General features: G+C 38.3%; 5 protein-coding genes, 1 non-coding gene and 1 pseudogene across 8 annotated transcripts; 4 read left to right on the top strand and 3 right to left on the bottom strand.

Annotated features, from left to right (window-relative positions):
• Positions 1 to 4,391, bottom strand: part of LOC131332677 (uncharacterized) — a 5,173-nt pseudogene extending 782 nt beyond the window's left edge.
• A 975-nt stretch (positions 4,392 to 5,366) lies between these two features.
• Positions 5,367 to 5,472, top strand: LOC131334990 (small nucleolar RNA R71). Its single transcript, XR_009202384.1, has one exon. It is a non-coding gene; the product is annotated as a small nucleolar RNA R71 (small nucleolar RNA).
• Positions 5,473 to 18,178: 12,706 nt separating this feature from the next.
• On the top strand, positions 18,179 to 22,408 carry LOC131332088 (RGG repeats nuclear RNA binding protein A-like). Its single transcript, XM_058366149.1, has 7 exons — positions 18,179 to 18,590; positions 19,714 to 20,035; positions 20,171 to 20,236; positions 20,368 to 20,515; positions 21,395 to 21,553; positions 21,653 to 21,709; positions 22,037 to 22,408. The coding sequence occupies exons 1-7, from the start codon at positions 18,407 to 18,409 to the stop codon at positions 22,226 to 22,228; spliced, it is 1,128 nt and encodes a 375-aa protein (XP_058222132.1). The 5' UTR covers positions 18,179 to 18,406; the 3' UTR covers positions 22,229 to 22,408.
• Positions 22,409 to 23,911: 1,503 nt separating this feature from the next.
• Positions 23,912 to 34,608, bottom strand: LOC131332089 (GTP-binding protein YPTM2-like). 2 transcript variants are annotated; one of them, XM_058366151.1, is made up of 9 exons: positions 34,416 to 34,608; positions 27,234 to 27,277; positions 26,007 to 26,079; positions 25,518 to 25,565; positions 25,381 to 25,428; positions 24,964 to 25,035; positions 24,743 to 24,898; positions 24,524 to 24,627; positions 23,912 to 24,240 (listed from the first exon to the last, which is right to left on the bottom strand). In XM_058366151.1, exons 2-9 carry the CDS (start codon positions 27,245 to 27,247, stop codon positions 24,144 to 24,146), a joined length of 612 nt encoding a protein of 203 aa, XP_058222134.1. In that variant the 5' UTR covers positions 27,248 to 27,277; positions 34,416 to 34,608; the 3' UTR covers positions 23,912 to 24,143. The 2 variants fall into 2 exon arrangements, with proteins under 2 accessions (XP_058222134.1, XP_058222133.1); XM_058366150.1 differs by lacking the exon at positions 34,416 to 34,608 and having other exon boundaries at positions 27,234 to 27,413.
• On the bottom strand, positions 29,127 to 34,510 carry LOC131332090 (GTP-binding protein YPTM2). Its single transcript, XM_058366153.1, has 8 exons — positions 34,372 to 34,510; positions 32,227 to 32,299; positions 31,801 to 31,848; positions 31,664 to 31,711; positions 31,251 to 31,322; positions 30,019 to 30,174; positions 29,797 to 29,900; positions 29,127 to 29,512 (listed from the first exon to the last, which is right to left on the bottom strand). Exons 1-8 carry the CDS (start codon positions 34,383 to 34,385, stop codon positions 29,416 to 29,418), a joined length of 612 nt encoding a protein of 203 aa, XP_058222136.1. The 5' UTR covers positions 34,386 to 34,510; the 3' UTR covers positions 29,127 to 29,415.
• Positions 34,609 to 40,613: 6,005 nt separating the features above from the next.
• LOC131332091 (uncharacterized) lies at positions 40,614 to 42,354 on the top strand. The gene is made up of 2 exons (XM_058366154.1): positions 40,614 to 41,118; positions 41,497 to 42,354. Exons 1-2 carry the CDS (start codon positions 40,654 to 40,656, stop codon positions 42,118 to 42,120), a joined length of 1,089 nt encoding a protein of 362 aa, XP_058222137.1. The 5' UTR covers positions 40,614 to 40,653; the 3' UTR covers positions 42,121 to 42,354.
• Positions 42,355 to 51,101: 8,747 nt separating this feature from the next.
• Positions 51,102 to 53,293, top strand: LOC131332096 (uncharacterized). 2 transcript variants are annotated; one of them, XM_058366163.1, is made up of 2 exons: positions 52,264 to 52,907; positions 52,938 to 53,293. In XM_058366163.1, the coding sequence occupies exons 1-2, from the start codon at positions 52,802 to 52,804 to the stop codon at positions 53,129 to 53,131; spliced, it is 300 nt and encodes a 99-aa protein (XP_058222146.1). In that variant the 5' UTR covers positions 52,264 to 52,801; the 3' UTR covers positions 53,132 to 53,293. The 2 variants fall into 2 exon arrangements, with proteins under 2 accessions (XP_058222145.1, XP_058222146.1); XM_058366162.1 differs by having other exon boundaries at positions 51,102 to 53,293.
• The last annotated feature ends 5,381 nt before the right edge of the window (positions 53,294 to 58,674 follow it).

The raw sequence follows: 58,674 nt of genomic DNA on the forward strand, positions 1-58,674 counted from the left end.
ACAATAATAACTAATCCTTTTTCGAAGGAGTCTGATTGCATTTAGCATATGCAACAAGCCTTTAAACCCCTAGGTTGCCCTCGTGGACGAGTTATAGTCCCGTGAAGGTTTGCCGTGAATATACCCACAAAATTCTTAAAAAGATGACACTCGATTAGAATTCCAAACAATAGTATATGGCCTCTCAAAGTAACTGGTGTGAGTGTAACACAAGTTAGAGGCAAGTTATTTCATTCATTAACAAAGTTAAACAAGTGAACATTCTAATCCGAATTAGTACAAAAACTGTTCCTCCCACATATATCTGGATAGAAAGAAATCACAAGGCATGCGTGTAAAGTGAAAAGTCACACAAAGATGTTCATTAACCTCGAAAACAATACACACACCTTCAATGCCTTAATACTCATCAAAATGCGTATATCAAATTATAGCCCCTCCCCTTTATTCATATATATTTCTTTTTTTTTCCTTTTTTTAATATATATTTTTTCTTGTGGTCGTGCAATGCCTTGGTCCCTTAAGCTTTCTAATTGACCCTTGTAGCGAGTTTTAGGCCAGTGACACCCAAACCAGACGGCTTTAGGGCACTAGATGTAGAGAACACCCCAACGGACTTAATCACTCAAGTCAAAAAGGCTACGAACCGAAGCTAACCACACATGACAATCGCAGAACTCTCCACCGTTTGACGCGAACACTCACTGCTTACTGAGGCAAGAGGCCCGGATGCTAAGTGAAAAGCCCGAAAAAGCATGCACTTTATTCATTATTATTAATTTTTTTTTGGGAAAGGACATTAAGCATTCCAATAAGACATCTGACTCATACTGAGGCATCAAGAATATATGTAAGGCACTCGAGGTCAATTTCAAATTTAAGTGTGATAGTGCTTGTGTAAAGGCATGTACACAAGTGATTAATCGCTATCCAAACATAGGTGATACTCTCTCCGTCCCACTTTGTTCTGCCTGTTTCCTTTTTGGAACATCCCAAAAAATTATCGATATCTCACAATCTATAATATTTTATTAAATGCTCAAATACTTGATTGCAAAAATGCTTACAATCTATAATATTCACAACTTTATGCGTTATGATATATTTTTCATTAAATGCTCAAATACTCAATTGCAAAAATGCTTACCGCCATCGCTAATAATAGCTCGTGGTGTCCCAAAACGAGCAAACACATTATCTTTCAAAAACTACACCACCACTTTGTGATCATTAGTTTTACATGCAATGGCTTCAACCCACTTAGAAACATAATCAACAGCGACAAAGATATATAAATTACCAAAGGAATTAGGGAATGGACCCATAAAATCAATGCCCCATACATCAAATATCTCTACAATCAGAATTGGGTTGAGAGGCATCATATTTCTCCTTGTAATACGACCTAATTTTTGACAACGCTCACAAGCTATACAGTATGCATGTGAATCTTGAAAAATAGAAGGCCAATAAAATCCACACCGCAAAATTTTTGCAGTCGTCTTTTTAGCACTAAAATGGCCTCCACATGCATAATCATGACAAAAAGAAATGACACTTCGTTGGTCACTTTCAGGAATGCACCTTCTAATAATCTGGTCTGGGCAATATTTAAACAAGTATGGATCATCCCAAAAGAAGTACTTAATCTTAGATAAAAATTTAGATTTATCATATTTGGGCCAATGCAAAGGTATCTCTCCAGTTACAAGATAATTTACAATATCTGCAAACCAAGGTGAAGATAATTGAGACACATGCATCAATTGTTCATCAGGAAAAGTTTCAGAGATGGGCAATGAATCCTCAGTGAACTCAACAATTAATCTAGACAGATGGTCAGCTACCACATTTTCGGAGCCTTTTTTTATCTCGAATCTCAATATCAAATTCTTGCAGTAACAAAATCCATCTAATTAATCTAGATTTAGCATCTTTTTTAGACAACAGATACTTCAATGCAGCATGATCCGAATAGACTAAGACATTAGAACCCAATAAATAAGCTCTAAACTTATCAAGTGCAAAAACAACTGCTAGTAACTCCTTTTCTATTGTGGAATAGTTTAGTTGTGCATCGTTTAAAGTCTTACTAGCATATTAAATTACATGAGGGAGCTTATCGACACATTGTCCTAAAACAGCGCCTACTACGTAATCAGAGGTATCACACATAATTTCAAAAGGGACATTCCAATTGGGTGGTCGAATTATAGGGGTGGAGGTCAACTCACTTTTTAATCTCTCAAAAGCATGAAGGCACTCCTCATTGAACACAAACGGGGAATCTTTGGCTAGCAAATTATATAGAGGTTTAGCAATTTTACTAAAGTCTTTAATGAACCTCCTATAAAAGCCCGCATGACCCAAAAATGATCTAATCTCTTTTATAGTACGTGGGGGTGGAAGGTTAGATATCAAATCAATTTTAGCTTTATCCACTTCAATACCTTTATGCGAGATGATATGCCCTAATACAATTCCTTGCTTAACCATAAAGTGACATTTTTCCCAATTAAGCACAAGACTTTTTTCTTTACATCGCACTAACACTATGGTCAAATGGTGTAAGCATTCATCAAAAGAAGATCCAAAAACTGAAAAATCATCCATAAACACTTCCAAAAAATGTTCTACCATGTCAGAAAAAATACTAACCATGCATCGCTGAAAGGTGGCTGGTGCATTGCATAGTCCAAATGGCATGCGGCGGTAGGCAAAAGTACCATAAGGGCATGTGAACATGTCTTTTCTTGGTCTTCCGGTGCAATGGGAATTTGATTATAACCAGAATAACCATCGAGAAAGCAATAATACTCATGTCCCGCCAATCTTTCTAACATTTGGTCGATAAACGGTAAAGGAAAATGATCTTTTCGTGTCATGGAATTTAATTTTTGATAGTCTATGCAAACACGTCATCCTGTTTGAACACGGGTTGGAACTAATTCATTGTCTTCATTTTTTACTACCGTCACACCCGATTTCTTAGGAACAACTTGAACAGGACTCACCCAATTGCTATCAGAGATTGGATAAATAACTCTAGCATCTAAAAGCTTAAGAATTTCTGCTCTAACTACTTCTTGCATAGCAGGATTTAGATGCCTTTCTGGCTCACGTGAAGTTTTAGCATTTTCCTCTAAATGGATTCTATGCATGACCAATGAAGGACTAACTCCCTTGATATCATTTATGGACCACCCTATTGCTTCCTTGTGCTCTTTTAGAACATTCAACAATTTTTGTTCTTGTGTATCATCTAAATCAGAGGCTATGATTATTGGTAAAGACTCACAAGGGCCAAGGAATTTGTATTTGAGAGTGTTTGGCAATGGTTTGAGTTCTAACTTAGGTGGCTCCACTATAGATGGAAGTGCTGGTGATGTAGACAGTGAAAGAGGAACCACTTTTGGTTGCCATTCATCAATGCTCATTAACAGGGCAGCATCTAATAAAGCATTAACCTGCTCAATTGATTCATCTATGTCAAATTCACATCCAAAATGAGCTAGACAAGCTTCTAAGGAATCCTCATAACTTGACTGAACAAAAGTATTTTCAACCAAAGTGTCTATCATACAAACTGTACTAACCTCATCTTCATCTAGTGGTTGCTTGCTTGTATTAAAAAATTTTTGCTCGACAGTCATATTACCAAATGATAATTTCATTACGCCATTTCTACAATTGATTAAAGCATTAGAAGTGGCTAAGAAAGGACGCACTAAAATAACAGGAATTTGCCCATTAGAGTTTTGGACAGGCTGAGTGTCAAGGACTATGAAGTCCACAGGAAAATAGAATTTGTCAACCTTAATTAGAACATCCTCAATGACTCCTCTAGGAATTTTGATAGATCTATCAGCTAATTGGAGTGTTACTTGAGTGGTTTTTAACTCTCCTAACCCTAATTGTGAGTACACTGAGTAAGGCAATAAATTGACGCTCGCCTCCAAATCTAACAAAGCCTGATCGATATGATGGTTACCTATAACGCAAGAAATTGTTGGACAACCAGGGTCTTTATATTTTATTGGAATTTTGCATTGGATAATGGAGCTAACCTGTTCAGTTAAAAATGCCTTCTTTGGAACATTTGTCTTCCTTTTTATAGTGACTAGATCTTTCAAAAATTTAGCATACGAGGGCACTTGTTGAATGGCATCTAAGAATGGAATGTTGATTTGCACTTGCTTAAACACTTGTAGAATGTCTCCAAATTGTGCGCGTTTCTTAGGAGCTACTAGTCGATGAGGATAAGGAGCTTTAGGGACAAAGTTCCTAATAGGTGGCTCTATTATAAGTGGTGGAGAACTAGACTCTTGAACTTTAGTAGGATCAACATGATTCTCTTCTTTTTCAGCTTCAGCTAATTCTTTTGTTGGCATACTAACTTTATTATCAACTTCTTTCCTGGATCTAAAGGTAATGATTGATTGAACATGGTGTTGCTCGTTTGAAGGAGTAGAGGTGGTGCCTATAGAAAACTGCCCTTTTGGATTCATTAGAGTTTGACTCGGAAACTTCCCTTTCTCTCTCTCTGCAACTTGATTAGCCAATTGACCCATTTGATTTTCCAATTTAGCGATGGCTATGTGAGTGAAATTTTTAATCTCAGTAATGGCTTGAGTGTTCAAATGAGTAGTACTTTTCATTTCAGCCATGAATGCTTTAAGAGTGTCATCTAAGGATGATTGTTGTTGTGGTGCAACAGATTGGAAGTTCGGTTGAGACACGGGAGTTGGAGCATAAAAAGACTGAGATTGAGCAAGATATGATTTGTAGGAGGACGAAAACCTGGGGGAGATTGGTTTTGTGAATGAAAAGGTTGCCCACCTATATTTGTAGAAGGTTGGTTCTGACGCCATGAAAAGTTTGGATGATTTTGCCAATTTTGGTTGTATGTTTCCGAAAAAGGACTAGCAAATGATTTTCCATAACTATTAAATGCGTTAGCTTGTTCAACATGGCTATCAGAATATCCAATAATGGAAGGACATGTTTGTGTTGTGTGCATGTGACTACCGTAAAGAGAACAGACCTCACTTTGAACTTGATTGGCTGACTCCATAGTTTTACTTAAAACTAACGCCTCAACCTTTTGAGTAAGATTATCTAACTTTACTCTCATATCTGAATCTTCTTTCACCTCATATAATCCCCCTCTCTTAGGTGTGGAAGTTGGTTTGTCTCAATGAGAAGTAAAATCCCACTGTCGAGATCTCTCAGACAAATTTTCAAGAAATTCATAAGCTGCTTCACCCCTAAGATTTAAAAAATCACCACCGTTCATTGATTCAATCATATTGTGATTAGACTGAGTTAAACCATTATAGAAAAATTGGACAAGTCTCCATGTTTCAAAACCATGAGGGGGGCACTTTAAAATAAGATCTTTAAATCTCTCCCAACTCTCATAAAATTTTTCATGTTCTTCTTGACAAAAATCAGTAATTTCCCTCCTTAGATGTGTTGTTCTAGACATTGAAAAGAATTTTGAAAGAAACTTTTTAACGAGGGTGTCCCATGAAGTGATTGAGCCAGAGGGTAGAGAATTTAACCATGCCTTTGCTTTATCTTTCAGTGAAAAGGGAAAAAGGTGCAATTTAACAGACTCCTTAGAAAAATTTTAAAACCTAAAGGTAGCTCAAATTTCAAGAAAGTCTTTAACATGCATGTATGGATCCTCTCGTTCAACCCTGTGAAATTGAGGAAGAAGTTGTATTATGTGAGGTTTCAGTTCAAACTGTGTCGCATTTGTCGTGGGTAACACAATACAAGAAGGAGGATTCGTGGTTACGGGTGAGAACAACTCTCTTAGAGGTCTTGTATTCTCTACAAGTTCCGTCATTTTTAATTGATTATGTTCTACTCTTTGAATTTTTAAGCTGTGTTGAAATGTTCTCTCAATTTCCGGATCAAGAGGTATTAATTCTATGTTTTTCGAATGGCAACCAAACATAAACTTATGAATGAAAGCAAATAAGGGGAACAATTGAAAAAAAAATAATAAAATAAAATAAAAATGTGACAGAAGTGTCTACTGCTAATAAATACAATGATACTTCTCGGTTTTTTTTTTCCAAACACTTACTAACACGTTAATAAGAAAACAATAAATAATTACAATAAAGTAAATTCTACTGACCTTCCCAAAGGTTGCTTCAAACTCCAACCACTATGGTCTTGTTTGGTAACCATTTCATTTCCTGTTTTCTGTTTTCATTTTCAAAATTTTCAAAATTTAGAACTGAAAGTTTGTTTGGTTGTCTATTTTCATTTTTAAAAATTAAAATGAATTTTCTAAATTTTTGAAAATTGAGAAAGTACCAAAAGTCTACTTTCACTTCTTGTAAAAATAAAAAATCGGCTGCCAAATCTGGAACGCGCGTTTTGTTTCCCCTTATCTCATCTGAGTCTTCCCTTATCTCATTTGAGTCTTCCCCAGATCCATCAATCTCTCTCGATCCCACTGGTTTCAAGCGGCTAAAAAGGTCTCTCTCTTTCTCTCTTGTGGTTTTCAGTTATGATATTCCGACAATCAGTACAATTATCTTCATGCTTGTCAAATTCAAATTGGATAATTTAGTTTTGCTTCTTAGTGATCTAAATATCTGTTTGGTCATTCGCAAAGTTGAAGTCGAAAGCAACTATTCTTTGTAGACTTTGGAACTTATTGATTTAACTTGGTGATTTTGGGGTTCCTTGTGTTTCAACGCTGGGAAACTGGGGTGCGAATTAGAAGTATCTAACCTGAGATTAACTGTCGACCTACGAGTAATCGACATGACGGATTTTGATATCATACTTGGAATGGACTGGCTATCTGCGCATCGCGCTGTCGTAGACTGCCATCGGAAAATGGTGACAGCGTATTCTTTGGACGGTACGTGTTTCAAATTTAAGGGGGATAGACAAGACCCCTCTGCAACAACCTCACACCGACCGAGGTGGCATGATAAGCTTTCAGGGTGGCTTGCAAGCCTCAAGCTAGAGGAGATAGATCGTATGGAACTCGGTCTTCCTCACATTGTGTGCGAATACGAAGATGTGTTTCCTGAGGAGCTACATGGACTACCGCCATGTCGAGACTTAGATTTCACGATCGAGTTGCAACCAGGCACGGCACCAATATCCATGGCACCATACAGAATGGCACCAGCGGAACTACGAGAGTTGAAGACTCAGTTACAAGAACTGATGGACAAGGGTTTTATTCGACCTAGTACATCACCATGGGGAGCCCCTCTTTATTCGTCAAAAAGAAAGAGGGAACACTCAGACTCTGTATCGACTACCGCCAACTCAATAGGATCACAATAAAAAATCGATATCTATTACCTAGAATCGATGACCTGTTTGATCAACTGAGAGGGGCAACCTGCTTCTCGAAGATCGATTTACGATTTGGATACCATCAGCTGCGAGTTAGAGACAGTGACATACCCAAGACAGCTTTTCGAACCCGTTATGGCCACTATGAATTTGTAGTGATGCCATTTGGATTAACCAACGCTCCTGCCGTTTTCATGTGTCTGATGAACAAACTTTTCACGCCATATTTGGACAAGTTTGTGGTAGTGTTCATTGACGACATTCTTGTGTATTCGCCAACAGAGAAGGAACACGAGGAGCATTTGAGAATTGTACTGCAAGTACTTTGGGATAATCAATTGTACGCAAAAGCCAGCAAGTGCGAATTTTGGATGAAAGAAGTCAAATTCCTAGGACACGTAGTGTCTGAGAAAGGAATCTCTGTGGATAACAGCAAGGTAGAAGCTGTCATAGACTGGAAACGACCCTCAACCGTGTTTGAGATTAGAAGTTTCTTGGGACTAGCTGGCTACTACAGAAGGTTCATTCAAGATTTCTCAATTTTTTGGAAAACCAATGACGCGACTGACCCAGAAAGGGGTTAAGTTCGAATGGAACGAAGCATGTGAGAAATCGTTCCAAGAACTCAAGAAGAGATTAACCAGTGCTCCCATACTAATCATTCCCGAGCAGAACGTGGGATACGCAGTGTACTGTGTCGCTTCCAAAGATGAATTGGGAGCTGTGCTCATGCAAAATGGAAAGGTTGTTGCTTATGGATCCCGACAACTGAGGCCGCATGAGAAGAATTATCCGACTCATGATTTGGAACTTGCAGCGGTAGTATTTGCCCTTAAATCCTGGCGTTACTATCTGTACGGAGAACAGTTCGAGGTGTTCACTGATCACAAAAGTTTAAAGTATCTATTCACTCAGAAGGAGCTGAACATGAGGCAAAGGAGGTGGATGGAATACATAGAGGACTACAGTTTCACGTTGTCATATCACCCTGGGAAGGCCAATATAGTTGCTGATGGAAGCCATTAATGAGTTTAGACTTCAAACTACTGCAAGTGTGGAAGGAGCCTGCCTTTTTGCTTTGTTTGCCACCCCTATTTTACATCGAGAAATTTTGTTGGCCAAAACCTTTGAACAGGAGTGCGATTTCATCAGATACCAACCGTCAACTGGAAAAGCATCAGCCGGATGGGCAATTCACTTCGACAAGAGTCTCCGTTTCCAAGAGCGAATTTTTGTACCTGACATTGGTACACTTCGAGAAGCCGTACTGAAGGAGTTTCACCATTCCAACTTTGCCGTACATCCAGGAAGTACAAAGATGTACCAAGATCTTCGTCGTCAGTACTGGTGGAGCGGAATCAAGAAGGATGTAGCAGCATATGTGTCCACATGTCTCACTTGTCAGCAAGTTAAAGCTGAACACCAGAAACCTGGAGGAACACTTCAACCATTACTGATACCTGGATGGAAGTGGGAGCACATCACTATGGACTTCGTCACAGAACTACCTCGATCACCTAAATCCAACACCGCCATCTAGGTAATTGTGGACCGATTGACTAAGTTAGCACACTTCCTCCCTGTACGCATGATGGATACTATAGAGTCATTCAGTAGACTTTATATTCAAGAGATTGTACGACTGCATGGGGTACCGGTATCAATTGTATCCGATCGCGACCCGCGCTTCACGTCAAATTTCTGGCAAAGTCTACAGAAAGCATTAGGAACAGATCTTTGTTTGAGTACAGCCTTTCACCCTCAAACAGACGGACAAATCGAAAGGACGATTCAGACCTTAGAGGATATGCTTCGTGCCTGTACCCTGGACTTTACGGGAAATTGGGAACGCCATTTACCTTTAGTCGAATTTGCCTATGACAATAGTTATTAGGCCATCATTGAGATGGCTCCGTACGAAGCCCTATACGGACGACTCTACTGATCCCCTATCTGTTGGATCGAGCTAGGAGAAGCAAGCCTATTGGGACCAAAACTTGTTAGAGAGACAACAGAAAAAGTCAGAATCATCTGCCAACGACTTTTGACTGCTCAGAGTCGACAGAAAAGCTACGCTGACAAGAGGACTAGACCACTATCCTTTCAAGCTGGGGAGCATGTATTCATTAAAATCAAACCACGACGAGGAGTTATCCGGTTTGGAAAGAAGGGGAAGCTATCACCCCGGTATATCGGACCATTTGAGATTTTGGAGAAGATTGGAGAGGTGGCCTACCGCTTAGCCCTGCCACCTCAAATTGACAGAGTTCACAACGTTTTTCATGTGTCTATGCTTCGCAAGTATATGTCACATCCCTCCCACATACTCAACTGGGAGGAGGTCACGCTTAACGAAGACACGACTTTTGACGAACAACCCGTCGAGATCCAAGATTATAGTGAGAAGAATATCAGGGGTAAGACGATCAAACTCGTCAGGATCTTATGGCGACATCGGGGTATAGAGGAGTCAACTTGGGAGAGAGTTGATACTATGCGCACCAACTACCCGTATCTGTTTCCACCAGAAGGTATATCTTAATTTCGAGGACAAAATTTTTTTTTTTTAAGGGGTTAGGTTGTAACATTCCTAAATTTTAGATAAATAAAAATTTGAAATGTTAATTTTTTTTTATTCGTTAATTAATTAGGTTCATTAATATGACTACATGATTAAATGTATAATTAGAATTAATCATAAGTATTTATTCAAGATAATTCTAAACTTTACATATATATATATATATATACATATATACTTATCTTGTATTCTCTCCTAACTAACTCACCCACACCCTAACATTTTTCCATTCCATAATTTATGGGATTTCCACTCTCGGCAGCCCCCTCCCTCATCTCTCCAGATTCTTTCTCATCCTTCCTCACTTCCCTCTCCCACTCCATCACATTCACTCTTATCATCCCACACTCCTATTACTTCTACAATTGCACTCTATCTCTCTCTCACTTTTTCATATACAGACCCACATCCTGAAGTTCCTTAAATAAATCCAAGGCAGTCCAGAAGCCACTCCACTTTGCGTCTTCTCCAACTTCCGTTTTTCTTTTCTTCTTCCGTCAATTCCGTTTACTTGCTTATCGGCCGGAGGAAAGGTAGTATAATCGCTCCCCTACTTTCTCCTGAGTATATAAATGTGCTATTATATTAGTTGTAATGATAGGAATTGAAAAGAAACAAATCCGTGCATTGTGTGTTGAAGAAATCAAAAAAAAAAATCGTTTTCGGTTCAGATCTGTTTTTTTTTGTGAAACTGTTCGTATGAAAAATCTGATCCGTTCGTCTTGTCGCGACGATTCCAGAAAGGTATAATAAGCCCATTTTCGATGTAGGGATTGATCACACGACCCGGTCGAAATTTTGGATTTAAACCATATATATATGTTATATATATATATATATACACACACCTGCGTGCGTACAGTACTCAAGGTGGAAGACGACTAACGTCATAGGAACCCCATCCGTCAAAAATTATAGTTTACCCCATGTGTTTTGGTTTGTACCAAAATATGATCCTAAACTATGTGAAATTAATTATTTTACCTCCTGTGCTAAATTTTTAAACTTTTAGGATACACCTATGACTATTTCTTTGGGATCTGTGATATATGTTAACCTCTAAAGGATCTAGTAACTAAACGTATTAGGTTTAGAAAGGAATAAAATTATTTTTGGTATTATTATTTTATTGTTAACGGCACCTTAAAAATTAATAAAAACTATTATTAATTTACTTGTTCAACGAACCTTAAGGGCATCGGCCAACCATAAAATATTATGTGTTTACATACTTGCACAATACCAATTGCTATGCTTGCTTTCATTTTGAAATATATATTGTTTGTTGATTAAGCTATTATGAAGTATTATTGTTGTAATTGTTAGATTGGACTTAGGTTCATGGGTGGTTACGTGTAGAGACTCATATAGACGACGTTAAGTAAATGGAAATTGGTAAAGTGTTGGAAGTGTGAGTATGTGAGTTGTGATTTGAGCCATAGTGATGGCAAGGGTAACCAGTGGGGCCCTGTGTTGAAATGGGTTACCTGCGGGGCCCGGTGTTGTGACACTAACATATGATATGTCATGGAAAGTCTCTTTGAGGAAGAGAATGGGTCCCATGAGACGGTTATAGTTAGTGAGACGTTAATGTATGATACGTCATGGAAAGTTTCTCTTAGGAAAGAGAATGGGTCCCATGAGACGGTTATAGTTAGCGTAGAGTAGTGGATGTCCGACCCTAATGTACGATACGTCATGGTATGACTCGATCCTCCTGTTATGGTCTTAAGTGAGAACATGCTCGGTACATAACTTAGGTGCGCTCACCTAAGACCCTGGTACAGGATAAGCAAGAGGAATGGTGGACCCATGAGACGGTTGTAGTTAGTGGATGTGGGAAGAAAGGATCTCGTGGAGAGTATCCTTAGATTACATGTAAGATGATGGATAGTAAAGAAAAAGGACAATGTGATATTATTCTGTACCTCTCGTATATTATCAATTGTGATATTATTATTATTATTGAATGTTAATTGTAAGGTAAGGGGTTAGTAGGGTTGAGATTATCTACTGAGTTTCAAAACTCATTATAGTGCCGTTGGGCTGGCGTTTCATGCCAGGTATTCAAGAGACTGAAGAGCAGATTCCACTACAAGACGAGCTGTATCAGAGTGAGAACCTTCCAGCTGAAGAAGGGGAGTTTGTTGAGCCTTGGAGGCCATACCCTTAGAAGCTCTGTCATTTTGACGTACTTTTATTTAAATTTTCATAAGTGTTATCACATTTGTTAAACTCTATTTCATTTTGTTGGTTTGTAAGACAATTTAGTTGGGTTGAATTTAGTTTTTGAGGTTTCCGCTGCTAAACTCTGTTTAATAAAATTTCATTTCTTATATATCAGTTTTATGAATTTTTAAATCAGTTGAATTTTTATTCTCTTGTGTCCGAAAATCGGGGCGTTACAATAAAGCCCTGTAGCCTAAGTATAACTCACTATACTATAAAACTAGGTACAACTTCTACTAGAAAAGAAACATAGATGACACAAGAGAAGAAAACAGAATCAGATGGTAAATATACTAAATTAAACGCAAAGGTTTTTTTTTTTTTTTCTTCTGTTAACAAAACTAGTAGATGGGAAAAATCAATCCAAATTCTCTAGATTTCCCTACAAAAATATTAAGTCCCCGGCAACGGCGCCAAAAACTTGATGTGAAATTTTAATTACTCGCAAGCGCACGAATCGTACCAATAGTATAGTTATGCAAGTGCGAGGTCGAACCCACAGGGACTTGTGAATTTTTTATAGGAAAACTAAATAAACCTAAATCAATTAAACCCTAACCTAGTTAACAAAAGTTGTGATTGATTTTTAAAATAAAAACTTAATAAAACAATGACAAAATAATAATGAAACTAGCACAGAAGTAGTGGAGATTACGGTTGAGAAAAGTAACTAAGGCTTTGGAATCCACACCCACAAATATTTATCTACTAATCTCTTATGCAACGATTTTTCCTATGATTTCTACACATTGATTTAGAAGCTAATCTTAATCACCGTGGATAATATATCGTTAAGCCCTTTTTATTTATATCGGAAATATGTTCCTCCTCTGCTTTAAGGTTTAAGCCAAAATCATCAACTGTATCCGTATAAACAAATCACAGTAGATATCATGTACTTAAATATTAACTCTGATAAACTAAGCAATTCGATTAATATGGTGATATCAAATCATGGAAAAAAACCCATTCCAATTGAATCCATATCCGAGTTTCAACCAAATTAATTGATGAGATCAGAACAATAAACTATGAAAGCGCGCATGTAGGAAAAATCATACGCATAACATTAATCAACAAAATTTATGGGGTTTCATCCTCAACCCCAGTTCACAAATTTAGTTGCTCATGGATAAAAACGTTATATCAATTATTCGGCTAGAATCCATGAAAATAATAAAGCTCACAAAGATTTCTTCTGCTCTTGCTCTTGTATTCCCAGCCGTGGCTCTCCAAGTCGAACTCGCAATCCGTGGTCCGGTCTGTCCGAGATCTCCTCTGAACCCTATTATTCGTTTCTTTTATAGGCTACCAAGGCATACATGTGAAAGGAAACTTCACATGCCTACCAAGACTCCACTTTTGTTTTCCTTCCAAAAGCACCGTCGAGTATTTCCTTCCAAGAGTGGACTTCGTCTTCTAATAAAATTCTCAATCTTAAAATATAGCATCATTGGGCAAATCAATACCAACGTCTAGATCCTTAGGGGTAATCAGTAGGAAAATTTCCATATTAACTTTGCATTTTGGGCTGACTTCGAATCAACAAGTCTCACGACGAGACCGAGATGGTGCAAATATCATTTTTCCTGCATAATTAAATAATTAAAGTGAATTATCAAAAAGAAAATAATAATATCTAATTAACGCAATAAAGAACTACAAAACATGTGACATTGGGACTTCAATAGGTCAATATTTTATGCTCATCAAGGGATATCAACGAGCATTTGCAAAGTCACTTTTCTTCTCTCTTCAAGTCAAGTGGGCAGAGGGATTTTAGCTCAATTCTTCAAAATGTGGAAGGGTGCATTACAGATAGGATGAACAGAACCCTTACTAGAATGGTGACAGACTTAGATATCAAGGAAGCAGTTTTCCATCTGGGGGCCCTCAAATCGCCAGGTCCTGACGGTTTCAATGGTTTGTTTTTTCAACTATACTGGGACACGGTGGGACCTCAGGTGTGCATGGCAGTGAAGAATTTTTTCAGTTCGGGCAACCTTGTCAGGGACTTTAACCTTACGGATTTGGTTCTGATTCATAAGGTGCAGTTTCCTGAAACTCTATCACATATGAGACCAATTAGCCTTTGCAATTTTTATCTCAAGATCATCACAAAGATTCTTGCCAACCATCTTAAGTTGATTCTGAAGACCATTATATCTCCGCAATAGTCAGTAATTGTACGTGGAAGGATGATCCAAGATAGTATCCTCAATGCCCATGAAGCGATCCATTTTCTAAAGCGCAAGAAGAAGGAAAAGGACAATTTTATGGCAGTTAAGCTAGATTTCAATAAAGCTTATGACAGGGTGGAGTGGGACTTTCTTGAGGCTTTAACGAGGAAGTTGGGCTTCGCAGATGTGTGGGTTGATTGGGTGATGGAAACAGTTGCTTCAATTAATTTCTGTGTGTTAGCAAATGGTGAGAGCAAAGCATGTGTATCTCCTGAACGTGGTTTAAGGCCGGGCGACCCTCTCTCACCCTACCTCTTCTTGATAGTCAAAGATGTTCTCTCCAAGCTCATTCAGGAGGAGCTCAGAGGTGGCCACTTGGCAGGTATGCGTATTAACAAGTATTGCCCTATCCTGTCGCATAGTTTCTTTGCGGATGATGCCATTACTTTTTTGAAAGCTGAGTTGAAAGAATGCAGTATGATCAAAAGTGTTTTAAAGAAGTATTGTAGTGCTTTAGGTCAAATGGTGAACTTTGAGAAATTTGGTGCATTTTTTTTTCTTCTAATATGTGCGAGGTGGATAGGCAGTTGTGCTGTGATTTACTGGAGATTAAACCCCTGAAAGGAGACTCAAAATACCTGGGTCTCCCTTCTTTTTGGGGGCAGATCAAAAGCTGAAGCTTATACTTTTTTGGTAGAGAAGGCTATGGGCAAAATGCAGGGCTGGAAAAACTAGCTGATATCTACGGGAGGGAAGGAGATTCTTATCAAATCTATGGTCCGAGGGATTCCAACCTTTGCAATGGCTTGTTTTCTGTTGCCAAAAAAAACTGTGTAATAAGTTGGATGCTTTAACTCGAAATTTTTGGTGGAAGGGCAATTCGGAAGACGGGAATTTGTTGGGCTTCGTGGGAAAAGTTGGGTATGGCTAAAGAGGAGGGAGGTTTGGGCTTTCGGAATCATCGAGCTTTTAATGAGGCAATGCTTGCGTGCAATGGGTGGAGGCTATTGATGAATCCAGATACATATTGGGCCAGGGTCCTTAAGGGGATTTACTTCCCCAAAACTTCCTTTCTTCAAGCATCAAGGGGCAGTCGGGCATCTTGGGCTTGGCTAAGCCTTCTACATGGAAGGAATCTCTTACTAAGGCTTAGGTGGCAGGTCCAAGACGGAAAGAGTATTGATTTCTGGAATGACACATGGATTCCCTCGCTGCCAAATTTCAAGGTTCCTGTGATTAAGCCGCCCAACGGTGTCATTGGTAGGGTAGCCGACATTATTGACCTCCAATCAGGACAATGGGACATTCAGAAATTAGAAAAGGGGGTACCAGCCGAAGTTGGGAATGTGGTGAAGGATATTCCCATTTCCCACGTGGAGAGAGCAGACCAATTGGTGTTGCACTTCAACTCAAACGGAAGCTAGAATCGTCAAGTCGAGATACCACGTAGCTCATCAAGATCTAATGGAAGGTGGACATTCTAAGCCTGGTCCCTCTTTCAAGCTTGGAAAGGGTTTCTGAAAGGTATTATGGAAGATGAAAGTCCCAAATAAATTAAAAGCTTTTGGTGGCGAACCTGTTTGGAAATTTTGGCAACCAAAGGTAATCTGTTCAAGAGGAAGTGTGCTACAGACAACGTTTGCCCCATTTGTGACACTGGGGAGGAGAGTACTGATCATATGCTTTTCTTCTGCCAATGGGCCAATCTGGTTTAGTTTGGATGCAACATTAAACCTTTTGGGGATCTAGGGGTAATTCAACTGTTGCAAAATGGGCAACTGGTATGATTGAGAAGCTAGGCTCCAAAAACGGAATAGTTTATGGGTAGGGTGGCCACTATTGCTTGGAACATTTGGAAAGGGAGGAACGATTACATGTTCAATCGTGCGATGGTTAATCCTCAAAAAACCATTGCATCCATTCTCCACGCAGAGATGGAAAGAGTTGATACTCTAGTGATTACTACAGTCCATATGGATAACCCTTTAGTCCGGGAGGAAGTTTCCATCTGGCCGGCTCCGGACTTTGGGAAGTTTAAAGCCAACTGCAATGTTGCAATCTCAGTAACCAAGAATGCTAGCAAAGCCGCTGTGGTTCTCCGGAATTGGAGGGGAAAAGTGTTGGAAGGGGTAGCAAAAAACAGTGAGTGCTTGTTCCAGCCTTGGAGGAGAATTGTATGCAAACTATTAGTGTTGGATATTCGGTAGTATGCCAAAGAAGGAGCGTTTATCTTCAAATGGGTTCGGCGGTCCGCTAACAAGGTGGCGCATGAAGTAGCCTCTCTTGCTTTACGTAGTTCTCTACCTTGTAATTGGATTTCGAATCCACCTTTATCTCTTGTATCAATTTTAAATTTGGACTTTAATGAAAGCCAGTGAGGTGTATTTGCGGATTAAAAAAAAGAAGCTATCTCAACTAATTCCTCTTCAGCCGTCACATGCTCATTAGATACTTCAGGAGTCTGCCAAGCTAACTCCAATGAGGTGACGAGAAATATCTTCTAGCTAGCGCATCTTTGGGGAATTGCCAGATGTGAACTACCCGACCATAAAACAGTCCTGTCCGCACTAGAAGTCCATGAGACGATGCGGGGCGGCATGAAGATCTTGCAAAAGAAGGGCATCTTTGAAAAATATCCACATTACTGGGAAGAATCCTTGCTCACCCAGCTTGGGTGAGATGGGGATTTTGACAGAACACAACCTTCACCCTATCCCCTCTTGATGCCTTTGGCGTTGTATTTTTTTCAAAACCCTCCATGCCAAAATCTGATAAACCAGCCCATGACCAACAAAAATAGGAATAAATTGTCACAAACCAGTGAAAACCCCTTTTCATAGCAGGTTAGGCAAGCAAAAATGGGAGAGGCCCTGAGTTCGTTAGACACAAGGCCAATAATTCACAACCAAGGGTGGGACTTTTGGATTACTGGCTATGTTGAGAATGCATTCTAATCATCTCAATTTATAAGCCAAGAGAGTTTGGAACACATGCGACTTTCATTAGGGTGGCACGAGCCTTCTCGAGTAAAGAAGTTTTAATAGATCAATGCATTAAGAGACGATTCACTACCACACCAAGTGAAAGACTGATTGACTAGTTGTACTTGCGTATGTCATTCGGGCGTATTGGGGGCTCAACGCCCAACGGGAGCTAAGTTTATTGTGAAATTTCCAATTCATGGCTCATTCATGGCCCGTACTTGGGAATATTTCATGGCTCGTACTCCTATTTCAATTCTTTAGTTCCTTTTGGGAGTTCATGCAATTTTACAATTAATTATATATTGCAATCTATAATCTTTGAGATGATTTTGAAAACATCATTTATAAGAGCTCATTAAAATCTATCAAATAAGATCCATATTGCATATAAACAGTATTACCAATTAAAAGTTATATTCAATTTTTTATCTGATTGGAATAGGATGAGAGACAAAAGAATTGGGACGGAGGGAGTACTTGGGAATGAAATTCCCAAATCATTCCCAATATGTTTCGAAATGCATTGTTTTTTTTTTTAAATTGTGTGCAACACTGGTTTGTAACACACTTGATATAATAATTCCTAAAGTTTAATGCATCTCGAAATCATATCAAATAACATCCGATTAACTTGATTTTTGATGTGATCGATGTTCTTGGAGAGGTCTAAAACATGAACGGTTTCGATCATTTTGCGGTCCCGGGAAGGGCCCACAAACGGCGCAAACTGGACGAGATTGGATGGGGACTGGGGAGTGAGACTTGATGGGAGCTGAGTCATCCCTAGGAGGCATCCAATCGTACGGCTAAAAGACACAACCTAGTTGTTTACTCAGTGAAGCCGCACACACTCAAATACACCCACTAGGGTTTTTAACATCAGCTAGCCTTCCCAGATTCTCTTCCGCTCCGACTTTAGGGTTTTCAGACCATTTCATTTCTCCTCTCTACTCTCTTCACCCTTCGCCTGTCTACTTTCTCTCTCTAATCTATCCCTGTTGTAAGATCTGTAGAACTATGGAGTTAAGCAAAAACTAGTGCTTCGTGGTTTCGACTGCTACACTTATATATTTATCTATCTATCGGTATAGAAAATGGCGAGCACAAACCTGTTCGATCTGCTCGCAGACGATGACAACGACGACCCGAGCCAGCTCATCGCTGCCCAGCAGCAGAAAATCGCGGCGGCGCCGAAGAAAGCCCCGGCGGCGGCGCAGCCCGCCGCCGCCGCTCAGCCGGCTAAGCTGCCTTCCAAGCCTCTCCCTCCCTCTCAGGCTGGTAATCTTGCTGATTGACACTTGGTTTTCATCCTGTAGACGAATTCGATTTTATAGGTGAATACAATTGTCTGCACAGTAAGTGTTATGTATTTGTGTATCCGTATTTGTATCTGTATGTGTATGTGTATTTGTAGTAAGGTACGAGTTCATGACAATTACATATGTGGACATTTCAAATAATGAGAAAAGCAACGGTATCTTTATTGAGCACTAAGATGAGTTTAACTTTTACAAGTACAAAATAAAGTGACGAAACCTTCGCTCAGGAGGAAAGAATTGAACCCTTGACCTCCTAGGAGTGCAAGGACTTTGGCCAATTGAGCTAGCCTCTAAGAAATTTCGGAAATGAGGTGGTATATGTGGAGGTTTAAGGGTGTAGTGTGGAAGTTTGTGCCTCCGTGTATGTACGTGTAGGGTAAGGGATGGGTTTTAAGAAAATTGAGGGGATAAAGAAAAAGATTTTGGTTTTGGTTTTAGTGTTGTTGTTTTTTCATTTGCTGTTGGATTGGGATGTCAGTGAGAGCATCTCCTTTGATGATGAAGTGCTAAAATAGCACTGTTCAGCAACTAAGTCTCTGTCCAGCAGTATATTGTGCTAAAACACAATGGAATTGGTGCAGAAAATAGCATAGTGCTTATTTGGAGTACACATTAGATGATACTACGAGCAACTTGTAGCAAATCTATGTGAAGTCCACTTTTTCTAGGCTAATATAGAGCCCAAACAGAAAGAAACACTGATGGATGCTTTTGGAAGTTGTAGTTTTAGTTTTTGGTGGGTCGAGTGGTGTGTGATTGATTACCGTACAAGGTCCACTTGTGTTTTTGTTCGGTTATGTGGCAGTACCTTTGTTTATTTGAGTGGAGTCTGAAATGGAAGCCTTTCATACGTTCTATTTCAAAATGAGAGAATAAACTTCTGGGTGGATATTGTGCTTTCTTTTGGTAAGCAATTTTCAGTCTACTTGAACGAAGGCTCACAAATGACGAATCACGTTTCAGTATAGCTATAGCTCAGACTAATAGTTAGCTCTCAAGTTATAAATATGGTAGGATTCACATTTCTTACTGTTAGTTTGACTCTGTTTCTTCTGTTTTTTTATCGATACTTTCTGGAGCAGTGAGGGAGTCAAAGAATGATGGTTCTCGAGGAGGGGGTCGTGGTGGTGGACGTGGACTTGGCCGTGGACGTGGCGGAGGTGGATTTAATCGAGAGAGAGACACAACCAATAGTGATAATACTTTCGGAAGCGACAATGGCTTTGGAGGTTACAAACCCTCAGAAGAAAGAGATGCTGGCAAGTCTTTTGAAAGACGAGGAGGATATGGTGCCCCTCGTGGTGGTTTCCGTGGTGGTCGTCGTGGAGGTTTCGACAATGGAGAAGTTGTGGAAGGTGAACGTATGCGGAGGCCATATGAACGTCGCAGTGGCACCGGACGCGGGTTGGTCTCTTGAGTGAAATAGTCATACTTTCTTTATCCAGAATTTGCTTGTGCTTGGTTCCTAAATTATTGCATGTAACAAATTTGTTATTGGTGTTTATATTTTGCCTTAATAATCTTGTCTGGTTCTTGCAGGAATGAAATCAAGCGGGATGGTGCTGGTCGTGGGAATTGGGGAGCTCCCACTGATGAAGTTGCGCCGTGAGAACCTATGTCTCAACTTTTTTGTTTTTGACTGGAGCTAGTAATATTGTGTACATTTTTTCGGTTAATGAGCTGACACTAACATGTATTATACTTATCAATAAACCTGTTGCTTTCTTTGCATTTAGGGAGACTGAAGAACCTGCCACTGAAAATGAGAAGAATGTGGCTGCTGAAAAGCCAGATCCTGAAAAGCAGTCGGGAGAGGAAGATGCTGGAGATGTCAAGAAGGAGAATCCTGTGAATGAGCCTGAAGAGAAAGAGCCTGAAAATAAAGTAAGTATCTACTTGGGGGTTTTTTTATTCCCTAATCTTAACCCTAATCTTAAAGAGATTACACCTGCATAGTTTCAGAAAGTATGTGTGGAGCAAACAGAAAAGTTATAAACCTACAACTGTTTTCTTTTTGGGGCAATAGAAAACTGAATTCTTTTGTCTTTCACTCTTTCCGGAAACCTCAGCTTGTTTGCGCTGAATGATTTTAAGTATATGCATAATTGGGGTTCGAGAGGACTGGATGAGTACGAATCTAACCTTCGGCTTTGTATGCACAAAGTGGCGGCCCTTTTGACTAAAGATCTTATGTCTGCTGTTTTCTAGAGGTAGAGGAAAGAGAAAAACTTTTATTCTTTGAACCCACAACCTCGAGGTTGATGGTTTGAGTTTTAACCACTGAATCAGTGGCCTCCATTTAAGTTCGATGTTTTCTGAAACTCTTATAATTCTTCTTGGCTTTCTGGCTTGTGGTGTACCTTTGGATCTGATATCTTACAGATCACATTGATTTTGTACCATCCTTAGTGTAAGATGATTTCTAAATATGGGTGATCTAATATTTGGTTGGGTGCAGGGATCCTCACCTCTACCAAGAAAATAATTTTTCCACTGTAACTGAATACAGAAACTTTTAGTATCAGTTATTTGCTTCCTGCTCTGCTCTAATACCGCATTTTTTTCCCCCCTTTTTGACACTCTCTGTTGACAAATATAATTCGGCTGGGGAATATGTGTTTCAATATTGACACCATGATGTAATGCTGCATTATTGGATCACTATTGTATTGTTCCGGCATGATTTCTAAACAGGTGCTTTTGAGCATCTCCTTGGTTTTTCACACATTGGTCAATTATGTTGATTTTTACGATTCATGACAGGAAATGACTCTGGATGAGTATGAGAAAGTACTTGAAGAGAAGAGGAAAGCTTTGCTAGCACTGAAGACCGAGGAAAGGAAGGTTTCCATGGACAAAGATTTGGTATCAATGCAACTGCTATCAAGCAAGAAGAGCGAGGAGGAAATCTTTGTGAAATTGGTGAGACCATTGACAAATTATGCTTCTCCTTTTAAGTTGTTTGACATTCAGAACTTGTATGCCAGTATTTTCATTGGTTTTGGATTTAATTAATTTCAGGGTTCTGACAAGGATAAAAGAAAAGATGCTGCTGAGAAAGAAGAGAAAGCTAAAAAGGTAAGCTTTTTGTATTACTTGCCGAATATGTTACCTCGTGTGTTTTAAGATATGCAGCTGATGACTTTGTGTGTCTCATGTCATCAGTGGGATCAATGATTGTTAGTAGATTTTTCTCATTTACTTTTCGAAATGGAAGATAAAAGATACCTTCAGTCATTTTTTCAGATTATTGTGATTTTCATGTCCTGTCTTCCTTGATTAGTTTAGTCATTAGTGAATCAGTTTTCTGAATGTTTATATGATATGAAGTTGATTTTAGCCAAGTGTATCTATATCATATGTATTCAACATCTTGTGGGTGAACCCTTTCTTTTTTGGGTGCAGTCTGTCAGCATAAACGAGTTTCTGAAGCCTGCTGAAAGCGAAAGGCACAATGGCTCGGTAGGTCGTGGCAGAGGTGGTCGCGGTCGTGGTCCAAGAGGAGGATTCAGCGGTGGTGGCGGCAACATGTCTTACAGTATCGCTGCCCCAGCCATTGATGATGTTGGGCAGTTCCCTTCCTTGGCTGCCAAGTGAGGGTCGGTCCTAACTTTCTCAATTGCTTTGGTTTTAATGCCTGTGTTTGGTGTCTTCAATTTTCACTTTTATGGATTATTGGATACCCTTTTGTATTAGGGCTTTAGGAGCGTTTTGATATTTTGGATTATGTTGTTGAATCAGTTTTGATATTAGAGTCAATGAGACCAATTTTGGTTCCTCGTTTGTTGTCTGGTTTTGTAGTCTGGCCTTTTTTTTTTTTTGCGTGAGCCATGCGTTGGAAAATTTGAGTGAGTTTCATGAATATGATGGGTGAATCTCTGGTTATTTAGTGTGTTGCCCATTCATTTATACATGGGGAAACCAAAGCAAGGAAATAATTATTTTACTTAATTTTACACATTTTCTGAACGCAGAACTCTTGGTTCTGCAATTGGGTCCAGCGGGCCAATTTTCAATCCCTGTGAGGCAGCTGGTCATGACCACACGGGAACATATTAATCTGAGACTTGGGGTTTTTTTTCTCTCCTAGTTCAGTTTGAGACTTCTGGGCGTTACCGGTTTCTTTTGATGTCTGTTCACACGGAGTTTTATCTTTAACTATAATCTGGCTGTGAAATTTTTCGTTATGAAACTAGTTGATATGCATATAAGTTGGTTCAAACACTCTCAGTTATTGAAGGGAGAACAAAATAAAAAACGAATGGAACCATGTAGCTTGAGAGTAACAATGGACGAAGTACAAAGAGGCAACCGGAGATGTGTGCAGATGGATTGAGGTTAAAATTATGGTGTCTGAGTTCAGTTCAAGATCTGTTCAAAGGGAGTTCAATTTAAGAGAGGGCTGCAGATGGAATGAGGTTAAAATTATGGTGTCTGAGTTCAGTTCAAGATCTGGTCAAAGGGAGTTCAATTTAAGAGAGAGGGCTACCCGGCGTTGAGATTTTATGCATGACAAAACGGTTATTTGGAGAAGAAAGTGGAGGTCAATACCATGCTCGGTAGCATCACCTGATTTACACATAGGGTTCAAGTACGATGCGGAAAAAAAATAACTACCCAACATTTAGATTAAGGGAAACATGACGCTGATCTTACTTCAAGAGTTATTTCAATCCGGTATATTGTCAAGTACGATGAGGAAAACCAATAACTACCCAACATTTAGATTAAGGGAAACATGACACTGATCTTACTTCAAAAGTTATTCAATCCGGTATATTGTTTCTCATCACCAGCTATATAGTGGACACGATGGTAAATAAAACGTAATTGTGATGATTCTATTTAGCAATAGGGACCTACATCCAACGTTTTGAATCTGAATGGCACTAAGGAAACTATCTGTTTATTTCATTGTAAAAGACAAACTGGAAGACGGCGACTCATCTTTGGTAGGGAAACGGAAGAGCATCCGGTAAATTCTCTCTCATCACCAGCTATATAGTGGACACGATGGTAAATAAAACCAATGTTCTAAAAGTCGGCTGCCTAGGCCGACTACTCGCCGCCTAGGCACTAGGCTGTGGTCCAATGCCTAGATTAGGCAGCCGACTAGTCAACACCTAGTCCCCGCCAGAGCGCTTAGGCGGCTGACTAGTCAGCGCCTAGGCACTAGGCGGCCCTTTTCCATCCGACTAGCGCCTAGCAACTTTTAGAACCTTGAATAAAATGTACTTGTGATGATTCTATTTCGCAATAAAGAGCAATACGCAAAAGAAGAAAGAACAAAGACAAATTGTGCTTTCCACCAATATTTCTACTTTGTACATATTTAGTGATGTTCTTTAAAATCCAATGTATAGAAAGAATGGAGGTCATAAAGAGTGTAGAAGCAACAGACCAACAAAAGCAAATCACGACGAGACCATCTTCTTCGAATCAATACAAGTAACTGTCCTAACACGCGATGGTGACGACATGTAAGATAGTAGCCACCGAGTATTGTTGCCATTCAAGTAGAGCAGCAACCAGATTTTTGGTTGACAGGCTGTCCTCGGATCTGAACTGTTGGGGGCCTGGCATTGTTCATTGCTGGTTGGCTTGCCATCCTGTAAACACAGAGCAAATACAATGAGAAATGCTAAAAAATTCTAATGATAGGTTCTATGTTTAGTGATTGATTTTCCAATGACCGTCTTTGGAACATGGAAGGATTTTTGGAGTGAAAGCAAAAACCAAGGAAGCGATAAAAAAGTTCCTCCCAAAAACAAGCAGCTAAAATATTTCCTTCCTTTTCCTATCCAGACTTTATCTCAATAAACCCCTTTTGGAAAATCCATGATCCAAAGACAGCATTACTAAACTGCCCAACATAGGATTAATATATGGTACCGGTTCTTGATCTCAGCCGCCATGGCCATGAAAGCCTGTTCTACATTAGTGGCATCTTTTGCACTTGTTTCCATGAAAGGAATTCCAAGCTCATCTGCAAATGCCTGAACCCAAAAAAAGGAATAGGAAGTCTTGGTCACTAATTTATAGACCTAAGAGAAGTACAACGAACACTGCTATTCATGAAGAAAAACAAGATGTAAGCTGCATTATCATTACCTTTGCGGTCTCAGAAGACACCACCTTCTGTGATGTGAGGTCACACTTGTTTCCAACTAGAAGCTTGTTTACGCTCTCACTTGCATAACGGTCAATTTCGTTTAACCATTGCTTGACATTATTGAAACTCTCTTGATCAGTCACATCATAAACCACCTGCCAACAAAATCACCAGAGTATAACTCCAAGTATAAAATGCAAAAAGAAAATTGAGTGCTTACAATAATGCCATGTGCACCACGATAGTAACTGCTGGTGATTGTCCTAAAACGCTCTTGTCCAGCAGTGTCCCACTGCATGTGCAGAGATAAGAAGGAACATAAGACTTAGCAAAAAAAGTACTAAGAAATGACTTTCCACCATGTTCAAGAAAACATCATAACACATTTAGTTTGAACAAAGAAAATTGTCATGATAATCGACTGACAATCTCAAAAGGGTGCATTATATGGATTTTAATCCTATCCTTCCAAGCGTTTACAGAAGTAAGCATTCTTTCATGAAAAATTACTGCCCCACAGCAACAAAACTCTCAACTGCACTACATAGTTCAACAAAGGTTCCAATCAAAAGCATATGATTTAGGCGGAATTTACAGTTCACAAACATAACAAGCTAATGACACAATTAAAACTTACAATCTGTAGTTTAATGGTTTTCTCATCCTGCTCAACCGTGCGGATTTTCTGCATAGAACATAATAATAAGAACTATGTTACTCTTATGTAAGGATAATCCATAGATGCAAACCAAAATAATGAAGGAGATTGCTTACGAAGTCGACTCCAATTGTGCTAATGTAACTTTCAAGATATGAATCATCCTGTTACAGAAACTTAAACCGGGTAACTCAATCTGGCATCAGCTTGGAGACTAGGAAAAATTGCACACTAACGATCACGTCACCACAAGAAGGGCAATTAAAGCATGTTTCAGAATTACAAAATGGCTGTGGGCGGAACATTATACTGGTACTTAGGATCGATTCCAGTAAACATTAGTAATATATTCTGAGGTGAAGATATCCAAGGGAATCTTTCACACATTTTAAATTCAAGGAGAGAGCTCATAGCCAATGAAGCAAAATCCCGAATAAATACAATTTGGAGAAGATAAAGCATCTAGTACATTGACAATTTGACATTCAGACTCAAAAGAGAGAGAGAGAGAGAGAGAGAGAGAGAGAGAGAGAGAGAGAGAGAGAGAGAGAGAGAGAGAGAGGGTAAAAGAAGAAAAGGCTGCAAAAAAAAAAACTGAGACTTACAGCAAATCTCAAAAGGAGACATGATTTGCCAACCCCTGAATCTCCAATGAGCAAAAGCTTAAACAGGTAGTCACTGCAAATAAGAAGAAAAGAATATATAAGTCTATGTAACGTTGAAGAGATTACAGGTAGAGAGAAATACATAATAATATCTTTTTTGTCCAAATATATCGACTAGCTTAGCACTAAATTACCAACATTGTAACTCTTTAGATTTGTCAACAATGCCATTTTTCTGTTGTTTGTTGCTTGATAAAAGGTAGGAGAGAGAAGCAAAATCTAGGACTTGTTAGGAGGCTAAACGTAATAGGCAATAGCATTGACGAGAAAACCCAAGAGAACACAAAACTGCACCCAACTACCAACTCAAATCATTTACACGAAACCGAACATCCAGTAAAAGGACAGTGAGGACACCAATTTTCCTTCTCAATTTTCGCAGCAGTAATAGGTTCAAGGCTTCATGGGTCAAACAACAAATTATCCCCATGTCCTCCATTGACCGTGTTCTTTCCAGCCAAGCAATAGCGGAAAGATGCGCTCCAAGCAAGCACCAGGCTCCTACAGAGCCAAAATTCAACTTCCTCCACCAATTAGCTAAATTTCACCCACAGTATAAAATGTTTGTCAAACCCTGATATGAAGGGATAAAAAAAAAAAATCATCTTTTCAGTTTCTACCTACATGCCAACAAAAATACAGAATTTTTATTTCACCAAGCTTCGAAATGCTAAGGCACATTAACACTACCGAGAACATCCTTATTGCCAACAAATACAACCCTTTAAATCTACTCCGAAGGCATTCGCAGTTCAACGAACATTCTTTTAGGCAGTACAACACATCTAATTCGCAGAATTAACTTTCTCTGCTCCTTCCAACCACGAATGGGCCCAAAACCAGTCAATAGATCTGACTCCAAATCACTAATAAGGACATGAATTTCATAATACGATTCTTTTTTAACTAGCATCATATGAACAACGAAACGCTAATGAAACAGCAAACCCTAATAAAACAATTAGGCGGGAAAAACAATACATACACAACCATTATAAGAAGAAATTGAACTGCTTCATAAGACAAAAAGCTAGCGATCTAAGCGAATTATATCTTCTGCCATCAAATCAAATCAAAGAAATAATGAAAATTTCAAGGCTTACGTGGATTTTAATCAATTTCGAATAGGGAAACTTACTATTAATTTACCCAAAAAAAAAAACTTACTATTCAGGGTTCATGGCTGTATATGCTATGAGGATCGCTCCAACCTTTTGGCGATAGAGGTTCCTGTCTTTCCGGCGAGAGTTGGCTGGATTTTGTGATCGCGCAGAGAGAGAGAGAGAGAGAGAGAGAGAGAAGGAATCTATCGGAATTTTATGAAGTCATCACGGGGTACGAATCAATTTGAAGGATTGCTCGCCACGTGTCATGCATAAATGAAGGGTGATTTCTCCTAAACTTATACAGTAAGAAATTACTGTAAGTTGATTTTGTCGTTAATTAAATTTTTTTTACATTTGTTAGTGTTACGCCCAATTTTAGTGGTTTAATGATTCGTCGAGGAATCGAAAAAATAAAAAAAATTACTTTTACCTAAATATTTTGAGAAATAACCATTATTTAACAAAATAAACTAATTTATGCTTTGTTCACTTCACAACTTTATTCAAAAAATATTTTTCAACTCAATCATTATTCTCATTTCTCTCTGTAACTTTTCTCTTTAACTTTTCAATCATTACTCACTTTTCTCACTCTATCTCTCTCCACTTTTTACCCATCTCTCTCCAATCATTACTCTCATTTTTCTTTTCACTCATTTTTCAAAAATACTACTCAAATCACAAACCAAACAAAGTATTTAATATTGGGAAATGATTTCGTCACTCCCTTTTTTGTTAACGTCACTCCCCTGCAAGTGTATTTTTGCACCAAAAATACACTTGCAGAAGAATAGCGTTAACAAAAAATGGAATGACAAAATCAGCGGCCTTAATATTTGGATAAAAGTTGCCTACCAAAAAAAACCTGACTGGGTTAGGTTCCCAAAGAAGAAATATGATGGGTGAATCACTGGTTATATTGTGTGTATGTTGCCTGTTCATTTATCGAAAAAGCAATTTGCACCGACGGTTTCCGTACGGAAACCGTTCCGACGGCCACGCATGGCCGTCGGAGGCCACCGAACGGCCGATCCGAGCTGTCCAAAAAATTTTATAGAAAAAAACCGAATTATACATATATACACGAAAAAAGAGTGTTCAGATCAAGCACCCTACACACATCGGATGTCATTGATTCCCGCGTAAGCCCCCTCGGGGTTTTTTTTAAAAAATTTTGGACGGCTCGGATCGGCTGCCTGGTGGCCGTCGGTACGATTTCCCTACGGAAACCGTCGGTGCAAATAGTAGTACTCTTCATTTATACCTGGGGAAACCAAAGGAAGGAAAGAATTATTTTACTTACTCATTTTACACATTTTCTTAACTCAATACTCTTGGTTCTGCAATTGGGTCCAGCGGACCAATTTTCAATCCCTATGAGGCAGCAGGTCATGAGCAGATGGGAGTCATGGGACCATATTAATATAGGAGACTTGAGAGTTTGTTCTTTTCTAGTTCAGGTTGAAATTTTTTGGGCGTTACCCGTTCTTTTAATGTCTGTTCATACAAAGTTTTAGTGAAATTTTTCTTTCTGCAATTAATCGAGATGCATATAAATTAGCTCAAACACTCTTAATTATCGAAGGGAACCATGCAGCTTGAGATTAACAATTGACGAAGCACAAAGGGGCAACTGGAGACGTGTGCAGATGGAATAAGGTTATGGTTTCGAGTTCATGAGTTCAAGATCTGTTCAAAAGGAGTTCAATTTAGGAGAGGGTTCCCCGCGTTGAGATTTTATGCATGACAAAACGAACCGAGTTGGAGAAGAAAGTGGAGGTAAATACCATGCTCGGCTGCATCACCTGATTTACACATAGGGTTCAAGTATGATGAGGAAAACCAATAACTACCCAACATTTAGGTTAAGGAAAACATGACACTGATCTCACTTCAAAAGTTCTTCAATCCAGTAAATTTTTTCTCATCACCAGCTATATAGCGGACACGATGGTAAATAAAACGTAATTGTGATGATCCTATTTCCCAATGAAAGAGCAGTACGCAAAAGAGGAAAGAACAAAGACAAATTGTGCTTTCCACCAATATTTCTACTTTGTACATATTTAGTGATGTTCTTCAAAATCCAATGTATAGAAAGAATGGAGGTCATAAAGAGAGCAGAAGCAACAGACCAACAAAAGCAAATCACGAGACCATCTTCTTTGGATCAATACAAGTAACTGTCCTAACACACGATGGAGAAGAGATGTAAGATAGTAGCCACCGAGTATTGTTGCCATTCAAGTAGAGCAGCAACCTGATTTTTGGTTGACAGGCTGTCCTCGGATCTGAACTGTTGGGGGCCTGGCATTGTTCATTCCTGGTTGGCTTGCCATCCTGTAAGCATAGAGCAAATGCAATGAGAAATGCTAGAAAATTCTAATGATAGTTTCTATGTTTGGTGATTGATTTCCCAATGACCGTCTTTGGATCATGGAGGAATTTTTGGAGTGAAAGCAAAAACCAAGGAAGTGATAAAAAAGCTCCTCACAAAAACAAGCAGCTAAAATTATTTCCTTCCTTTTCCTATCCAGACTTTCTCTCGATAAATCCCTTTTGGCGAATCCATGATCCAAAGACAGCATTACTAAACTGCCCAACATAGGATTAATATATGGTACCGGTTCTTGATCTCAGCCGCCATGGCCATGAAAGCCTGTTCTACATTGGTGGCATCTTTTGCACTTGTTTCCATGAAAGGAATCCCAAGTTCATCTGCAAATGCCTGAACCCAAAAAAGAGGAATAGGAAGTCTCAGTCACTAAAATTTCAAGACCTAAGAGAATTACAAAGAAATCTGCTATTCATGAAGAAAAACAAGATGCAAGCTACATTAGCATTACCTTAGCGGTCTCAGAAGACACCACCTTCTGTGATGTGAGGTCACACTTGTTTCCAACTAGAAGCTTGTTTACGCTCTCACTTGCATAACGGTCAATTTCGTTTAACCATTGCTTGACATTATTGAAACTCTCTTGATCAGTCACATCATAAACCACCTGCCAACAAAATTACCAGAGTATAACTCCTAGTATACACAACAACAACAACAAAACCCATGCAGTCCCCAATCATTGGGAATATGGGCAGGGGAGGATTGGAGACAAACCTAACCTTTGGCAATATGCACAAAGTGGCTGCTCTCAGAATACCACTGAAACAGTGCCCCCCTATACCTGTTTTGCTACGGAACCATACCCCCAAATCAAAGCCAAATGACAAGAGAGAGCAGGCTTAGAGACCCCATTCAATTTATGTGCACATTAGAGCATCCACAATGTAATAATCAAAATTAAAAGGTTGCTAAAGTTAACAATGTTTGCTCAAAAAAGTGCTCACATTGTAATAACCAAACTTAGCAACTCATCAAATATTGGCCTTTGAATAATCAAAACTAGCAACCTTTTGCCAATAATCAAATCTAATGGTCCTCATACTTTCTCAATCAAGTACACCTATCATTACATAAAAACCTTCTCTCTTCCCTTTTCTCTCTCTCTCTCAATCAATAATGTTTCCAGAAAATTATTTTTAAAAACTATTTTTTTTTCAGAAACTTAAAAAAAACAAACAGTATTTACAAAAAAAAAAAAAAAACTCTTTTGTTTTTACACAAAAACTTTTTTTTATTTTTAAAAACAGTTTTTTTTAAAAACAGTCTCTAACAGTTTTTCAAAAAAAAAAAAGTTTTTTTAAAACTGTTTTCTTTTTGAAAAAAAAAACTATTTAAAAAAAATTCACTAAACTATTTTCTTAAAAAAAACTGTTTTTTTTTCTCAAAAAGAGTGTTCAAATTATTGTAAAAAAAAATTCGTTTTTAGAATTTTGAAGTTTAAAAAGGTGATATGGCAAGTTTTGATTATCCAATTTTGATTATTACATTGTGGACCTCTACATTGCTAACCTTAGCAATGTCTTAAATGGATAACCAAAAGATGATGTGGCAACTTTTGGTTATCCAATTTTGATTATTACATTGCGGATGCTCTTACCCTGCTTTCTTCATTGATAGTTCGGTATGCACATTAGAGTATAACTCCAAGTATAAAATGCAAAAAGAAAATTGAGTGCTTACAATAATGCCATGTGCACCACGATAGTAACTGCTGGTGATTGTCCTAAAACGCTCTTGTCCAGCAGTGTCCCACTGCATGTCCAGAGATGGAAGGAAAATAAGAGTTAGCAAAAAAAGGACTAAGAAAATGGCTTTCCACCATGTGCAAGAAAACATCATAACACATTTAGTTTGAACAAAAAAAGTTGTCATGATAATAGACTGACAATCTCAAAAGGGTGCATTATCTGGATTTTAATCCAATCCTTCCAAGTGTTTACAGAAGTAAGCATTCTTTCATGAAATTTGCTGCCCCACAGCAATGAAACTTTCATTTGCATTACATAGTTTGACAAAGGTTCCAATCAAAAGCATATGATTTAGGCGGAATTTAGAGTTCATAAACATAACAAGCTGACACAATTAAAACTTACAATCTGTAGTTTAATGGTTTTCCCATCCTGCTCAACCGTGCGGATTTTCTGCATAGAACATAATAATAAGAACTACGTTACTCTTATGTAAGGATAATCCATAGATGCAAACCAAAATAATGAAGGAGATTGCTTACGAAATCGACTCCAATTGTGCTAATGTAACTTTCCAGATATGAATCATCCTGTTTACAGAAACTTAAACCTGGTTACTCAACCTGGCATAAGCTTGGAGACTAGGAAAAATTGTACACTAACGATCATGTCACCACAACAAGTGCAATTAGTTTCAGAATTACAAAATGGGCGTGGGTGGTGTTGTACCACTGGCCTTTCTCAACCATCAAGTCTGTGTCCTTGATTAGGTAAGCCAAAGAAAGATGCATACATCACACATTTTAAATTCCAGGACAGAGCTCATAGCCAAATAGCCAATGAACCGAAATCCCGAATGAATACAATTTGGAGAAGATAAAGCATCGAGTACATCGACAATTTGATATTCAGACTCAGACAAAAGAGAGGGTAAAAGAAGAAAAAGCTGCAAAAGAACTGAGACTTACAGCAAATCTCAAAAGGAGACATGATTTGCCAACGCCTGAATCTCCAATGAGCAAAAGCTTAAACAGGTAGTCACTGCAAATAAGAACAAAAGAATATGTAAGTGTATATGACAATGAAGAGGTTACAGGTAGAGAGAAATACATAATATCTTTCTTGTTCAAATATATCGACTAGCTTAGCACTAAAATTACCAACATTGAACTCTTCAGATTTGTCAAACAATGCCATTTTCTGTTGTTTGTTGGTTGAAAAAAGGTAGGAGAGAAGCAAAATCTAAGACTTGTTAGGAGACTAATGATAGCAATGACAAGGTCACAAGAAGACCCAAGAGAACACAATACTCCACCCAACTACCAACTCAAATGATTTACATGAAAGCTCCATTGTTCACATCCAGTAAAAGGACACCAATTTCCTAACCCCCCCCCACCCCAATTGAAGACTTCTCAATTTTCGTTCCTCCTCAATTTTCCAGCAGTAAGAGGTTCAAGGCTTTCATGGGTTGAACAACTAATTATCCCCACGTCCTCCATTGACCATGTTCTTTCCAACCAAGCAACTTCCACCACCAATTATCTAAATTTCACCCATAGTATAAAATGTTTGTCTAACCCTGATATGAAGGGATAAAAAAAATCTTCATCTTTCAGTTTCTACCTACATGCCAACAAAAATACGGACTTTTTATTTCACAGAGCTTCGAAATGCGAAGGCACATTAACACTACCGAAAACATCCTTATTGCCGACAAATACAACCTTATAAATCTACTCCGAAAGCATTCGCGGTTCAATGAACATTCTTTTAGCCAGTAAAACACAACTAATTCGCAGAATTAACTTTCTCTACTCCTTCCAACCACAAATTGGGCCAAAACTAGTCAATAGATCTGACTCCAAAACACTAATAAGGGCATGAATTTCATAATACGATCTTTTTAACCAGCATCGTATGAAAAACGAAACCCTAATGAAACAATTAGGTGGGAAAACAATACTTTTTTTTTTTATCAACGTCAAGCAATTCATTCATCACCCGAAGAAAAAAATATTTCATCACAATATACAGGAATGAACCAAAACTACTAAATCAATGACACGAGTTACTGCTAAAAGCACACAGGCTACTGAAGAACACCCTTACGAAGCAAACCTACACTAAGTGCCGGTATGAGAATCCCATCCGTGACTCAGTAGTAGAGGATCCAAAAGGATCCCCAGCTCAAACCTGAAGTACACGCAGGACGAAATCGTCAACCAGAAGCAGAAACCCAAACTGGCACACCGGCCAGCTCTTGAGAGGAAAATAGCACCAATAGACCGCCGGCGCGTCTTCGCAGTCAGTACCATGGATGCCACTCCGGGGCAAGCCTTCGCTGTCAAGGCAGGCTCCGGTGCGCGGGAGGCACAGCAGCCCACACAGCCGCGGCAGCCACAGGATCTACATCCGAGAACCAAACAAACAACCAACACCGGAAAAAACTTATTTGCCCTGCACCGCAACCCACCGGATCTCGGGGAGACCCAGACCGGGACACAACCAGATCTAGGGGAAACCTAGACCGGAGCAAACCTGACTGGAAAACCAGTCGGTAAAGCAAACAGAAAAAACGGAAAGGAAAACCCCACCTCAACCTCACCGGAGCCCACTCCCACTGCCGGCTGAAGAAAACCCAGATCTGAGAGGACAAGGAGGCGCCGGTAGACAGATCAACCGACCAACGGTCGGTAATCCACCGTCGGCGACCAAGCGCTTGCACCGCCAGCCGGAGCTTCAGACAAACGGAAAGTGAGGGGACGGGAGGAGGAGAGGAAGAGGAACGGGGGGGGCGGAAAGTGAGGGGACGGGAGGAGGAGAGGAAGAGGAACGGGGGGGGGGGGGGGGGGGGGGGGGGGCGGTGTGGCGCCGCCCCTCTCTAGCCGAAAACCTAGATCTGGAGTTGTTGTCTGTCTATGTTGTCAATATACCCTCAAACTGGTGGGAAAACAAAATACATACACAACCATTGTAAGAAGAAATTCAACTGCTTTATAAGACAAAAAGCTAGCGATCTAAGCGAATTATATCCTCTGCCATCAAATCAAATCAAAGAAATAATGGAAATTTCATGGCGATTTTAATCAATTTCAAGTAGGGAAACTTACTATTCAGGGTTCATGGCTCTAAATGCTATGAAGATAGCTCCAACCTTTTGACGATAGAGGTTTATGTCTTTCCGGCGAGAGTTGGCTGGATTTTTGTGATCGCGCAGAGAGAGAGAGAAGGAATCAATCCCGGCTCTGTTTGGAACTTGGGACGAATCAATTTGAATCTATCGGCTCCGTTCGGAATATGGTCGAAATTTTATGAAGGTGGAACACGAGGGACGATTCAAATTGAAGGATTACTTGCCACGTGTCATGCATAAATGAACTTTTATTTGTGGAACTGAAATCCCCCACCGAACTGATCCCTCCCAACCCAACTTAACTCTGGTTGGGATATGTTAGGATCATCACAAAGATGCACACGAATTATAAGTATAAAATAGTAAAGAATTAACACAGAAATATACGTGGCTCTTTAGAATTGGGTACGTCCACGGAAGCGAGAGCGGCTGCTGTTCTTTATTATCACAGTATGAATTACGGTTTACAACATAGAGTATTTATAACTATTCTATTCTAACCCTAACCGGATTTGGCTGTATCCCAAAAATACCCTTGTACGATACCGTACCGTACCGCGGGGGGCATTGGCCCCTACACCCCCCAATTACAGAATGCCTGAGCCTACGGCCCAATCTACTTTCACTGAATCATCGGCGATGGGCCAGATGCCATCACTCCACTCCGGCATCTGGCCTCCTTTTTAGAACTCCTCAGAATCTCTTCATATTTAACATATGAGCCACAGTTCTAACAGGATCGATCCTGGAAATAATTATCCCGAAGCGAATCGGTCCTTAAAAATTTCACCCCGAAGTAACCGAATTCACCCCTAATTTTTAGGAGAAGTCTGATGAGGCCGCATTTTATACTCTATGGTAATAAGTGGGGTGGTCTCACGCATATGTTTTGTGTTAACATCGCTCTATTTTTAGAGCTTGTCCGAAGTATTGATCACAGCAAAAAACAAATTTGTCAGATATATGTTGATCATATGATTTAAGAACATATTTACTCGGAATTGTTGACCCCGAATTTTGGCTCACCACTCATAAGTCTAACTTTTGAACAATATTGAACCACGCTGACTTCATCGTATTTATCTCCGCGTGCAACAGAAGAAATTTTTACTGTGTCCAGGCATTGATCGGACACCGTTAGCAATTTCAAGTACAAATTACATCAATTGGGTGGAACGCATAATACTGGGGTCAGTACAGTGGGTCTGGTTGTGATGCCCCACTATGGTAATGGGGTATGGATGTATCCACAATCATTAAAGTTAGCAATACGTACTTAAAAAAATGATCACATTATAATAATTAAAATTAGTAACTTCTTAACCAATAATTAAATTTGGGCATTTAAATAATCAAAAGTAACAATGTGAGACCTCACATTGCTAATTTTAGCAATTCTCTAAATGAATAATCAAAAGCTGACGTAACAAGTTTTGATTATTCACTTTTAATTATTACATTGCGGATGCTCTTATGCTATCAGACAGACCAGTCAACCATATTTTGTGGTAAATATTGCTATATTGTGTGGTAAGTATGAATAGTCATTTTTCGCGGTAAGTAAAATTACGATTTTTTTGAAAGAAAAACCACAAAATCACCCGTTTTTTAGGAGAGATTTTGAGAAACTTTTAGGTATATCAGGGATACCAATCCCCATGGTATCCCTTCCAATCCGTTTCACATTTTTCGGCCATTTTTCGATCACATTTGAATGATCGATTTTGTTCATTTTGTAGAGTTCAGCGAGAACCTCAGATTGTCAAAAATTGTGTTCATCGGACTTTATTTGACACATGATCGGAACATGTAAAAATTGCAAAAAAAACAAAACTAGTTTTGATTCGGTGTGTTTTTGGACTCAGTTTTGATTTTCTTCAATTTTCACGTGTGCCGATCATGTTTTAAATAAAGTCCGATGAACACAATTTTTGACATGATTAAGGTTCTCGCCGAACTATACAAAATGAATGAAATCGATCATCCAAATATGATCGGAAAATAGCCAAAAAATAAGAAACGAATCGGAAGGGATGCCATGGGGCTTGATATCCCCGGGATACCTAAAAGTTTCTCATTTTGGGGAATCCCACCTTACTTTTTGTGCGTAGTTTTAATCCAACGGCTCACATCGACCCATTTTTTATCGAATGACCGAGATTCACTGTGGCATTAATGCCCCAATACCAACACTGGGGCATGATAGAACAGATCTCAGTAGGCAAGTGGTTAACAGTTTGCTTTTACTAGCTGATGATACCAATAATAAAGGCTACTGGACACAAAAAAACCAACACGTTCATGAATAGGCCCAGGCCATTTATTTAGGTTTTGCTCGGAGGGATTTTTATTTTTATTTTTATCAAGTTTGATTTTGTCTACCTGTGAGGTAAAACTCACATGGGTTCTTAAATTCTAGCAGGAGGAGTTCGGTTTGTGTGTTTTTTTTTTTCCTTTTTCTCTTTTTTTAGCCTTTTGTCCATTTGCTGAAGCATAAGTCGGCAACCACTGGTCCACTAGCCCTCTTTTCGGCCTATAAAATGGTGAGAAAAGGACTACTGCATTTGGGGAGAGGAAAGAATTCTCAAAAAAGGAGTGTCAGATTGATCCGAAAATGGCCTGCGGGCCTTGTTAAATGATCAAAAAAAAACAAAAAAAAGATTGATCCGAAAATGTATATTTTGGCTCAAAAAAGGACTGCATGGTATGCATATTTCGGTACAGGGTACGCCTATTTTTGGTATGAAATATGTATGTATATTTTGGCTCATTTGTTTTGAATCATGGAGGCCAAATATTTCAAACTTTGGGGTTACTGGAGGGCACTACAAGAAAAATTATATTCAGTGACGAAAAGTTGCAAATGACTATATTTGGCGACGAAAAAATAAATTCGTCACTGTTTTGACAACTTCCGCGATGAAATTATTTCGTCACCAATTATAACTATTTGGCGACCAAAAAGATATTTTCGTCACCAAAGATACCTACTTGGCGACAAAATAAAATTTTTGACGCCGAAAGAGTAGAAAAGGAGAAGAATTTATTTTTCGTCGCCAAAGATAACTATTGGGCGATGAAAAAAAAAATCGTCTATTTTTTTACGCTTTCAGCGACGAAAAATTTATTTTGTCGCCAAATGGATACCTTTGGTGACGAAATTTATAAATTACGCTTTTTCACCAAATATATTTCAGCCATAACTCTTTACTCAACACCAATTGAGATCATTTAAATTGGGTTTGAACAATCACACAAAGGGCTAAAACTTTTAATGTTTATCAAAATTACTAATTTTAATGTTTAAAGGTTCAAAATGTCGTTCAAAATATATTTTAATGTTAAATGTATGTGTTATATATTAGATATTTCAAACATATATTGAAAAGTGCGTGTGGTGTAGTTTCTTAAAGCTTACGCACAAAATTTAGGAGACCCAAGTTCAAAACCTAGTAGGAGCAAGAAAGTGAAATATTTTCCTCATGATTCTTTTGTAACAATTTTTGTCACCAATGGGTCACCTTGGACGACGAAAAAAAGGGAATAATTTGTGACGAAATTTTTGGTCGTCCAAAAACACAATAGGTGACGAAGAAAATTTCGTCACCAAGTCAATTTTCCATGACGAAATTTTTCGCCATCAAAAGGCACTATAGGTGACGAAAAATAGATTTCGTCACCAAGTAAGAATCCTCGACAACCTTTAGTCGACAAATTTTTTTTGGTCACTTATATTATTTGTGACGAAAAACATTCATCACCCAATGTAATTATTCTTGTAGTGGGGTTAGCCCGGTCATTGACTTCAAGGTTTCAAAATTAATCGAGGTGCGCGTAAGTTGGCCCGGATATCCAGTTATAGAAAAAAAAAACTTTGAGAGTTAATTTTATGCATTATGCAAAAAACAAGACAAATACGGGTCGTTTGCTGACCGGATTAATTTTGGGTGGATATAATAAGATGAGAGATATGATAAAAGGCCGGATATATATGTATGGTATGGGGGAATATGATATAGATGGCTTGTTTGAATAATTTTTAGAATAGCAGATATGTATATGTTTGGTTAGTTTGGGGGTGGATATGAGTACGTGGATGTAGAATTAAAGGAGGACGGTAATATTTTTGTAATTAAGAGGACGGATATAATAACACCACCTCTCCCCCATCCTTATTATATCTGTCTATGAGTAGATATAATATCTGTAATATGTGGATTAGTCTATATCCGGGTGGCAAACACTGGATATAAGTACTTCGAATATACTATCCGTAATGATAACAAATCCGCCTCCTATATCCCGTCGGGAAATGAGACGATAGGTTAGCATCTAAGAAATTGTCAAGCAAGAGAATGCAGAAGTAATCGACGTCTTAAGGGTGAATGCTAGTCCTAGTTTTTAGTTGTGAAGTCGTCGATCAGGAGAAGTGAGACAGATGAAAATGTCCATGAAAAAAGGAATCCCACCTGAAGAAGTCAATTTATAATGATTATTGCAAAATCTTGAATACATTATTGAGGGGTTAAAATGACTTCCGCGGGGCATATCATATGTAATTTGAGATAGATTACACATTCAGAGGTTGCTCCAGTGGTTCGATTTCTCACTAGTTGAATACCTTGAAGTAAGTGGGAGTCGTGACTGATGTGGAACGCTAATTCTCCCGAATTTTTGAATTGCGCAATCGAATCCAATATCTATTGACTTGACTGTAGCGTTGTTCCTCCCTTTAAAAAAAAAAAATTGAGATAGATTGTATTTTTGTGATTTAACATTTTCATACGACACTCAACGCACCGCCAGTCGGTGGTAGCTAAATCATTTACGCTAAAGACCAAAAACTGACAATATAATCAAGAGGGGCCAATCGGATAGAAACAGATAGGTGTCTTTTAGGTGAAATGATGGGGTACAGATTAGATAGTAAACAAATGGAGAAATTTTTCAATGATGGATGTGTACCATGTCTTCTATTCTGCTCATCCAGGCCGTTCATTGCAGTTTTGAATGGCTCGAATTTGAAGAGAGAAAAAGGAGAGAAAGAGAGAGTGGTGGAGTGAGAGGGTTTCAATCTGGACCGTTTAAAAGTGCACTAGACGGCCCAGATGTACTGAACGGACATCACATGGGATATATCCACCCGGCCCTAAAAAATTTCTCAAGAAGAAAATGACAGGGTTTAGAGTATCTTCAATGGAATAGCTAAAATAGGATTGCTCAACGGTGGTTTTTGATAAAAATAGGATCCACTTATGGATGATGGACCGATAAGTGGCCATTAATTAGTTTATTGATGGGTAATCACTCCAATGGAATAGCTAAATTATACCGTATGGAACAAAATATTATATTACGAAAAATTTCTCATCACCCACCTTAAAATGAAATTGAAAAATAAAAGAGTTGGATTTGTTTTTATGGTGGTTTTTGTAATACAATTGCCAAAAGAAAGAAGAAGACGAAACAAAACGTAGACACCGTTGAGAAAAAAAAACAAAACTGTAAATTAGCTTCTTCTTTTTTTTTGAAAAGAAACTGTAAATTAGCTTACTCATATTCTTTTAAGTTTTAATTAACATTGGCGTGCGGTATAGATCATTTTTTTCCCCAGAAAATTCAAAAAAAAAAATGAAAATTGGTTTGTTCTTTAAAATTGGACCAACAAAATTTATGTGAGTACATATATATTGGTGGCCAAACTTATAGGATGAGCTATTGAGCCATAGGTGAATAGATCAATTTATCTAGTTCATTGTAGTAAATTTTGGCACTCTCACTAGCTAAAATTATTTTAGCTATTCAACCTAATGAGTATTTTATAGGGTCCGCTGATACAATTTTAAAGGGATTGGATTTGACTACCAAACTGTGTATTGGTAGATGACAGCTGAGTTCTAAACTATGAATAAATTCATGTTAGGTATCAGAAACCATGAATAGTGTCCATAATGATAACCAAATCTATTGAGCAATAGCATAATGCGCATGCAGGAGCATGGTAGTGAAAGCGTTGTAAGACAACATCCTAAACTCTCAACATCTGCATGACCGAGAATTGAGAACGCTATCGTAAAGCAAGGATTGAGAACGCAAGCGGAGGATGATTGTGTGACTGTGGTCTAGACAATGATTTTAGGTAGGGGCAATTTTGTGTTTTAGCCAAATATTAGGATTCCCTTGGTAACCCTTGGGGAGTACTAGATTTTCATATAAATAGCAATCAAATGACCACAACTTGTTCATAAGTTGCTTAAAGATGGCAACAATGAAAAATGGCACCGCCAACTCGCTGCCCAAATCACAAATAGAAGCTGCACAATCAGTTGTCCCAATAAAAATGACGGATCCACGGCTGTCGCGTCGTGTGTCCGTCACGGACTCTGGCATCTTCCAGAACCGGTTTCATATCATTTTTTACTACAACAAGGTGTCCGGTGAAGATTCAGGGTGGACCTTGGCGGGGTGGACGAAGGAGTCGCTAGGGAGAGCTTTACACGAGCAACCGATGCTCGGTGGGAGGCTACGGAGAGAGGAAGAGTCCGAAGGGGTACTAGAACTCGTGTCGAACGACTGCGGCATCAGGCTGTTTGAGGCACGAATCTCGAAAACAGTGGCCGAGTTTCTTGATTTGGAGGAGAGGGAAGATGCAGAGGCTGAGCTTGTGTATTGGAAGGATATTGATGAAGAAAATCCTCAATTTTCTCCACTATTCTATGCTCAGGTAATTAAAGCGGCAATAATATGATTTACTATATAGGTAGGTGAATCTTTAGTCTATGGACTAAGGCTCTGTTTGTTGCATGTTATTTCAAGTTAAAAGTCTGTATGCGAAATCTGAAAAACACTCTTTTCCAAGCTCTAGGAACCATTTATTTGGACACAATAGGTGTTTGTTTGTGGTTCTTTCGTGATAACGAAGTGTCCTGACCAGTTTACGTGCACCTTGACTAATCCTGGGTGACCATAAGCCCACCATCCATCGTCCACTGGTGGTGGACAGTGGGTTGTATAAGCTAAAAACCATCAAGATAGAACTTCTAAAAAATTTGCATTGTTGTATATACTGATCAAGTCCACTCTTGTGGTTCTTTTTCCACAGGTGACCAACTTCCACTGTGGTGGATACTCAGTAGGCATAAGCTGCAGCCTTGTTGTAGCAGACCCTTTGGCCATAATAAGCTTCCTCAGGAGATGGGCCAATATTCACAGCAGAATGGTCTCCGAAACCGAAATGGCGAAACCACCCTTATTTTACCTCCCCAATTTCAAGCCAAATGCTTCTTCCCTCACTAACCAAACTGGCTCGAACCGGATCCAAGACCGGCGTAAACCTCTCATCTTCCAAACTGGAAAAATTAATCATAACGAGGTTGAGACGCGTAAGGCGCTCGCGTTACGATGCATCGAAGAGGCAGAGCTCAAGCTTGGTGGCAAAAGGGCTTCCAAAGTCACTTTGCTTGTGAAAAAACCCTCTGAAGAAATAGAGGTAGAAAGCTATTTGAGAGAAGGGCTTATGGAAAAGCAATTAAGTTTTAGGAGTGGACTCAATTGTGGAAGTTGGGATGATTTAGGGGCCAGTGAAGTGAAATTTTGGGAAGGGAAGAAGCCAGTTTGTGTCTCTTATTGGATTAGTTGTGTCCCTGGGGATGGACTTCTTGTTCTGATCCCAAGTCCAGATGAGAGTGCTTCTGAAACATTGAGTGTTGTTGTCACAGTGCCATGAGAAACGTTAATGAATTTTTCGGGTATTTTTTTTTAATAACCAGGTGTTGAGGCCAGCTTATGCGCACCTCTACTAATACTGGGAGATCAATCCCACCATCCACTAGCGGGGCCAAAGCAAAGCTCTGTATGGAATGTTGATGAATTGGTATATAAGTGAGTGAATCCATTGTGCAACTTATGTACTCTAATTGCTATAGAAATCCGTCAAGATTGATTTTCATCATGGTTCAAATTGTGGTTCAGATGTGTGTATACTATCAAAGACCTATCTTGTTTCTGTTTATTTTCACAATCGGTATCAGGGGAGTAGAGAACGGTAGTTGTCTTAAGTCGATCTGGTGCGAAGACTCGAATTCAAGGTACCCTGTCTTATAAGAGAGCATCTCATTGATCACTATTTGAGTCGTGAAAGTATGGTTTGGGATATTGTATTATCCTTCTAAGGTCTCGTTTCGCTAAAGTTCTTATTTTTTAAGTATCTTATCTTTCGCTCTCCGTGACAGGTCATTTAAGCAAACAAGAACTTTTATAACCAAAACTAGGCATGATCTTATGCTTCTTGTTCTATTGAACTTTCAGCAGTATAACTAGGCATGATCTTATGCTTCTTGTTCTATTGAACTTTCAGCAGTATAATCCAACTTCGAGGTTCATTTTATTTGGCCATAGAACCAAATAATATGTCTCTATTTTTTTTTTTTTTTCAGATTGCGCGTTTTCTTGAGAAAATAAACATTTGACTTTGAAACTTGTGATGGGAAATTAAAAATGGGGTAGCTTCTCAACCTTGTACATCCAAACGTTTGAATCTTGACCCGCATATTCGAAATTATAGCTAGTTTTTGAGTGAAAAATTGACGGATTGGCCCATTCTTATGCCTATAATTGAATCATTGGTTTGGTCAAGAAGTTAAGAAACCAAAAAGAATGAGTGCATACCCCTGCGTACATACGCTTTTGGGATTCGTTTTGGGTCTCACAAAAATGATCCGAGCCACTCATGATGTTCAAAATATGTTATATGTTTTGTAGTGTTCTTGTAAACTATCAATTCATTTTGAAATTAGTAAAAACATTTTCGAAACATCCAACTTTACTTCATAATTTAGGCTAAATTCTGAAGCAAAGTTGGATGTTTCGTAAATGCTCTTACCAATTTTCAAATGATCTTATACTTTACCAGGGATCCTAAACAACATGAGTGGCTCGGATCATTTTTGTGAGACCCAAAACAGGTCCCGATGGCATACGTACTCAGGCGTGTATGTACTCATAGCACGGCTGATGTGAACTACTCAGAAGTACAAACTTGATGGGCAACAATATCTAAAAATAAATTCATTATCTGGTAGAGATATTTCTTTCTGAGTGATGCTATATGCACCGACAGCGGTAGAGAAATCGTACCGCCGGCCGCCGGCGGGCCATCTCCGGCCACCGGACTATATACACGAAAAAAAAGTGTTCGGATTAAGCACCCTACACACCTCGGATGCCGTTGATTCTTGCGTTGGCCCCATCGGTTTTTTTTAAGAATTTTTGGACGGCTCGGATCAGCCGTCCGGTGGCTGGAGACGGCCCGCTGGCGACCGTCAGTACGATTTCTCTTCCTCAGATCAGTACTTATATCATTTTTGATTTCTTTCTCTAAACCAAGACCTTGAATAGGATTGACACAAAAATTCTCGATCTAGTGATCATATTCTATTCACCCTTAGATATTTGCCCATTCAAACAAGCCTTAATTCAAAGACAATCAGACTCCATTTGTTTGGGCATAAAATGTTTTATCTATTTTTCGGTGTTTGATTGTGTAAAAAATTAGGAAAACATTTTACACGTAAAATATTTTCCATCAATTGGATGAAAATGACTTACCCTTAAATCTTCCGTAAGTTATTTTCCGAAATGAACTCGTTGCCTTCTACTGCAATTCTCTTTGTTCATTTTCCTCGATCATCAGTGCAAATTCGCCCAATTTGTGACCTACCATACCATCTGTTATATAAATAAATAAATGTTCTTTTCCAGGACTCACGTTCCATTTCAATATTCTCAGATCTCTCCACCATTTAAACCTCCCCTCTCTCTTTATACTATTTTATTGATTTTTGAAAATATTTTAAAGTGCCAATCAAACACCGAAAAATAAAATTTTAAAATTTATTTTCTAAAAAAATATTTTATATCGTAAAACATTTTACATCGAAATAAACGGAGCCTAGCGTAAAATTAATGTAAGCCTTATCTTATCTGGCAACGAAATGTGGCCATAAATAATTTACAGCTCATATATTGTTTTCCTTATTTTCTGGGGTACCCAATCATTCAACCTATCCCTGCGGTCTGTTTCCAGCAGTATCTTGTCTGCCTCTGGCAACCAAATGTAGACTATTGTATAGATGCTTTAAATGGCATTCAAGAATCCTATCCGTGAAATGTAAATGCCTAAATGGTACTCCTTCGTTCCTATTTTATAGTCTAGTATTTTATTTTTGACTGTCCCTTAATATAACGCCCCGACTTTTCGGAAGCAATATAAAATAAAATCTTAAGAAAATTTGCTAAATAAATATAATTTTTCAAAATAAAGTTTAGCTATTACAGTCACAAGATAAATTTACTGATTCAAAATACATTAATTTCAAAGCTGACTCTAGGCTTGATACAAATCCGAAGCATACTCGATCTTCGTTCCTGATATTCTTTCCGTGTTGAACTGCACCATCTTTGAATCATCTCCAGTGAATCCTGCGCCCTCTGGCAAATTGATCGCCGAAGCAAACGATTTGTCAAGATACAGATGTACTCCATTCGTGAGTGACAAATCACCCAGTAGAATAATCCAACCCAACCACCCCTCTTACTTTACAGTTAGCAAGCAGCAGGATAATAGTAGTGAAAAAAAGCAAGACAGAGTTTGTTCCACATAAACCAGTTTATTACTATCCATTAACTTGTCTTGTAATCTAAGATCTCCTCCGCGGGATCTTTCCTTCCCAACCGCTAACCATGCTCGGTCCCATGAGATCACTTCCCTTTGCTGTCGCAGATGGACCTAAGTTATGTACCGAGTATGCATCCCAATAACTACAACAAAGGAAAAGCTTATCATGCCTGAATCACGACTAGGGTTCGCTTATCTTATGTACCACTTCACAAACCACTTCACAATCACCACTAGACTCCCGCCAGTCTATCAATTCATCACTGGACACCCGCCAGTTTCATTTTTATCACATCTCAAAATTACGCCTGCAGGCAATCTAAAAATAAAAACTTTCCAGTTTATCCATTATCTAGCATCGTCTAGATGAATTCTATTTCGCAATATCACCCCATGTCTCTAGGGTCCAATCTAGCATTTAAATCAAGTATCGGCACAATATGCAATTAATCAATAATAATTAAAATGATTAATAAATAATGAAATCACGCAACTTTTTATGGATGGACCGTTGCCCTTAATCTTGTATGGTCACCATGTTAATAATAAAGTAAGAGTTTTAAAATAATTTAAAAGGAAAATTTCCTGGGCCCTTAGTAATTAATTCTAAGATAATAGATTAATTAGAATCTAATTAAATACATTAATTAGATAAAAATATTAAAATAATTATCATGACCTTAATAAGTGTCCTAAAAGTCCTATACAATCAGTTGAGTGTCAAAAGTTGAGTTCGGAGGGCCGCGGAATTATTTTAAATAAAGACGTTAAATAAAGTGGCCGAAAGTAAAGTAAATAGATAATAAATAATTTACTAATTAAAATATATTGAGATTAACAAAGTTTCATCTTCGGAATGTAAAAAGTCTAAATAAAATTATTCGAAAATTTATAATAAGGTTTATAAGGTCGTAAAGAATTTTTTTTGATTGGAAACGCTATAGAAATAACAATAAATAGTAAATTAAATAAAAAAAAAATTTAATTTAACAAGATATCATCTTTGAGATGCAAGGAGTCTAGGAAAAATTAGGTTGGGTGTTAAAACGTTGTTTGGAAGGTCGCAAAGATTTTTCGTTTGTAAACTTTGATAGATAACTAATAAATAATTTAATAAATAGATAATTAAATAAAAAAATATGATCTTAACAAGTTATGATCTTTCAGGTGTGAAAAGTCTAGGAAAAATAGTCCGGGCGTCAAAAATGAGATTTGGAAGGTCGCAAAGTTGTTTCGAAACATTTAAAACCAACTCAATCTACCAAATAAATTAAACTGATATAATTAATACGTTTTATACTAGGATGATATTATATTGTAAGAAAATAATATCAAGTCAGTAGTTTTTCATAATATTAATATCAGAAAGATTGTAAAATAAATATCATAAAGATCATCTTCTTTGTAAGTAATTACAAATAGAGTGTAGGACTCAAAAATAATATCAATATGGTGAATACTGCGGAAACGCGAATTGAACTATATTTTTTTCGTTCGGAACATAGAGTTTAAGCATATAAACACTTATTATACTTGGAGAAGGGGTTGGAATGGATTATAATATCTTGAATTGGATCGAATTGATTTTAAACCGAAACTTAGAATTTGGAGAAGACAACTTCGAGTTCTTTGATCAGAGGAACTTGGGACCGAATTGGACGACGTTTGGTGATGCTAGGAGTAGTAGGAAGAGATTGAAATGGTCGGATTGAGTTTCGGTTGGGTCTTGGTACAAAATCCACTTTTCTCTCTTTCTTTCTCTCTCTAAAACTCCATGGATTGGAGCTTGGTTTTCTCTAGTTTTTTTCTCTCTCTTTTGGACTGGTGGGGCGTGGGGAATATTATGGTGTAAATTTCGTGGGTCAATGGGGAGGGGTTATATAGGTGAATTTGGAAGAGGTTGGATAAGAGTGAATTTAATGGAGTTGGGTTCATGGGATTTGGAATGGACGAATTGGGCTTGATTTTAAGGTTAGGAAGGAAGTAGAGACTGAGTAGGAGACGGAGACACGGAAGGAGTTTGTATTTGTGCATGCATGTAATTTGTGTGTAGGAAAATTTTAAAAAGAATACATGTATATATTACATGCATAATTGTATTTAAAAAAAAGAATTGCATTAAGGAAAATAATTCTAAATAATATTATATTTAGGAAAAAAAATTGGGTTAAAAATCCGGGTCGTTACACTTAATAAGTGTTCATTTTGTAAAGTCAGTGAGTAAAAGTTGGTGAATTTTTCATTTTGCCTCTAAAAGTAGATTCCATTTTGAAAAGTTAGTGAGTAAAAATGTAATGATGATGGGTAAGTAGGGAAAATGGAGGAAAAAGTTGATGTGAAAGGTATAATGATGATGTCTTTTTAATAAGTTGGAGTTACGAAGTAAGACACTTAAAAAGGGACGGAGAGAGTAGTCCATATAGTATTTTCCTTGCTTTTGTGTTTCTCCTAATTTGGAACCGGTCGAAGGTGGTTCTGTTTGATACTTAAATAGCAGGGAAATGTTAAGCGGAACGGGTTGGCAGGTCAAGGCTTGAAACTTATGAGTTTCTTCCTCTCTTAAGATCTTAGTTTCAAAACCTCTTAGCTTCTATTAACTCCTTCAGGATCAGTCCATACAAAGCTCTGTATTTTACAATTAGTAGAGGTGCACATAAGCTGACCCAAACGCCCGAGTTATAATAAAAAAAATAGCAGAAATGTTATATGAGAAGCAAATTAATTGCAGATGTGTTCATTCATTTCATATGTGTAGAGGTACTTGGGCCTCCGATGTCTAAACCGTAAGTTTGAAGAGCCTTTCAGGTTGGGTTTACCTATTTTTTATACGGACTAAACGGATTACAAAAAAATATACAGATTTTGAGACATTTCATTCTTCTCACATTCATTACCTAAAAGTTTATTTAGCTTAAACAACTTGTCTTAACATTCTTAAGCTATAGACCAAAAAAAAAAAAACTCCCAGTGTGCTTGGCCCTCATAATTTCCAAATAGGATCCATGTCCAATTTCTCCTTTGTCTTATACCACAAATCCACTCTCTACCACACATCCTCTCTCTACCACACGATGAGTCTTGTTGCTCAAAGCAATGTTGCTTTGAGATACGAGACCAAGGAAAATCTGAACATGATAGAATTTTCTCTCTGTAATCTCATCTAAGGTCTAGTATTTTTTTTTCAGACCGGATGATTTTGCTTCTTCTTTTGTTTGCATTTTAATCTTCCGTTTAAGCATCAACAAATCATTTTAATGACAAAACGATAATGCTACAGACACAGAATTCTCCAACGAAGTTAAAAATACCAAGAGATCAATGGTGCTTTTGTGTCGAACCCAAATCTATCATTGTGATTTGGGATTCAAAAAATTGAATGTGAATGGCACATATGGGAAAGAATGAGTAATTAATCTTTTCAAACATAAGTTAATTTATTCACACACGTGTGTGTATATATATATATATATATATATATATATTCTCGTTCTCCTAAGGACCACCATTTGCATGTAGGTTCAGAGAAACCCAATGTCTCTTCTAATAATAATCTACACATCCTCTAAATTCATGAAAATTCCTACCCACTTCGTGCTAGACTAGCTAGAAATGTTGAGAGACAAATGAGGTACAAGTTTGGTGAAATATATATTGTGTTGATCGTTGTCTGCAGTACTATTCTTATGAGAGTTGTGGCTATACTCATTAATGTTTTCTCATAATTTAGGTTTCCGAGCCAGTTTATGAGCATTTCGATTAATTTTGGGCCCAATCTCACCATCAACATTGTAACGCCCCAAATGTTGAAAACGTTAAATAAACATTTTTATTGAAAAACCTAAATAGAGTCTGACTCATTATTACAGTAAAATTCTCACAATAGTACATTTATTCAACAATGGGAGGAAAACTAGGGTTTCTATCTATTGCTCCGCTTGTTCCTCCATCCTAGCCAGCTCTTCGGCTCCAAAAACCTCCAAGGTGTAGAGTTCACCCTGCTCATCTGTAAAGTCTGACACATTATACCAGTGTCGCCCCTAGTATAATATGTCTAAGTTACAACAGTAAAACCGTGAGCTACAAAAGCTCAGAAAAATATATAATCTCATACCCGTTAACCCATAATTATAAATAACATGACATAGAAGTAGTATATTAGCTCATATAAATTCAACGATTTCTAAATAGCACATGCATATTCAACAACTTCCGGTTAAGAAATTAATAATAACACATGCACATTCACTATTCAACTGGCGTCAATGTCCGTGTAATCAGAGTTTCTCCTACGTAACATTTTCATAGACTGTGTCATCATTTTTGCTTTTCATTTTCCAAATCAACATTTCAAAAATCGTTTTTACACACCCAACCTTGGTTCCGCTGTCTCAAGCTCCTGAGTATCCTCACAATGGTTCCGTTATTCCGGGCTCCCATTGACACACAGTCATATTGGCTCCTCTCCGCGGATAACCAAATCACACCTCCAATGAGACTACCAAGTCCGCCACATTGCGGTCGCAAAAACATTTATTTTCTAAATCAACATTTTCAAAATCATTTACACACACACAATGGGCTACCAAGTTTGGCCACATTGTGGTCACAAAAACATTCTCTCTTTTTTTTTCCCAAATCAGTATTTCCAAAATCATTTACACACCCAACCTCGGTTCCGTTGTCCTGGGCTCCCGAGTATCCTCACAATGGTTTCGCTGTTCCAGGTTCCCATTAGCATACAATCACATTGGCTCCTCTCCGCGGATAACCAAGTCACACCTCTAATGAGAAATATATATATATATATATATATATATATATATATATATATATATATATATATGCATGCTAAGATTACTTGTAGAAAGAAGAAAGGAAGTGATGATGGCTTACATTGAAGAGACCATTCAATGAAAAAAAAATTGATTAAAGGTTTCCAAAATGTGTGAAATAGCCTTTCAATGAGTGAGGTAGACTTTCTAGGAAAAATTAAAGTTTAAAAAAAAAAAATTGAAGGTTCATGTGGTTCAAGAATGGTTGAAAATGTTCATCTAGGGTTAGGAGGATATAACTAGGTTGAAATGGTAATTAGATTTCTCCAACTAATTGGTTAAAAACTAACTTATACTTGCCAAGTAAGATTTCTAGCCAAGAAATAAAATTTATGAATTCTAGACACAATTAAATATGCAAGGGTATAAATAAATCCCTTTGTCCTTAGGAAATGACTAGTTAATTTTATATGAAGAAAACTTAATTTATAAGTCCAGAATTTAATTATGACAGATTATTAGAAATTAAGAAGGAATTTTAAAAGCAATCCAAGTAATTAAAAAGGATTTTTCAATAATTAACGAAATTGTTATTTACCAAAAATCAGAGTTATTATAATGATGAATTAAATAAAGGCGGATGTAAAGAAAAGAAATTTACCGAGTAAAACCAAGAGTTAACTAAAAGAATTTATCAATTTTTTATTTTTCTTCTAAAAAAAAGAAAAAAAATTCTCCAGAAATTAGGGATGTTACAGACATGTGGGGAACCTAATTAAACCCAAGGCAATACTATGTATGAACTTGCTCCAAAGAAATTGATAGCACTTAAAAGATTTCGAACGTGAAACCTTAGAAGGAAACAAACTCCTAGGTCACAGGGCTTGACATAAATACCAGACCAATCCCTTCGGTTTGCTATACTCATTAATGTTGGATAGTTCTATATAGTTCAGTTAATTTCAGACATGAAAATGAGGGGTGGCAAGGACACAGAATTTGTTGCAGTGTGTGCATAGAAGTCATGAGGTTTTGTTTCTTTCTTTTTTGGTATCAAAGGGAACATCAATATATGGGACAATGAGAATAAACTAACAACCACAAAAAAGAAATATTGTGCAAAGACCAACTAGTAACTATCAGATCAAAATCAATTTCCAAACTAAAATACCCAATTAGTCAATAAACAGGTACAATGCGACATGTTCAAAAAAAAAAAAAAAAGGTCAATAAACAGGTAAAGTGCAGCATAGAACTGGGTTTTGTGCTGCCAAATTTATCCGAAATATAGGACACAGTACAGTACTGCACCAAAGTCGAATCTGGCCACACGCTTCAACTTTTCTCCTCTTTTTGGGCGGAAAAATTCCATGTTACTGGTTTTATTTTACTAATATTTGACTCTTTTTTGTGTCCCACAACAAAAATCAGGAGTTAATTTTGGACAGTGATTCGATCCCCTTTTTCTATGACCGGAAGTCGAGGACCTCGAGGTCATCTTGCGCGCACCTCGACTAATTCTGAAACCTTAAAGTCGGCGCAAGGTTGGAAATATATAGCTTTCTTAAAATTTAAACATACGACCTCATACACTTATTTGCTTTCTCATGTCAAGTAAAACAAAGTGCCCTAAAACAAACTCTTTGGAGTTGTGTTCGATGGTGGTTGTGTCCGAAGATGTAATGGAATGCTAGCAGTGCTCATGCTCTATGTAACATTCTAAATCTCCCAATTTTAAAACCAGATTCTTGTTTTGGAACTTACCAATCTCTCTCTCTCTCTCTCTCTCTCTCTCTCTCTCTCTCTCTCTCTCTCTCTCTCTCTCATTCATTTGAGGACAACATAACACACCATGTGCACATGCATCACTATCTTGCATCATTTTCCTTTGACACAAGGTATCCCCAATATTTCCCCACCACCAACCATCCCCTCATGCATCTCCACCACTAAAAGCCCATTCTCCTTTACTCCTTTTTGTCACAAAATGCAAAAAAGTCCAAGAAATACAGCTCCTCACTTCCAAAAGCATATCCCCTCAGAGTACGTACTTATGTCTACCACATAATTCCACCTCCTCCAGCTATCACCCAATCAACTTCTTCTTCACCATTCCAATCCCACCACCAACACCCCTCCCTCCCATCTAAACACCTCTAAGAATAAGTGCCAGCTACCCCTGAAAGTAACTTTTCCCAAATGTAGTACAAAATGAAACTCTTACGAGTACATTTACTTTAAACTGTTAGTTTAGGAAATAATTAAGCATGTTGTAGTTGCAGTTAGAGAGAGTAAATCAATAGAAATCTAATGAACTCAGAACTTCTTCTTCTTCGCCGCCGCCCCTCCTTCAATTTTCCTCATCAACAAAATCGTAAACAAATTCATGATCCAAACACAGTCTACGAAATTTGAGCTGAGAGAACAAGGTTGGGATATCAATTTAATATCGCTTAACCATAAAGACATCAAAATCAATGTAGCTTATTTTCTAATAATTTTCATCAAATACCAGTGAACCAAGCAAAGAGCTTAACTATAAGGAGTTTTTGGATTGACCAAAGCAAAGAGCTTATACACAGAAACATCACATACGCCAATTAAATCGAAAGGAAAGACAAAATTAACAGAAGAACCACAAATAGAGTGACCAAGTCTTTCTTATTCGCCTATGTCAAAATGGTAGAGCAGAGTCATGACATCCGATATATCTCCAAGCCAATCTCATCCCTCCTCACAAATCACAAAATGTAGCTCCAAAATATGCAACCACAAAAAAGCAGCAAGAAAAGAAACAAGAAAAATAAACCTGGAGGGATAAAAATATCACAAATAAAATTTCAATCTACAACAAATTACGAAAAGTGCAAATCAATTACCACCCAGGTGATTAAATAAGGATAACTGCAGCAACCCCTCCAATTCCAAACAAGGCTAGCATAGCCCTGCTGCTTCCATGCATGAAAGCTCCCGATCCGGGGGTGGGGGTAGAGGCGACCGGTGGGGGGACAAGCGAAGGCGCAGGCGATGTGGGGGAGGGCGCAGGCGATGTGGGGGAGGGTGCAGGTGGACTGGTGGTGGGTGGCATCTCAGGAGGAGCCATCGGTGCCGGTGGTGAGGGTGGTGAGCTCATGGACGGGCCAGGGCTCATGGTCGGGGGAGACATCATCGGTGATGGGACACTTGGTGGAGGAGCCGTTATAGTCGGTGGTGGTGCCGCCATTGGTGGTGGGGTTGAAACCATGGTGGGTGGTGTTGCCATGGGGGTTGGAGGTAAAGCTATAGACTGAGCCATGGACAATGCCACTAAAGCAAGTGACATGGTTACCATGAGCATGGCTTGTTTGAGAGCCATGACTCTTGTGAGTAGGAAGAGGGTGTACACAATAGGTTTTGATGAGAGAGGAGGGGAGAGAGTATTTGGAGAGCAGGAATGTTGTTTTCTGAGGAATAGGAGAGATTGAGATTGAGGTTTGATATATATAGGAAAGGAGAGGATACTTGGGCATAATAACTTAGACAATAAATTATATACACCGGTGGTATAAATAATTTAATCTCAATTAAGTATTAAATGGGTCTTAAAACACAGGTAGCTCTAATCCGAGTAATAATTCAGTAGTCTGGGAACCATCTATTTACTTCGCTTATGCCCTTATGCGGTAAAGAAAGCGACTGAGGCAGGCTAAGATTCCATTCGAGAGGATTCGATGTTGCACCATTTTCTACTCTTCTTTGGATTCGGAGTTTTTCGAGAAAAGATTCCATCCTTCAATATCGTGATTGGGTCGACCAGGCCAAATCACGAGTGAAATATCATGATCGGGTCAACCAGGTAGATCGTGAGTCAATAGAAAATCATGTGATGCTTTGGATCATTCGAGAAGCACACATTTACATGGGTCAATAGATTTATTGTGGATTCCACAAGAATATGTGGTTCTAGAGTGATACAGAACACCACGTATTTGATGGTCCTCCCGGATTAATGAATAATCATCCCTCTAATCCTTACACGTATAAAAGCAATGGCAAAGTACAGATTACCTCTCTATAGTTTAACCGTTTGGCAGATGATCTCCCTGAGTTTTAATAATGATCATTTCACCTCCCTTTAGTTTTGAAGTAAAGTGCTACCGTTACATTTTTAATCCAAATTAACGGAAGGTGTAAAACACGTACCTATTATAAGACTGGAATTGAAAAGCAAAACTACATGAAGTTAGATTTTGGTGTTAAAGGACAACACTTCCCTTTTCCATCATCTTGTCCAACACCAACCTCCCAAAAACGCAACTCTCTGTCCAAGCTCCTCCTTATCCGCCCACCACATCCCATTGACTCCTTTTCCGGCACCCCTTCCACTCTCCACCGTCGCACCTCCACCGTCACAACCCGTCTTCTCCATTTTTTCTTCTCACTGATCATTGCTTGCCTTCTCTTCTGGTTCTTGTTTCTCTCTTCTAGCAGTACACCGTTCTTTCATTCTCGTGGTTTAACTGTAGTTGAATATGGTGATGAACACTGAGGCAATCTGTCCATTTAGCTTAAGATAACTATAAATCAGGTTTTATTTCACGGGTTGTATTTCAATTTCTCCCTCTCCGTTTGGATCCGATTTTTGATTGGGAAAGGATCAATTGTACAAACCCCATTCGCGATTCAATTTGATTGGGATTTGTTGATTTGGGTTTCAGATGGGGTATGCATGCAACAAACCTCTCCTCCTGTATTTCGAAAATTCAAGAGATGTTCATAGCAAATTTGATGGGTCTGACGTATCAGATTTTTTTGTTTGAAGGGTTTAATGGTGGGTTTGAATTTTTCATATTAGTCTGGGGCCGTTTAATAAAACTGAAAACTGAAAAATTAAACACTGAAAGCTGAATGCTGAAATTTTTAAGTTGAAAAGCTTAATAAATATATTAAGTACTGAATTAAAAAAATGATGAATTAATTTTGTTCCAATTCTTTTTTAATTTACTAACAGTCATAAGATACTTATGGTAATGGTGAAGAAGTGGTGGCGGCGGTGGCGGCGGCGATGGTGGTGGTGGTGGTGGCGGAGGTGGTGGTAGTGGTGGTGGAGTGGTACGTAGGAGTGGTGGTGTAGTGATGGTAGTGGTGGTGGAGTGGTGGTGGTGGTGATGATGGTGGTGGTGGAGTGGTGGTAGGAGCAGTGGTGGTGGTGCAGTGATGGTAGTGGTGGTGGTGGTGGTTGTGGAGGAGTGGTGGTGGTGGAGTGGTGGAGCTGGTGGTGGTGATGTGGTGGTGGTGGTGGAGTGGTATGGTGGTGGTAGAAGCGGTGGTGGTGGTGTAGTGATAATAGTGGTGGTGGTGATGGTGGTGGTATGGTAGTTGAATGTAAGTACACAAAAATTAACTTAATTTGTTAAGTAATGTAAAATGTAGTTATCAAACCTACTGAATCACTTATTACTTAATTAATTCAATTTTAAATGTTGAATTTAGATTATCAAACAAGCTCTAGGTCTGTGGATATGGACGAATTAGATGAGCTACAAGAATGGGGACGGACTTGGCTATGGATAAAAAGAAGTGAGTGGTCACATTATCAATAAGATTGGAGGATCCTCCAATTTTAGGAAGACTGGAGAGGAGCCGGACTTAATTTCTGATTGGTAAAAATTGATTTGGGTTGCAGTTTCAATTTCCATTTTGGATTGATTGAATTGATTTCTACCGAAGAAATTGGGTGTCAAACTAATTAAATGTCCATTTGCTTTTAGATTGGGTGTCACTAGAACTTGTATAATTTTGGTTCGGGCTTTAGATTGGGGCATGTTGCAAAGGGATGGCTGATTGAAATTGGGTGTCAAACTAATTCAATTTCCATTTCTCACATACTCTCTCTCTCTACTTTCAAGTCTTTTTTTCCAACTACATATTATATAACGTTTAATTTATAAAAATTGTGAAAATTAAAACAGTAAACAAATAGGCTAACATAATTTTAAAAAGGTACTAATATTTTTTATTTTTTTTTCTCAATTTACGTTATCTAAGCAAGGAGAGAGAGAGAGAGAGATTGATTTAGATGTAATTTATCCCAAATTAAAGTACAGGGGTATCAGAGTAATTTAACACTTTCTGTTAACGGAATTAGAAATGCACTTTACTCCAAAACTATAAGGGGTTGAATTGATCAATAATAAAACTCAAAAAGGTTATTCGCCAAACGATCAAACCACAAGAAGATAATCCACACTTTACCTTGAAAGCAATAAGAGCTCGTGAAACCTCCTTAGATAGCCTAATGGCCCTCATCCTTGGGTATTTAGGCTGACACAGAGTGCACTGAACTTCAATGAAATCAAACACGCAACTTTCTGACACGTGTAAAAAGAATTGGCAAAAAGTGGTTAAGCACCTCTATTTGGTTTTTTTTTTTTTTTTCGAGGATATTAGTATGTTAATACTCAATATTTTTAAAATTACTACGACCTTCCGTTCATTGGAGTCAAATCCGAGAACTCACGCTTCAAATTAGAGTGTTGCACGCCCATTGGGCCAAACCCCAAGATCCCTTCGGTTATGGTTGTTTGATAGGCTGACACCAATGTCGTGCAGGATAATAAATTTAAGAACAAAGAAATAACAAATTTGAAAGAAGCCATAATGTCAACCACAAATAAACTCACAAATTTTTAGCACCAACCTTTAGCAGAAACCCACTTTATATATATAAACACCAACATTAAATATAAAAAAAATCGCACCGCAAAACTACATGATTCAACAGTCACAAAAAAGCAAGGAAAGTCTCATTTTCGTAAAAAGAAACCAGAAAAACAAATTTCTAACATCATTTCCTGCAAAAACATGCATCACTCCTACTTACAGAATCAAACAAATGGCAGCCTGCGAGCCTGGTCTCTTTTCTTCTGTTTGCTATGTTTGAATCTTAGATGTGGGGACATGACAAAAAGATGGGAGGAAGTAATGTGATTTTCATTATTTTGTCCCAAGTAGAAGTATGGTAAATCATTTAAGAGTTCAAAATATGTCCTCGGAAGCATGAAAAATTTCCATCATGCCTCAGATAGTGAAAGCACATTAGCAGAGTGAATGACTTTGTGTGGTGCCTGGAGGTGATTTGTTTATCAGTTTTCTTTGGAATTGAATTTGTACATTACAGTTAATGGACCACCACACTAACCCAACTTTGTGCTTTCATGCCTGCACTCACTCTCTCTCTCTCTCTCTCTCTCTCTCTCTCTCTCTCTCTGTGTTGGGGCTGGTGCTTAAGGATTCACCCCCACACATTGAGTGGTGGTGACCAATGTCACATACAAATTCGCATGTGCGAGTGTCAAAGCGTTTAAAGGGTTATGTGACTACGGTGGTGACCAACTCTATAATACATAAAAGAAAAATGAGTTGTTTTAATGTCTCGAAAAATTGGTTTAAAATATATGGAGAAGAAAAGCTACAGCAATCTTAACTTTGAGATTAATCTAAATAACACCTTGGGAATCTGACTTTTTTTCATAACTCACAGGTTCAGGCCAGCTTATACATACGTATCTTGACTAATTTTGTGGTTCAATCCCACCGCCTACTTATGGGGAACCCAATTAAAGTTAGCACAAAGTTCTCTATGGATTGACCCAAATGAGTTGATAACACCCGAAAAGTTTTGAACCTTGAGACTGTAGGAGAAAGCAAACCCTTAAGTCATAGGCCTTGACCATCAGGCGAATCCTTTGGTTTAGGAATCTATCATTTGGGGGGCCCTATCATTTGGTGGGCCAGAGGAGCTCACCTTCTATTCTACTGAGGAGCTAACCTTCTATTCTACAGAAGGGTGGCTCAGGAAAAATCTACCTATCATTCTCTGTTTCTGCCTTAATGGTGTCAAGGAATGCCTCATGGTGCATGTTAGTGGAAGCACGTACAAAAGGCTACACGGCACCTGGAAGTATCTAGAAGAAGAAAAAGAAGAAAAAGAAGAAAAAGAAGCTCACTTCTTTTATTTTCAGTGGTCAGATCTTCGTCACCCGTGATCACCTGCTGTGAATTAGCAAATTCAGTGATCCCTGGGGGCATTATTGTATATATTTGGGTTCCAGCTACTACTACTACATCCTTGTTTGTGGCAACCTTAGCTTCTTTTGGGGGAAGGCAAAGTGGCAGGGATAAGAAAAGGAAAGCAACTGGAATAATGGATCACTCCTCCAACCGCAATCCCACATTTACTGCTTGTCTCTTTCAGCCATATATGAATTTAGCTTTGTATGTGTGTGCAGTGACATACGGAGAATTTGTATTTAGCGGGTGCCCGAACGACGTGTATTTCTACGTTGTAACAATAATTATATTCTATATGTATGTATTATCACTTGCTAGGTTTGAGTAAGAGACGAAAAATGGGAGAAAATAATTTTACATGTGTGACACAAAATGGTTGATCACTTGGAGTGTTTGGGAGTTATTTTCACAGATATATGGGAGATTTTAAGGATTTTTATGCATTTAAGGAACTTACAGGGGCCAATCACCTACAACTTTTTCAAGTTAACCTTGGTTTTGCATGATCACAATTTTGGTATCACGCATTTTGTCTGTGTTTCTTTAAATTCAAAATAAGACCACTGTTGGTTTATTCCAAGATTAAGTGGAACCACCAAGTACATACTGACATTACAGAAGACAACAAGGAGAAAACTTTCCCCTAAACCAGAAGAGTCAAGAATAAGTGCTGCAGCAGGGGTTAATCTATGCATCTCTGCAAGAATATACAGGTTGCAGTTTCTGATCTAAAGTGAAGCTAATCTAGCCATGCACCCAGGGTTTTATATTGTGGTATCGG

Source organism: Rhododendron vialii, chromosome 7a (assembly GCF_030253575.1).
Source record: "Rhododendron vialii isolate Sample 1 chromosome 7a, ASM3025357v1".
Taxonomy (NCBI): domain Eukaryota; kingdom Viridiplantae; phylum Streptophyta; class Magnoliopsida; order Ericales; family Ericaceae; genus Rhododendron; species Rhododendron vialii.

Bases quoted from the DNA above. Each gene is read 5' to 3' on its own strand.
- LOC131332088 (XM_058366149.1), top strand. From the start codon at position 18,407: ATGGCGAGCACAAACCTGTTCGATCTGCTCGCAGACGATGACAACGAC. The intron at 20,237-20,367 runs GTGAGAACCTAT...CTTTGCATTTAG, and splicing joins CCCACTGATGAAGTTGCGCC to GGAGACTGAAGAACCTGCCA. The intron at 21,554-21,652 runs GTGAGACCATTG...AATTAATTTCAG, and splicing joins AGGAAATCTTTGTGAAATTG to GGTTCTGACAAGGATAAAAG.
- LOC131332089 (XM_058366151.1), bottom strand. The intron at 24,899-24,963 runs GTAAGCACTCAA...TTTTGTTGGCAG, and splicing joins GTGGTGCACATGGCATTATT to GTGGTTTATGATGTGACTGA. The intron at 24,628-24,742 runs GTAATGATAATG...TTTTGGGTTCAG, and splicing joins TGTCTTCTGAGACCGCAAAG to GCATTTGCAGATGAGCTTGG.
- LOC131332090 (XM_058366153.1), bottom strand. The intron at 30,175-31,250 runs GTAAGCACTCAA...TTTTGTTGGCAG, and splicing joins GTGGTGCACATGGCATTATT to GTGGTTTATGATGTGACTGA. The intron at 29,513-29,796 runs GTACCATATATT...CTATGCTTACAG, and splicing joins GCGGCTGAGATCAAGAACCG to GATGGCAAGCCAACCAGGAA.
- LOC131332091 (XM_058366154.1), top strand. From the start codon at position 40,654: ATGGCAACAATGAAAAATGGCACCGCCAACTCGCTGCCCAAATCACAA. The intron at 41,119-41,496 runs GTAATTAAAGCG...CTTTTTCCACAG, and splicing joins CTCCACTATTCTATGCTCAG to GTGACCAACTTCCACTGTGG.
- LOC131332096 (XM_058366162.1), top strand. From the start codon at position 52,802: ATGAAAGCTCCCGATCCGGGGGTGGGGGTAGAGGCGACCGGTGGGGGG.